Raw genomic sequence first — 72,089 nt, forward strand, 5'->3', positions numbered from 1 at the left:
TAGACTCTATATTTTTTCAAATTTCATGTTTCCCCACTAATGTCATTTTTTCCTGTCTGAGATTCAATCCAAGATTTCAGATTGCATTCAATTTGTGGAAATCCTTAGGTCTCCTTCAGCAAATAAAAGTTCTTCATTCTTTCTTTGACTTTCATGACCTTGAATTTTTTATGAGTGCTATTTAGTTATTTAGTAGAACATTTCATAATTTTGGTTTGTCTTGTTGTTTTCTCATGAACAGATTGGAGTTATACATTTTTTGTCAAGAGTACAGTGTATGTCATATTGTGTCCCTATCTCAAGGTCTCTGTTTAGGGTTCACTATTTTGGTGATTCACTAGAAGGCCTCACAGAATGCTAAAGTTACACTCACAGCTAAAATGTTATAGCAGAGAATACTCAGAATATACTATGAAAGTCAAATACAGGCTCTGTCATCTCTTTGCAGGACAAAGATTTACATACATGTCTTTCTTCCTAGCTATGAACTACAAGGGTACGTGTGAGATGCCCTTGTCCAAAACAGCCAGCTTGAGTTTTGGATTGAAAGTTTTGAAAGGGAGCTTGTCACATAGGCACATCTCTCATATGATCAGATGTGAAACCTGGTAATTGGAGCTGCTTCTGTTTGGCATTTGTGTTCCTTTGTCATTCCACCATCCTTTTTCTTTAATTAAACTTTTAATTTGGAAGTAATTACAGATTTACATGCAGTTGTAAAAATCATAATAGAGAAATCTTGTGTATATTTTGTCCAGCTCTCCCCAGTGGGAGAGCTTGCAAAATTCTAGCAAAATATCACAATCAAGATACTGACAGTACATTCCACCAATATTATTCATATTTCTCCAATTTAACTTGTAGTTATTTGTGTCTGTGTATGTATTTAGTTCTATGCACATTTATCACGTGTTTATGTATTCACCACAGTCAAGATACAGAATAGTTTCAACACCATAAGAATCACTTGTGTTTCCCTTCTATAAACCCCCATCTACCCCTCATCCCCATCCCCATCACAGTCTCTAACCCTTGGCAAACAATAATCCATTTTTCATTCCTAAAACTTTGTCATTTTAAAAATGTTACATAAATGGGCTCAGAGTATATAACATTTGGGGAATGGCTTTTTTCACTTGGCATTATTCCCTGAAGATTAACCTAAGTTTTTGTGTATACCAATAATTCATTCTTTTTGTTACTGAGCACTATGTCATGGTATGTATCTACAGTAGGTTTTTAACTATTCACCCACTGAAGGACATTAAGGTTGTTTCTAGTTTTAGGCTATTATTAATAAAATTACTATGAACATTCATGTACAGATTTTTGCATGAACATAAAATTTTATTTCTCTTGAGTAAATGCCCAGAGTTCAATTTCTGAGTCTTATGGTAATTGCATACTTACGTTTATATAAGAGACTGTTAAACTGCTTTCCAGAAGGGCTGTACAATTTTACATTTCTATGAGCAATATATGAATGATTCATTTTCTCCCTATACATTTTGAAGCACTTCCTTGTATTTTGATATCACAAGATGTTTCAGGCTTATCTTGCGTTTTCTGTGTCTTAGTCCTAGAATCAACTTCTTCTCCAAGGAGCTATGGTTTCCTAATTTGGAAAAGGTTATTTTTCAATATCTTGGCTACTAGATATTCTCATTGCTCTTAGACACTATCAGAAGACAGACTATGAAATATGTGTAAGTATCCTAAACTGCACACACATGTTTATGTGTTTGTGTGTGTATACTTAGAGTAGGTATAGTCTAAAAAACCATGATTAGTACATATTGATACCTTTTATTGCAATTTAATACAAGTTTATTTTAGTCTTTCCTGTTCCTTCCTTATTTGTAAAATTTCCCCCCAACAATGAGAAATCTTGCCCTCCTTATCTATAATATGAGGCTGAGTGAAAAATTATCCACACTCTAGCTGTAGAGTTTATTCTAATTAACTTTTAGAAAAGACAAATACAGCATTTTTGACATAATCTCCTTGCTTTTCAATACACTTTGTCCATCTGTCAATAAGCTTTCATATTCCCTCATTAAAAAATGTTTTAGGCTGAGCTGCAAGCCATGAATGCACTGCTGTCTTCATTTCTTCATCAGAAGTGAATCTTTATCCTTGTAGGGTTGCTTTCAGGGGACCAAATAGGTGAAAGTCTGATGGAGCAAGATCAGGACTATGGGGGAATGCTTAACACCTCAAAACGAAGTTTTTGTAGAGTGTCAACAGTGTGGGCAGAAGTGTGTGGACATGCACACCCTCAGACCACAAAAAATGAATCACTGCACACTGCTCTTCTTTCATGCAAATCACAAGTGGGGCATGCAGTTTGCTCACACAACAGCTACAAATGAAGTGATGTAATACATTCACACCAGCACAGCAATGACTGGGGAGACAGTAGCCTTGAATGGAAAGAGCTGATAAGACAGTGTGGCCAACAGAAGTTTTAATATAACCAGAATGTGGATAACTTTTGACTCACCCTTGTACATTCACTGGTTTGTTTAAGTTCAGAATACATATAAGTTAATTGCAAACGTGGTAACTCATATCCCAGTGTATAACAGAATTACCAACTAGACTGTAGTATTTCAGGGTAATTCTTTTTTGCCTTCAGCAAAATACTGTTTTCCAAAATTAATTTTGTTAGTTATTTTCTTCCCAATACCCTTCAATGAGGTTATTCATTTGTAATAAAGCTGGGTTAATTAGATACTTCTTGGATTTCATTTTGGCTTTTCTCTAATCTGTTAATATTAATTATTTAATTTTGGACCATATGAAATATTACTATGGTTTAAAAAGGCAAAATTATACAAAAAGTTATGCTTCGAGAAGTATCACTTCATCCTTATTCCTACCAACTCATTTCCATTCCCCACTTGTTCCTCCCCTTTTCCACTCCCTTAAATGTATACAATCTCCTTAGTATCTGGTGCAGCCTTTCTGTATTTCCTTTACACAAATGCCTGAAAACATGTATTTTGTTATATTCCCTTCTTCCTTCCTGCAACGGCAGCATACTAGAGCTACTCATATTTTCCTTTTATTACTCAATTGTATATCTTAGAAATCATTCCAATATTGTTCATAGAAATCTACTTTATTCTGACAACTGCTTAATAGATGTGCTATTTATTCAACCACTACTCTCATATGCATGAACATTTAGATTATTTCCAATATCTTACTATTACAAACAATGGTGCAATGAATAAGCTTGTGTGTGTGTGTATTTTTAGGTGTATCTTCAGGTCGTATTCTAGAAGGGGGACTTACAGGTCAGAGGTAAGTACATAAGTAGCATTAATAGATATTGTCAAATTTTCTTTTATAAGGGTTGAACCAATTTGCATTTCCATCAGCACTGTATGAGCTATTTCTCCACAGCATTGCCAGGAAATGGTTTAATAAGTCATTAATGATTTCTCAGTGTTCTTTTATTTGCATTTTCTCATTATGAGTGAGTTTGAGGGCTATTTTGTATATCTTTGAAAATTATCTCTTCATATTTCTATTATTTTTCTACTAAGTTCTTAGTCTTTTGTATCTCAGATTTTCATGTAATCAAACTTATAAATGTTTTCTTTTATTGGCTCAGGATTTTGAGTTATATTTAGATAGTATTTCCCTACACCAAGGTTAAGTAAGAATTAATCTCTAATTTATTATAGTACTTGTAATTTAGTCTTGTGTATGGTATGAGACATGGATCTAATTTTAACTTTTTGCAAATTGCTACCCAGGTGTCCCAAAATCATTTGTTTTAAAGTCTGCCTTAACTGCCAATAATTTGAATTATCTTCATTTTAAAATTTTTTTCTAGAAATAGAATTTTAGCTTGAGAGTATTTTTATTCTCAACTTCTTAAAGATGTAATTCCATTGCTTTCTGGTTTCCATTGTTTATGGTGAAAGCTCATCTGTAATTTATTGTCCCTATGTGTGTGGTATGTTTTATTTTCTCTGTCTTTTTAACTAATTGCACTTTAAAAAATAAAAAAAGCAGTTGTTGACGTACCTACCTGTGGTTTTCTTTCTGTTTATGCTTTTTGGGGATTACTGGTCTTGAATTTTTGGTTTGATATCTACAATAAAAATTTCCTGGCCATTACTTCTTCAGATAATTTTCTGCTTTCACTTTCAGGGACTCCAGTTACAATCATATATGACTTTTTGATATTATTCTTCAAACCTTGGTCACTTTGTTCTGTTTCTTTTTTCACTCTTTATTTTCTATTTATATCTCAGTTTAATTTTTTCGACCTGTTTTGTTTTCACTCATTTTTTTCTAGTTGTCTCTACCCTGCCCATTTAAAGAACTCATTATTTCTTTCATTTAATTTTCAATTCTAGTATTTCCACTTGATTCTTTTTTCATAGTTTCCATGTTTCTATTGAAATTTCCCATTGGTTAATACATTTTGTCTACTTATTCCACAATCCTTCAGCACTTTTTAAAAGAAATCACAAGTATTTTATCTTATTTTTTAATTAAAAATTTTATATAATTTTTAAATGTTACATTCAATTTAAAATTATTACAAAATATTGTCTATACTCTCCAGTTGTACTATACATCCTTGACCTATCTTACACACAATAGCTTATATCTCCCCCTCCCCCACCCCATATGCTCCTCTCCCCCCATCCCCACTGATAACCATTAGTTTGTTCTTAAATCTGTGAATCTACTTTTTTATTATATTCACTAGTTTTGATAGTTTTTAGATTCCACATATAAATGATATTATATAGTATTTGTCTTTCTCTGTCTGACATATTTCACTTAGCATAATATCCTCCAAAACAATTCATGTTGCTGCAAGTGGCAAAATTTCATTCTTTTTTATGGCTGGATAGTATTCCATTGTGTATATATATAAGCAATGTTGAATATCTTTCCATTTGCCTGTTGGACATTCACATAATTGTAGCAATATTTTTTGAACATATCTCCTAGTAATCCCTTATCAGTCATATCATTTGCAAATATTTTCTCCCATTCAGTAGGTTGTCTTTTTGTTTTGCTGATGATTTTCCTTGCTGTGCAAAAGCTTTTAAGTTTAATTAGGTCCCACTTGTTTATGTTTGCTTTTATTTATGACTGATAAGGGATTACTATCCAACATATATAAACAGCTCAAACAACTCGATATAAACAACAACAACAACAACAACCTGATTGAAAAATTAACCAAAAAACAGAATGGACATTTTTCTGAAGAGGGAATGCAGATGGCCAACAGACGCATGAAAAGATGCTCAACATTGCTAATCATCTGGGGAATGCAAATCAAAACCGCCTTACACATGTCAAAATGGCTATCATCAAAAAGAACACAAATAACAAATGTCGGTGAGGGTGTGGAGAAAAGGGAACCCTAGTACACTTGGTGGGAATGTAAATTGGCACAGCCACTGTGGAAAACAGTATGGCAGTTTCTGAAAAAATTTTAAAACTAAAAACTAAAGATATAACTACTATATGACCCAGCAATTCTACTCCTGAGTATATATCTAACAAAGACACTAATTCAGAAAGAATCACCGTTATTTTATTTTTTCTGTCTGATAATACCAACTCCTGCATCAGCTCTGGTTCTGCTTGAATTGACTATTTCTTCTGTTGTCCATGGGTCCTATTTTCTTTGGGCTTCAATATATGCTCTATTTATTTTATGCCAGATCTTTTATATATAAAAAATAGACATTGAAGTAAATAATAATCACTCCCAGGAAAAGGACAGATTCCTTGTTGTGTCACACTTCTAGATTGCCTGCTTAGTTTTACTCAGTTCTCCTTTGGCTTCATTTACTCAGTTCTCCAGGGATTTCCTTTCTACCTGACTTAAGATCTGAGCAGTGGTAAGTTTCCAGAGTTCTCATTATGATTTAAAGTTGAACCACCAGTTTTCTTAACTATAAAAGGTCTCCCTTTCTGCATTATAGCTGGCTGCCAGCTTATTAAGTAACTGGGGAATTTTTATTGCTCTCTGGTACCACTATCAGCTTTCTGTACCTTGGGAATCTTTCTCATCCCTGCTTCTTTGACCCCAGTTTTTGGAGTAAGAGATATTTTGCATTTGATGAAGATCTTCAATGCCTCAAAGGGGTTCCTCTCAGTTCTTCTGCCCGTTCTCCTAGTCTTTGGTAGATGAATTCCTAAAGAGCCTTAGATGGATTTCTCTCAACTCTCGTGCCTTTTCTGTCTCTTATGGACAGTGGCTGACTTTCATTTGGAGTAGATGCCCTGTGCTTCAGAGAGTCTCTCTCCCAGCTTTCTTGTCCTGTCTCCAGCTTTTAGTTTACTACCCCTTAGCCCTTGGTAAGTTCCCAAGAGAAAGGATTAAAGGGTAATTCAGATTCACTCTGTGCCTGGGGCACCTTGAAATTCTAATCTATCATGACTACCTATGTTCTTAAATTACTTAACATTTTGTCTTATTGTTCTTTTCTCCTGTCTGTGGCAGATTCCACCTCCCACTGCTTTATCTGAGATGAGAGCAGCCATTAGTCTCTTTTATAAGACTTGTCATCTTCTGGAGGCTAATTAATTTAAATTTCTTAGCTCTTTGATGAATTAAAAAGAAAATATGATTTTATAGTTTATCCAGATTATTTTATTTGTTCAGATGAGAGTAATTGTCTCATGTTTTCTACCTATTAGGTCACTCTTGGAACTAAAGATATGTCTCCCTGGAGCCAAAGATATGCCTCCCGGGAGAAATTCATAACCCACTCATGCCAGCATCTTGTCTCACATTGAAACATCACGTATTATATTATAGGAAGAAATGTAGATTACTTTTAACATTACCCACAAATACTATGAAATTCTCATTTATCTTTAAATATGTATTGTAAATATATACACATTTACTTTTTGACATTTGTATCTGTAAACTTTCTCTTAGAGTTAATGTATATTTTATGTTCACTATGAAATATGTGAAGTATCACTTCCTTTTGAAAAACAATTCCTAATCCCCATAATTAGTTTTGACCTAGTTTGAATTAGTTGATCACAACTCTAGCCAATAGTTACTGCAGTATGTAATGATGCCTTTATTCTTTCCCTAGAGGTATAATTTTAGATGTATACTTCTAGAGCCATGAAGTTCTAACTAATTAAAATATTTGAGTGTTTATATGTAATGGGACCACTCATTTTCACAGATGGTTCCCCTCCATTGTCTATGTTTGTTGCTAGGCTATATAAACCCTGTGGCAGCCTCCTCACAATGTCATGCTGCTGTTGGGTTAGATATGTCTGTTTGATTTCCTGTTGTTTTAGATATATCTATAGAACTGTGTATGTGCCTCAATTAAAGAACCAAATGCTTCTCTACCTTGCATTAGAGTCAATTTGATGTTTGGCCATATATGTCTCCCTCGACCAAGATGAGAATGCTTTAAGTCAGGGACTGATCTACTTCAACTTTGTATTCTGGATTCCCAGAACAGTCAGGGCTCCTACATAAGGCCATGCAGTTTGTGTACTACACACAGCTGCTTCATCAACATGGCAAGTCAAGGTTGAAATGATTTCTAGGACTACTAGCCAAGCTTCATGTCCTAGTCCAGGACTTGCAGAAAAATATGAGTTACTATTCCTCTGCTAAACAAAAGCTTTATCTCATAATTTATCCTCCTGTAGGTGGTGCCTTTCTTTTTTAACTCCAGAAAAGCACAGTAAACTTAAGTACAGTCCATTGCATAGTAGGTGCTCAATATACATCTTTTAGTTGAATTGAATCCCTTGAAAAGTTTAAATAATAGCTCTAACTCTTTGTTAGTGTTATTGGAGACCAAAAAATTCTGTCAGGAGCTCCTTAATTTGATTTTCTAAAGTCTTTTCCATGAACATGAGCACCTCAGTTGCACTTCCCATGCTATCAGATTTCTTATCTTCTAGCCATGCCAGCAAGTGCTGGAGACATTATACACACACACTCATAGAAAAAAAGTTCTCATCATTCACTCCATACACATTTCTGACTTTCTTGAGATAAACTTCAAAACAACAATGAAGACTCTATTCTACTGACCCTTTTTTCCAGGTTCTATACTGTAATAATCCTCCATGAAGGAATATAAAGTGATATTTCCTTTATTTGTAGCACTTATGTACAGTTGTGTCTCAAGAAAACTTATGAATGTGGTTAATTCCAAACACTATTAAACCACAAATAATTTACAGAGTCTTAAGCACACATTTACTCACATTCTTAATTCATATGAGATACTGACCCCACACTGAGTTGCAAGAAAAAAAAGCACATTTACTGATTATCTACTATGGCATCATGTACTGATTATCTACTATGAGTCATTTACTGTGCCAGGTATGAGTACATATTAAAAAAGAATAAGACATAGGTTCTGCCCATAGGAATACTATGATTTGGTCAGAATGGAAGTGGGAGAGGTAGTGTCCAATTCCTCTGCAGCAAGACCTGTATGATAACGAGCTTCTTATCTCATTATCTGCATCCATAGTTAACTGACAAACTCGGAATTCCATAGGAAAAAAAGACTCTTTTCTTGTGAAGGTCTAATTCCTGCCTGATATCTAGATTCATTTCCCTTCTGACTTCTCAGGATCTCACCCCAGCAGTTATTTCCTCTCTCTCCTCCCTATATAGCCTCTCCCACTCCTGATATGGAGTTCAAAAATGTCCCTTGACTCAACCTATACATATCTTTCAGGCTATCATCACTAATCACATGGAGGACTGTAACACATTCTAAGTCATCTTCTGAATCAGGCATGATTTCCTATGCAGCCAGTGCCCTACTCCTAAAATACAAACCTGACCACATTACTCCTTTGCTCAAACCTTTCAAATTCTCTATAGAATTGTCCTAAGTCTTTTGCATAGCATATGTTTCTTTATGGTTTGACTCCATTTATCTCTCTAGTCCCATTTCCTACCTTCTTTTTTAAACAGCTTTATTGAGGTATAGGTGAGTGAGGTACATATTTAATGTGTATAATTTGATGAGTTTGGACATAGGCAAACACCCATGATGCCATCACCACAATCAAGGTGATAGACATATCCAACACCTCCCAGAGTTTCCTTGTATCTTTTTCATGTGTGTGTGGTAGAAACACTTGACATGAGTTCTGCCCATAGTTGACATGAGTTCTAGACTTAGAAAAATTTTTGAAGTGCACAACACCATATTGCTATCCAGAGATCTCTAGAACTTATTCACCTTGCAGAAACGAAACTTAATGCCCAATGAATAACAACTCCCCATTTCTTCCACCTCTCCAACCCCTTGCAGCCACTGTTGTATTCTTCATTTATATGAGTTTGACCATTTTAGATCCCTCATATAAGTGGAATCATGCAGTATTTGTTCTTCTGTGACTGGTTTATTTCACTCAACATAATGTCCTCCAGGTTCATCATGCCATAAATGGTGAGATTATCTTCTTTTTTAAGGCTGAATAATAGTCTATTATACGTATATACCATATTCCATTATCCATTTATCTTTTGATAGGACACATCGGCTGCTTCCCTATCTTGGCATTGTGAATAGTGCTGCAATGAACATTTCCTACCATTTCTTTTTGATCTCCTCTCCTTACCTCTACTTGCATGCTACACTTAGCTAACTTTCCATTACTGATATACAACATAGTTCCTTGTCTCCCAATGTTCATAAGAAACATCCCTCTCCATTACCTACATAACCTAATCCTTACTTATAATGTTCAGCCAAGGCATCACTTTCTCTAAGAAATCTTCCCTGATAACCAATTCTACCTCACCCTATACACCCAATCATTTTCCCTCCTCTATGGTCTCATAGTATCTTATGCATACAGCACATTGTGAATGTCTGTTTCAGCATCTCTTTCCCTCAAAGAATGTAAACACCTTGAGAATAGAGACTGTGTCTTTTCATTTTCCCATCTCTGAGACTTTTTACAGAGCCTGTCACATAATGGAATCTCAATAGGTATTTGATAAATGAATAATTTAATTAGCTTCCGCATTTTATCTGAATCTTGTCCTATTCTTTAAAAACCTTACTCTGTTGTATGAATAATGTACAATAGAGGGAGCAAGAGTGGAAGCCTTATTTAGTCATCTGAAAAATAAAAATGATCATCTATTTTACCCAACTTAAGAGTTAGCAATCACTCTTTTTTTTTTAATTTTATTGGATTATAGTTGATTTACAATGTTGTGTTAGTTTCAGGTGTACAGAAAAGTGAATCAATTATACATATACAAATATCCACTTTTTCTTAGATTCTTTTCCCATATAGGCCATTACAGAGTATTGAGCAAGTTTCTCTGTGCTATACAGTAGGTTCTTATTAGTTATCTATTTTATATATAGTAGTGTGTATCTGTCAGTCACAATCTCCCAATTTATCTCCCTGCCACATCCTCTGGTAACCATAATTTTGTTTTCTACATCAGGGACTGTATTTCTGTTTTGTAAATAAGTTAATTTGTACCCTTTTTTTTACATTCCACATATAAGCAATATCATATATTATTTGTCTTTCTCTGTCTGACTTACTTCACTCCTACACTGTTGGTGGGAATGTAAATTGGTAAATCCACTATGGAGAACAGTACGGAGTTGCTTAAAAAAATAAAAATAGAACTACCATCTGATCCAGCAAATCCACTCCTGGGCATATACCCAGAGAAAATCACAATTTGCATCCCAATATTCATTGCAGCAATATTTACAATAGCCAGGAAGTGGAAGTGACCTAAATATCCATCAACAGAGAAATGGAAAAAGCGATCACTCTTAAATCCATTGCTTAGGCAAGCAACTGTGCAAGGAGCATTAATCAGCTCTGCCATTGAGGAAACAACTCTAAGGCTGAGAGGGTATAGAGATGTCAATTGGCATCAGTAGCTTCAGATACACACACACACACACACACACACATAAATTCATTTGACATTATATTGAACATCTATTTTGTTCCATGCTCTTCCTTCCTTCAGCATATATTTATTGATAATCTATAGCATACTGATGCTGTGCTAAGTGATGGGATAGAAAAATGAACAGACATAAATTCTACCACTGTGGAACTTTAGGGCTCTTAGAATGCCTCCATCAATATATTGTGCTCCGAAAACTCAAAACAATGCTTTCTTCCCTGGAATCCTTGCCTGACTCTAAAGGAAAGCTTGGGTGCCTCTGGGAATGATTACCTCTGCTTGTAATTTGAATTATCAATTCATTTCTCTACCACACTTGACTATCAACTGCAAAAGAAATGTCTTTCTTTTTGTTTTGTTTTCCTAGTGCTCAGTGAAAGGGAGGAACTAAATAAATATTTTTGAATAAATAAGAGAGCAGATGATCACCTGGCATTAAGAAAGGTACTGACCACACTAAAAAGCACATATTTCACCATCAGTAACCAAAGTCTATGATATAGTGTCCTTCTACTTTAAAGATGATTTCAAAAAAGAAATGCTTCACCTCAAAGGGAAAACAACACCATTTTAACTCTTTGAAGCTGCAGCCTTAACATGTTGTTTTTTCATTTTTTCCCTCAAAATAAGAAACAGACATGAGATTTCATGACTCTCCTGCTGTTAACTTCCATATTAGGTGGTTGTCAGGCTACTAGAACCTGACATCCCATTATTATCCCATTAATAACTATGCCATTGATTTATACATTATTTTATAGTGTCCTCTTCATGCTAAATTAATGTCCCTCAAGAAAGAGCTAAAATAGTGAATGTTTGGGTGAACATATAAAGGAATCCATTTCCATAGGAAGCCTACTGTGAAAAGGTAATAGGAGCAAACCATTCATTCCAGAAATTTAAATGCTAAGTACTTGGAGGCAAAAAACCCTTAAACTTCATAATAGAATCTTGACTTTTCTGCATTTAGATGGGCTAGATAGCAATGTTAGGCAGCCTGGATACCAATTTTCCATATGGAATTATTTGCAAGATTAAGAAAATATGAAAAGCTGGGTAGTATCATTGGGAAACTGACTTTAAAATGTTAAATAAATCATATTTGGAAAAGGTTTTGTATGTTTTTAGATTAATATATTCTATTAGAATTTTAGTGCTGTTAGCAAGGATCTTTAGGGATTAGAGAAACAGTTAGCTATAGGAGCTCATTTGAAACTTAGTCTGTTTAGGGATATCTAAATTTTTCATAAGCCCGTTTAGCCTAACAGACCTAAAGAAGAACAAAGAGGTTAAAATTATGTTGGAAAATGCTGCCCCCATGCCTCAGCAGTGAATTCACACCCCAAATCTCCCTGGGACTAGGGATTAGCTGAGTCTAGATTCTGCTCAATCTATAGCTACTTTCTAGCTAATTTCTCTGCCTTATCCTGCTTTCCTCACTCACTTGCAGCTTTTAGCTGAAAGTTCTCCCACAATAAATCACTTGTACAAGAATGCCCATATCAGACTCTGCTTCTAAGGAACAAGTCCTAAGACCAAGAGCAACACATTAATCCAAAGAGATCATGTCTTCCTCCCCAAATCTCCACTTATTATGTATCAGGAAAATGGAATCTACAGATTTTTGTGTTTATCTGTGTATACTGTCCTCTTTCTTAAAATAGGGCATAAAGCTACCTTATGCCTTGGGTCATATTACAGCATATTAATGATAAACAATACTTATTTAGATATGTGTAATGTGTTAGGATCTCTGAAAAGGGCTTTAGTGTTATGGTATTCAAGTCTCACAACAACTCTTTGAGGTAGTTTCTATTATTGACATTCCCATTTTATAGATTAAAGGGACGGTGATGGAGAGAGGTTAGGTACTCTGCTCCAGGCCACATAGATGGCATGAATCAGAACTAGGATTTGAACCAAGCTCTATGTTACATTATATCACATATGATAGTACTGAAGTGTTCTCAGTGCAACTCTGAAAGAAAAGTTAACTTTTGTATTAAAAGTGATAAACTAAACAAATATATTAATGTTAAATTATTCAGTTTAATGGATTTTTAAATTATCTTCCTTGGTACAGCAGCATAATTCTATTTCTCTGGAAAGCTAATCTTGGATAAAAGTTGAATAACTTACCAGAAAAGGAAGACTTTATGTGACTGGACTTGGTAGGAAGTCACTCATTGAAATTTCCACTGAATTTTCCTTAGTAAATCTTTTGTGGAACTTGAGAAAATCTCTTTCTCTGTAACCCCAGAGGAATTATTTGGATGTCAGAGATGGAGGGAAATAGATCACTGAAGCGCTAAGGGATGATGCTTAGGAGAAAGTGGAGCCATTGCTGAAGCTCTCATGGGATTCTGTTTGGGGCTATACCACTCATCAACCAAAGCGATAAGGCTAGAGACAGCCAAAGGTAAATATACTAATAATTGCAAGGGCAACAACATTAATAATTTACCTTGTGATAGCATTTTATAAAGCTCTTTAATGTGTGTTTTCTCACTTAATCACACAATAACCCTGTGAAGGACTCAGGGCAGGTCTGTTGAACCAGTTTTATAAAGAAGATAAAGGATGCCCAGAAGAAAAGTGACTTGCTGAAGTTTACACAGCTAGGAGGTGGTAAAACCAGGACTCACACTCAGGCCTCTTAATTCTTAATTCAGTGCTTTCCCACCACCCCATTTTGCTCAAGAACTCTGTTAGCCATTAGTAAATGAAATAGTTATGCATGGGAAGGGGAGGATGAATATAAAATGACTTTTCATAAAGAGGATGGAATGGATCCAAGATTTTAGTCCCAGGACCCAAAGCATGTTGCGGCAACATAGGCAGTCTGTCCAAAAACAGGCTGGTGGGTTTCTCATAAATTCACCAGACGGTGGAATTGTCTTCCCACCCCAAGACTTTTATAGATGCAGAGATGCTGCCCAAGTGAGACCTGAGAGCAAATTCAGAATCCCTAAGATTAGCAGGAAATTTATGAGGTACCAGAGGGAGAGATGCTTCTACAAGTCTTCCTTGGTAACAGCCTATGATCACTATGCCCAGCAAGAGGTCACATGCTTAGGGGCTGGGGAGAGAGGAAGCAAAATACCGGAATACTTTGTGTTACCAATTGGTCAAGAAACAGGATAAGCATTGGTGGACTTTTTTCTAATCACCATAGCAGAAATGACTGTAGAACTCTGCTACTAACAATACAATATACATTTTAGGAAGTAGAGGAGTTCAGTAGTGGCTGTTGAGGTCCCACTTAGATCCTCTTTACCAAGCAGTGCACCTGATCCTCAGCTACTGGGAGTCTGGACTGCTAACAGTTCACAACTACATCCTTTTGCTAAGAATTATCCTCAGCAAATGAAAGTCACCTCCACTGGGAATACCTAGGAAGTTGTGCCTTCCCCCTAAAGGTACACCACACAGGCACTGACTGAGAGGGGTACAAGAGGGCTAACTCCAGAGCCCAAGCTTCTAACCACTGTATTATATTGCCTCATCATACCAAGCCAAATTCATACAAAATAATTTTTGAAGTAATCAAGTAATTTGGGACAGTTTTTCACAAACTATCTTATTTGGACTATTAATTTGCACAAATAATGAAATTCTACGTCAATTTAGTTATTTGTAATTTCTCAAGCTTCTCCTGCTTAGAGGAACCTGAGTGGCGCTCAGGTTTGACTGGGGCCTTTCTCAGGAGACTACGGTAGTATTTTTTTTTTTAACTCTTTATTGGAATATATTTGCTTTACACTCTTGTACCCTTCTCTGAGGTACACCAAACTAAGGTAGTATTTAAGGGCTGGGATCTCTCACTTGAGGTCTCAGAAGACAGATATAAGTTTATGTACTGGAGGAGGTTTATGTCTAAAACTGGGGTAGTACTGTGGGTTGGCTACTCCACGAAGCAGACCCTGAGACAAAGATTTAAATAGGACTCATTTATTTGGGATGTGATTTGAAGGAGCACCATTAGGGAAGGGGGAGAGTTAGTCAACAAGAGTCTTTAGGAGACTGTACAAAACACATCTCAGAACTGATCTATCTTAGTGGCAAGGAAGCTGGGGAAATTGGTGATGGTCTCTTGTGGGGAATATTAACTCCACTGGACTGCTGGCTACCATGGGAGGCGGCGTGGTGTGTTCCTATAGCCTGAAAAAGCATTCAGGCAGAGTTGCCATCCACGTGTAAGGGATACTCATGACATTCACTAATGTCAAGGGAATATGGGGGAGGCACTGACAACTTCTGCCATAGATAACAAGACTGAAACTGGGTCATGCACCCAACAGTTAGAAGGGGAAACAGGAGCCATAGTATGCAGCCAACAGAAAGCACGTTGTGAAAAAAAGAAAGAGCAAAGAGAGAAGTAGCAGAGCAAGTAAATAGAGGTGACCTGAAGCAAATTTGAAGAGGATTGCTGGTGGCTGCTAAGAAATCTTTACCCAGCTTGTACTGGTGTATTGGACCCATTTCAGGGGGACCGATTGGTAGACTGAGTTCAGATTCATATTTGGCAGTATACCAGCCATTCCTGAGACCATCTCTGTAAAAGGGCTATAATCCCTCCCTCCCACCAGAGTGGGAGGATAAATATCACCAATCCTTTTAGAAGAAAGTTGTCTCATCTCTGCCCAAGGGTGTTCCTAACGAGAAAAGCAAAACTCTCCCCATGTCCAGTGGCCGATATGTCTAATATGTGCCAGTGTGTGAGCTGTGCATGTCAACTTCATTCTGGTTTCAAGTTTAAGAAGAATGTCTTGGATCCTGATGCCCATTAGAGAACATTGTCTGAGCTCTGGGGGTTGTTGTTATTTAATTTGCTTATCTCATTCCTAAGCTAGGGTAAGCGAAGTCCATTACTTAGGAGGAGTCCCTGCTTGAATAAGCTGCTCTTATAAAACTGTAAAACCAACACTTCACCGAATGTCCAGGTGCATTAGTTCCCAAATTTGGGGGTCCATTAGCCTTCCTTGGATTTACTAATAGAAGAAGTAGCAACATAGAAGTCAAGGAGGTGCTGTTAGAAGGTGTTTAGGAGCCCCACTGAAGGAAAAATGAGTGAAAACATCATTGACGATCATCTGTTAAAGTTTTAACCAGAGGCCGCAGGTTAAGCCAGAGTGATACCTCCAAACCAGTCTGGAAGAGAAAACCTTAGTCTGCCTTTTCTGGAGCAGGTGGTTTCAGAACTACACGATAGGAGGAGCTGAAGATCAGGCCACCACATGCATCTTCCTTCTGAAGATGAGCTGCACCCAACAGGATCAATCAGCTCTGCTGCCTGGCTCTGCTCTGCTCACCCCTGGCTGCCTTGCCCTTTACCAAAGTCCCGGCCATAAACAAGTGCCCTGGGCTAAGTTTATGGATAACTGATATTATAGTCCATATATTTGCTCTAAGATTGGGCCTTTGAAGACATGAAAGAATTGTGGTGAAATAGAGGGGAAGAAGAGGAGAAGGTAGTGTGAAAAATGGTATAAAGTGCACAAGTTTAGACTCAGACGAAACTGGAATTAAATCATGGCTCCCACAACCCTGGCCATGGGACTCTGGGCAAGTTATGTAACCTTGCCAACTCCAAGTTTCCTCATCTATGGAAAAAAGAGTTAACAGAATGTGCCTTATAGAAGCCTGTGGAGACACAGTGAATACTGCATCTTAAGTGCCTGTATCCTTAGCAAGCGCACAATACATGACTGTTGCTGTTGGGGGCAACGACAACCTACGTTTTGTTGCTGTTTTAGAGGCATGATTTGAATTATTTTACTAAAAATCTCAGTTATTTCATAAGTGGGTATCTCTATCTTCAATTTAAGGTTGAAAAAAATAAAGGCTCAGAGGGTCTGAGTAAATTGTTCCAAGTCCCATGGCTGGTGAGGGAGTAGCAGGAATTTAATGCAGGCCAAAGTCTATGCTCTTTCCACCACAAGGTGCTTCCTCCTCATCCTGCAGAGGAGCTCACCCACATGCTCTGGTCCCCTAGACATTTAAGTAGGTGTAGGCATTGCCAAAAGATACTATCTGTGGAGCTGCCAGGGTCAGTGCCTGGTGTCCATCAGTGGGTGGCTGTATATACTGCTACCCTCCTCTCACATTTTCCATATTGCAAAGGGGGATTTTCAGTTTGTCAGAGGAAGGTTTTGCAGCTTGAAGCCCACATTTCTCAAAGCATAATCTGTGACCTATAGGGGGCTACCAGAGTGTTCTTGATGATTAGAGAGCTGATCTAAAAACATGTCATTTTTCAAGTTCTCACGAGGCATCCATTTTATTTTTGTGTATGATCACGTAAGCCACTAAGGCCTTTAGTCTAAGGTTACCGAAATTCGGTGTTCATGAACTGAAGTTGACACATTCCCAGAATTTGATAACAAGTCTGATTTGAACACCTGGCAAAGCTGCAGTAGCCACACCCATAGACGAGATGGTTAGAAAATCCCCATTTTCAAGAAAGGGCCTCAATAGTGTCATCTTCAGTTGGTCCTTTAACTTGTCCATTCACGAACACTTAGACGTTCTTACTCTGTGCCAGGCATTTTCTAAGCACTTTAGAACTGTTACCTTGCTTTTAATTACTATAATATTCCTACGAGGTAAATCATCTTGTTTTTACCATATTTCACTGGGAAAACTGAGGCACAAAAACATTGAGCAAATCACCCAAGGTCACACAGCTAGTGAGTGACAAGCCAAGATCTGAAGACAGGTGGTCTGGTTCAGAGTCCACACTCTTAGCTGCAGAGCTTCTCCTTGTTTAGTCTCTGAAATTTACTGCTGGTTTCGTTTTTCATGGATTGTGGTCTATAATGTTACAGTGTAACATGTAAGTGGCTCCAAAGTTTCTAATTACTAATCTTTAAGAACTGCAAACACAGCAATATCATATATTGAGCATTTACTTTTGTGCTCGTCACAGTTCTGAGCATATAGTAATTCATTTAATATATTAACTCTAATCCTCACTGCAGCACTTTTACTCTTTCATCCTCATATCAGTTTTGCAAATGAGTAGAGTGAGGAGTAGAGAGATTAAGTAACCTGCAGGAAATCACATTCACACAGCTAGCAAGTCATGGCGGCAGTGTTCACACCCAGGTAGTCTGACTCTAGACCCTATGCTCTTAGCCACATCCTACCACAATTCAAAGATGGGTCATCCGTACCTCGCCAGATGCACCCCCCCCTTTTAATTTAATGTATTTTTTGGTCAGGGTATAGTTGTTTTACAATGTTGTGTTACTTTCTGCTGTACATAAAAGTGGAGTTTCTTGTGCTATAGAGCAGGTTCTTATTAGTTATCTATTTTATACATATTAGTATATATATATGTCAATCCCAATCTCCCAATTCATCCCACCCACCCCGACCCCACTTTTTCCCCTTGGTGTCCATATGTTTGCTCTCTATATCTGTGTCTCTATTTCTGCCTTGTAAACTGGTTCATCAACCAGTTTCTCAATCAGAAAGGTGGACAGGTGGGGTAAATGAGCTAGGAGGGATTTTGAACTTTTTCTACAGGCCAAACAGTAGCAAGAGAGGTTGGTTAGAGTTAGCATTCATGGAGCAGAGGAAAAATTCTCATGATGGACCAAGCATAGCCTACTGTTAGCAAAGAACCTAGATGAGAACACAGAGAAAATCCAGGCATAGGGTGAATCTGCCAGATTAGAGAGACACAGGGCTCTGGGGCCAGACTGGCTCTGAAACTCACCCTGTGCCCACAGGCAAGTCACCAGCCTTTGCTAAGCCCTGGTTTCCTCATCATTAAGCTGTGAGTGGGGACAATCCCCACTTCACAGAGTTTTGTGAAGGATGAATAAGACAAAGGTAAAATTCCTAGTTTCATTTATGCACCTCGTTATTATTGAATAAACGATAGTGAAACATTTCCAAGCATTCCATTTACATTTTTCAGAAACAAATGTGCTCAAATCTACATTTCAAACCCTTGATGACTTCACTTTCCTTATGGAAGAAGCCCCTTTCCTCATTCTTCCCTCTACCTAGGCCTAATTTGAATTCTTTCACTTTTTGTCTGGGTCCTTAGAAAATAATGATAGTACTTCTGATATAGCATATGACCTTCTTCAGTCCTGAAGGAGTAACTGATTATTTCACCAGCCATGTGATATCCCAACAGCTATACTGGTAGCGTTTTATTTTACTGCATTTGGAGCTGCTGTGTACCAAATCTGGGCCACAGCTCTGTTTTATGCAATTTGGTGGGTGGCTGTGGCTTTTGGGTTTGTTTCAGAGGCAATGACTTTGCCAACCCAATTTGCATAATTCTATTTACTTGTCTTTGGAAAAGGAGACCTGCCAGATCTACTGACTCTTACAGCAAGGTCTGAGGGCCGTGAGGTTCTTTTGTCCCTTTCATGCCAACAAAAAAGAACAGAGCTCAAAAAGCTGGGTCATTCCATTTGATTCCAATGCTATGTGTTAGTACGCAGAGAAAAAGCATCTCTGTTCCACCAACACAGTAAATAGTTAATGAGCATATGCCCTTTGTAGTTAGGAGCAAATCTTAATTCAAAACCAGACTCAGTCAGTTACTCACTGAGTAATCTTGGAAGAAATTACTTAATCACCCTGAGTCTCAGTTTTTAGTCTATAAGATAGGAATAATTCCCCTTGAAATTTTACCCTGAAGGTTAACTGAGATACCTTGGTTGAATATAAAACAGGTACAAACAAAGGCACCTACTGTGAGTCTGGATAGGATACTTCCTAAATGGTGCTAAATTTTCCCTTCCTCTAAATGATCTTGATGAGCATTTCTACAAGGAAAAAGAAAACAGGGCAGTGATGCTCTGCTGGGTTGAAACAGGATCTTCCTGGAGATTTGGTCCCTGCCATAATTTTCCTCCTGCAATCCAGCAAAGTGAATGAAAGCTGGGCAGAATCTACTGCAGGCCCGCAGGTGGGGCGACCCAGAGGGTGTAAGAGCCATGATGACAGACGGTCCTGAAATGGCTCCTGAGGAAGTTCTGTCATCCAAAGAGGCAAAGAGCCTTCTGATTAGAAGGTATAGGAGTGAGCACACTCTTTCTCATGTTCCACTTCACCGAAATGACCATCAAACCTGAAGGAGAGTATAGAAATCAGTGTCAGCCAGGCATGACAAGACCTGTGCCTCCAGTGTAACCCTCCTTGCGTCGGAGGAACCACATTGATATGAAGTCTAAGGTGCCCCTTCCCTGGGGACCAAGCTCAGCAGGTTTAGAGGGTTGGTTGATGAACTTTCCCCCTCAATCATGATCCGAGATGTTGGCCCTTGTAGAGTTCACACTAGTCACTTCACTAAGTCCGCTTGGTGCTGGCTAGATTTTCCATCAGGCAGAGTGAACCTGAAAAAATAAAAACTGTTATTTTAACAAAGCATTAAAATAGTTGTCATGGGAAAAACCAGAACTTTATTAATGGACCGCCTGATTTATGTAACAGTTTTATTTTTATACTAAATCACATGATGGGGATTGATTGGGAAACCACACTTTTTTTCAAAGCCTGAGGCCTCTATGGGTCTTAATCTGTTCTGGATCTTGCCTCTTGAGGACAAAGTACGTGGTTACTCCTTTGATATGATCAGAAAGTTCCCAAGATCAACACTCATGCACCCAGAACCCTGCCTTGAAATACCCACTCCTACCTAAGGCATTGTAGGCTTCTGTGAAATGAGAATTGTGTCTTAAAGCATCATAGTCATTATTGGTGATAAATACCAAGTACCCATGCTCAATGTTGGAAAGAGTAATCTTCTGAGAAGGAAAGGAATAGGTCATAGGTGATATTAAGAGAGGGATATATTTTCATTTTGAATTTTCAGAGACAATGGTCCTAAGAGAAAGTGTGGCTTTAGGAGGTGCAAAATTGTGATTTATAAGAAAAATATATATTTTGTCATTTAGATGACAAAAACAAATTTCTCACATATATTTGGGCTTTCTCCAAGGTTCCTAGTTCATAGCTCCCAGAACCCTTAGAATTTCCTAAGTCTTGAGAGTGACCAAGGAAAGCACCTAAGGATGGGGGCTGACTGCCTGTAGAGCCAACCATGTGATTAAGATTAGAGGATTGAAGCTTTAAGTCCCACCCTCAGACCTCCCAGGAGGGGAGAGAGGCTGGAGATTGAGTTTAATCACCAATGGTCAGTGATTTAATCAATCATGCTAAGCCTCCCTAAAAAAATGGGGTTCAGAATGCTTCTGGGTTGGTGAACACATGGAGAATTGGGGAGAGTGGTGTACCTGAGTGGGCATGGAAGTCTGTGCTTTTTCCCCATACCTTGCCCTGTGCATCTCTTCCATTTAGCTGTTCATGAGTTATGTCCTTTTATAACAAACTGGTGACCTAGTAAGTAAAATGCTTCTATGAGTTATGTGAGCCACTATAGCAAACTAATTGAACCTGAGAAGGAAGCTGTGGGAACCTCTGATTTATAGCCAGTGGGTCAGAAGTAACAACCTGGACTTGTGATTGATGTTTGAAGTGAGTGTAGGGGCAGTCTAGTGGGACTGAGCCTGTTACCTGATGCGATCTCTGGGTAAACAGTGTCAGAATTTAGTTAAATTGTAGGATACCCAGCTGATGTCCAAGAATTGCCTGTTGGTGGTGTGAGAAACACCACCTACACTCAATGGGATTGGGTCCAGCAACCCAAAAAGAGGAGGACTGACCTTCAAGTGGAAGTTGGCACAGAGTGAGATGTTGGGCAGTTAAGAGACCATAAGAGCATCCTGGGGTAGGTAAAAAAAAAAAGAGAAATGATGCGTTATGGCAATTCTGCCAAGGGTCTGTAGTTTTCAGCATACTTTCTAGTCTAGACAGAGCCTAGGCCTCTCATTGCCTCTACTCCAAATCTTGCTGTCAGACTCAGATTTCTCTGTCTATACATAAGTGGAAACCTATGGCCCCATTTCTGGACATGAGAGTGAAAGAAGATTATATAATCATTGATCAGTTTGTATTCATTTAACTTGGCTTATTATTTATTCATAACTGCCACTTCAACTTGTTTCCCTTGTATCATTTCATTCTGGAAGTCTTGTCTCCCTGAGTCATAATCTCTTTGAGAAGATTGTGTCCTACCTTCTTCTTTAGCATCTCCTCCAGTGCAGAAGACTTGATGGACACTGAGAAAATGCCAGGTGACTGGTTGCTTACCTGATCCTCTTCTTCTTCCACGTGTCCATTTGGCCTCAGTTCCTATGATTGACTCACTGCTTCTGTACCAGCCATGAGAAGCATTAAGGCTCAGGTCCCTCAAGCAAGTTTTGCTGGGCTATTCAGACAACCATAGAGTAGGATAGTGTGCAGTACTTTTCTGCTGTTGGTGTGATCCTGGCTAGACCCCTACAGTAGTATCAAAGTACTTTATCAGGAATGTGTTTATAAAATTTCAATTCACTCATTCGCTTATTGATTCAGCAACACTTTTATTGAATAACTATTATGTGCCAGGCACTTAGCTAGAGATTGGAATGTGTTTTTAGAGCACAAAGAATATAAGTTTACTGCTAATTGTCTACAGAAAATTACCCCCTCCCTTTGCTACACAATCCCCATAAAGGAAACAAAAATATTAGCTACCATGCAGTCAACGCCCGCTGTTGGTAGACCTTTGCATATACTTTCTCACTTAATTCACACAACAAACTTCCATAAAACTGCAGCACGGAAAGTGAAGGACCTTATCCAAGGTCTCATGCATAACAAGTTGCAGAGCCAAGATTTGAACTCAAGCCTTTTCCCCATAATCCTGGTTGTATTCATTCTTCAGCAAATTCACCAACACCCTGGGATTCCTCCTCAGCAGTACCTATTCTTACCACTGTCAACGGTGTCATATCTCATCATTTCTCTATTCCAAGAGAGCCAAGCAGGGATTATAGTAGATCCTGTATAACTTCACCATTCTCTGCAAGCATGTCTCAGAATTGCAGCAAATGGCCTAGAAGCTAATGTCAGAACACACACACTTCCAGACATATGGCGAACTCCTGCCAGTTAACAGACAATGAGTAGTCACCCAGGAATTATGTGAGCGTGACAGTGCTATTTCTTGAAGCTCAAATGCCAAATTTCAGGCTGCTGCATAGAGCAAGGCTTTACCAGTCTGAGCACGGCCTGGGAACACACCCATTCAGGCTGTGCCAGCAAAGCCCAGACCTCCATGTGTACTCCCAGGTGTTAATGATTAACTTTGTCCCCAAGTCATGACAGCTAAGCAGCACCCAGGCCAAGTTTGCCCTAATCTACAAACCAGAAACTGTAAATCTACTCTCCGCCTTTTCCTCTTTTTTCTGCTTCCTCTCCCTCACACATGCATCTATTAATCACGGACGCCACCAATTCAACAACACAACATTCTCTTGAATGTACCCTGCTCTTCATCTCCATCCCCATTGGTTCAAACCCTCATCATTTGTTGCAGGATTGTTGCAGTTGATTTCTATCTGGTGTCTCTACATCTAGTTCTATGACCATCATTGCATCTATTCTATACATTGATGCTGCTTTATATTCAAAATTCCTCACTGACTCCCCACTGACAACAGAAAAGCCTATTTTCAAAAGCTACTCTTGAAGGATCTTTTTTTTTTTTTTTTTGGTAAATTTTTTGGTAAATTCAATGACACTTTTTATTTTAACAGCAAGAAAATCAAAAAGCAATCTGAAAATTGAAAATTTCTTATCTTCAACACACAATCTTTTCTCCTAAAAATCTGCTGTATGTGGCTAAATTTTAATTTGTAACATTATATACCTCAATTCATCAGAGCTTATTTGAAAAAAAAGGAGTGATTTAATATTAATTTTCAGTTATTTATAATGAAGGAATCTCTATATTATGATTTTGTGAGTCAAAACAATAGAGACCTTTTTTTTCCCCTTGAAGGCTTTTCTATAATTATAGTTCTGTAATCACACTTAAAAAATTTTATCCTCCTCCCCATTTTTCTGGAGTACTTTACAAATAGATCATAGGATGTTTTATCATACACACAGAAATAACTAGCCAAGGAGTCTATTACATATAATCATATGTGATACGATGTTTTAAAAAATATCTACCTCCTTCTAAATTACAAATATGCTTTGCCCAGTACAGTGATACAAATATGATTCTGGATCTACAGTGGAAACAGTCTTAAATTTACATGCATTATTCTTTAGGAATTGCATAAAATGCAATCACAGAAATGTATTTAGAATTATTTACTTTTCTTTGTAGCTACATTTTTTTTTTTTTTTTTTGCAGTTTGAGATATTTTTTTTTTTTTTTTTTTTTTTATTTTATTTTTTTGGGGGGTACACCAGGTTCAATCAACTGTTTTTATACACATATCCCCATATTCCCTCCCTTCCTTGACACCCCCACCTCGATTCCCCCCCACCCTCCCTGCCCCAGTCCTCTAAGGCATCTTCCATCCTCGAGTTGGACTCCCTTTGTTATACAACAACTTCCCACTGACTATTTTACAGTTGGTAGTATATATATGTCTGTACTACTCTCCCGCTTCTTCTCAGTTTCCCCTTCACCCCCCGCCCCCTCCCATACCTCGAGTTCTCCAGTCCATTCCCTGTATCTGCTTCCCTGTTCTTGTCACTGAGTTCATCAGTACCATTTTTAGATTCCGTATATGTGAGTTAGCATACAATATTTGTCTTTCTCTTTCTGACTTACTTCACTCTGTATGACAGATTGTAGTTCTATCCACCTCATTACATATAGCTCCATCTCATCCCTTTTTATAGCTGAGTAATATTCCATTGTATATATATGCCACATCTTCTGTATCCATTCATTTGTTGATGGGCATTTAGGTTGCTTCCATGTCCTGGCTATTGTAAAGAGTGCTGCAATAAACATGATGGTACAAGTTTCTTTTGGGATTATGGTTTTCTTTGGGTATATGCCCAGGAGTGGGATGACTGGATCATATGGTAGTTCTATTTGTAGTTTTTTAAGGAACCTCCAAATTGTTTTCCATAGTGGCTGTACCAACTTACAGTCCCACCAACAGTGCAGGAGAGTTCCCTTTTCTCCACACCCTCTCCAACATTTGTTGTTTCCAGACTTTGTGATGATGGCCATTCTGATTGGTGTGAGGTGATACCTCATTGTGGCTTTGACTTTGTAGCTACATTTTTAAAATATATCTTTTTCCAATAAGTTTTGTGCACAAATTTTAACCATCATTTTAATTATTACATTTTTGCTGTCGGAAGACTGTTCCTTTATCTACTATGGTTTGGAACCAAAAAAACCCTGAGCTAGATAAACTGAGGCTTTGAGTGTTATATTTAAACTATGTAAAATTCTATTTTAGCAAGGTTAACAAGAAGAAAGGCAGCATTTTTATATGCTGATCAATTACCTGATGCTATTTACACCTCATGAAAATAGAACATGGGTTCGGCCCTAGAGAGGGTGACCTCTTTTATTTATCAGTGTGCAGAACCAAGGGATTCTAAACTGAATGTTGTATATGTCTGACAAACACATGCACATTCAAGATCTATTATTATTGTTGTTATTATTATTGCTGGTGCATTCTGGCTCAGTCCTTTCTGTTATGTCTACTGATCACCCCCTTTTTGTTCTCCACATGTTGGTTCTCCACAAAGCAGGATGTGTACAATTGGTCCCCACACCATGGGGCTCACAAGGTCTATAGCTGGGCCTATTACTGCCATATTGTGCAGGCGATCTAGCAATTCTTGAAGAACAGTGGCAAGTAATTTTGGGGTCTGAGTAGGCCTCTTGTTTCTATACTTTCTAGAACTGATATTTTATTTGGTGGATCCAACGATTCCATAGATGTCATAAAGGTTAGACAAAGAACAGAAATATGTGTCTTACTTAGTCATCATGAAGGATTCTTAATGGTCTGGCTTACTTTGCTTTTCAGACTTCTTTTATGTCACTTCCAGTATGAACCTCATAACATTCCCCAAATATGCACAACAATCTTACATCTGTGCTTTCAGACGTGCTTTTCTTTTTGCGTAAAATGTTTTTCCTTCTCTTGATGAACTCCTACTTATCCTTTAAAGCCTACCTAAAGTATTACCTCCTCTAGGAAATCTTTTCTAACTCTCCCCCACAGACTTTGCTGCTACTTTGTGCTCCTGAAGTACTTTTTATGTATATTTATTACCACAATTGAAATGAATTGAAACTTATTGGTTAATTAGACTACGAGCTCCTCAAGGTTAGGGACAGATTTTTTTCCATCTTCCTTACTTGGGGAGTGTCAGTTTGATACGCTGTTCAGTAAGCCTTGGTTTTTTGCCTTCTTTCTAAACCAAAATCTTTATTTGCTCATTTACAAAACTGGGGCCTTGGTTGAAATGGGTTTTACAAATCTTTCTACCCAGAAAACCTTTAATTGTTTAACTCATACATATATTTGTGAGACTTCTTCAAGTCTTTGCTCAGATGTCATTTTCTCAGGGAAACTTCACTGACCACCCTCATCCAACACTCTCTCCCAGCACACTCTTTATCCCCCTTCCCTCCTTTATTGTCTCTACAGCTCTTTATCCCTATAAGATACTCCATGATTTATGTATGACTTTCATTTATTGTCTATCTCCACTAGAATGAAATCTCTGTGAAGATAGGACATTTTGCCTATATTGTTCATTGCTGTATTTCTGGCACCAGAAAAGATGCCTGGCAGATAGTTGGTTCCCAGTGAACATCTGTTGATTGAATAAACTCTCAAATGTTAGAGGCGAAATATTCAAAGGTATCATCTCATCAATCAGATTCAAAACAAAAATTGTCAGTGATACCTGGTCAATGGCCAAGCCAGGATTAGCTATGGGAATGTGGCTGAACAGTGGGGACTGCAGGCTGGTTGACAACTGCCAGAAACAGGGCATTATGACCGCAGCAAAGGAATGAAGCTGCCTGTGAGGCTGAGAATGGGACTAGCCTGGGCCCTGCAAATAAGCTTGCCACAGCCTGGCCACATGCTCATATGATGTAGGGCATAATCACGGTCCTTTGTGTGTCTCCCCACAGGACATGCTGTGACAGGTGAAGGGGGTCCAGCCCACAAGGGAAAAGCTAGAGAAGTGTCCCAGCTTCTCCTTCTCTGTTCTCCTCTGAGGGTATTTGCCCCTTTTGGAACTGAGGGACCTCACTTCCTCCTCTCCTTTCCATTGCAGGATCTCTAGAAAAGGCTGACCCACATCGAGGCACAAATACTGGTGACACCTGTGATCTCTCTCAAGGGAGTTTGACAGGCTACAACATAAACCCCTGGAGCTGAGCTCTTAACTTAGTGGCTTCACACACTGGCAAGTAAAGAGGGGAGATGACCTCTTTCTGACATCCCTGAATTCCTGCCATTCAACTACCTCTCAGTAAACAAGTTTAACCAATAAAATATATTTGAAGCACCTGCCAACATAAGCCTGTTTATCAGAAGACCAAGCACTCTTCCACATGTTATCTTCCATTATAAGACTTGTCTGTGAGCTTGGGGTCAGGGTATAAGACATGACATTTAGAAAGCAAAAAGCCCCCAATCTACCCTTTCTGTGCCAGAGGAAGTCCTTAAGGGACAATATAGAAAAAAATCTATCCCTATCAGTCCAGTTTGGGATAGAAGAAGGGAGTCGAATATTGCTTGAGGAGGGTAGGTTCCAATGTTCTTTCTCCCCAAGCCCCTTAATTCAGGGACAAATTGCAATAGAGAGGGATCAATTTAAAGCATTCTAACAGGGTCAAAGAGTCTGAGGACTTTAGAGTAGAGAGTTTGGGAAAGCTCCTTGGCTGTGCTAGGAGTAACCATTACCAGGGAGAGCTTATGTATTCTCCTTTCCCCTACAGGAAGACAGTGGCACTAAGACAACAGTGGTGACAATAAGCAATTGGAAGCCTTCTTATTTCCCATAGCCTGAATGGGATGTACTAATGTACCCAGAGTTTCTCATATGTCCCAGCCGAGGAGGTCTAGAGATGCTTATAACACAGCAAGAGAGCAAAATCTTGCATTAGGAACAAAAACAACAAAAAAGCCTCTGTAGACTCAGATTTTGAGACTATGTAAGATGTCCAGGATCATAGGCTACAGAGGTGGGTACTAGCTGGAATTTGCTTCCCAGGAAGTAGACTGGGCTGGCCACTCTGCAGCCCAAACGAGCAAAGATCTGTTCAACACTGCACAGCTCTGAGGAAATTTCGTCTTTGTCACCATGAGATCATGTAAGTCATTCCCAGACACTAACTTGGAAAGGAGCAGGGGGATAAGAGAAAATTTGAGAGTTTGAGAATTTTCTTAAAAGGGTTACCCTGCCAGTTAGTTTCCATGAGAAAGATTAGATGAAATACAGGAAAATAGAGTAGCCACATTTGCTTTGCACATCTGTATGTGAAAAGTGAGTATATTTTTGCCATCTCAGTGTATTTGAGGGTTTTTCCCCAGGATTTTTTAAAATCTGTGTGGAGCAAATTTTTGTACCATGGAGTGATACATAATCCTCCAAGCTAAAATTAAAAATCCTGTGTCAGGGTCATGACCCAGGGAGAGAGATGATTTGCAGACGCAGACAGAGGAATAGGGTAGAAAAGAGGGCTTAGTAAAAGTTCTCACTAGAGTCCATTCTTGGTCTGTTTTGAAAAATAGAGTCAGCTTTTCAGAAAGGAAAGCCTAAAACTATCAGCATCAATTCAAGAGTGGGACGTATTTGGAGAGGTACTTTTGGAAAAAGAGATTGGATTTCAGCAACTAATCAGAGAGAGAATATCCAGCTAGCATTTAATTAATTAAGTTCACACAGGGATATCCAAGGAGTCAGCAAGTAGATTCTTTGTCAGTCTTGTGAGATACAGCTAAATGAACACCCATCCATCTCTTGAGTCAAACAGCTGAGGTTAAAGAATATTTACCTCCTAGCTATAAAGAGGACCATGGTTGGAGGCTGGGTTGTGGCACTCATGCCTTTCAATAGCAGGTCCATGCATGCAGGACACCCAGAAGTTCCCATATGTACAAGAACAGGGCAAAGTGTGAGAGCACTGCTGGACCTAGGGATGGCAGGGGGCAGGATGTACAGATTCCTGTGGATGATGACTTTGAGCCTGGGGGCAAGGTCTGGGATCTAAGACTGCAGTGGTGAGTGTCAGCACAAAAACTGGGTAGAGCAATACCACCTCAGACTAGAGAGTAATAACAATCAACTGGTTTCAGCAGCATTCAGGTAGAACCCACAGGAATTTATATGAATCTGAGGCTCCCATTCCCCACCCCCCACCCCCCACTGCCACAAAATCATGTCAGCTGTATCTTTTCCCCATACATCTGGTTATATTAGAGAAGTACAGGCAAGGAGAGAAGAAATCTGAGAGACTAAGCATATGACCTAAAGAGCCTGAGCATCTGCTTACAAAGACTGCTGAATTACTATGCTTGACTCAGTTTGTTGGGTTATTCTAAAATGTATACACTTCTCACTTCTCACATGCAGTCGTTTTGTGAGGAAGATCAGATGGGTAATGGAATTAAAAAAAATTCTTTGAGCATCTGTGGGTAATAGAATGAATACTTTTGTAATCCTGCTATTTTACGAATTAACTTAATAAGGAAATAGTGTCCAAAAAGCCAATTAACAAGAAAACTCTTTTATTGATAGAAAAGCAGAACAAAATTTCCACAAATTCTAGTATCTGTTTTATTCTGTCTGTTGTATATACTCAAGTTCCAAAATCAGTGTTTTCTGTTGCTGGTCTTGTTGACATCTTTATTGTTGTTGTTAACCTCTCTATAGAAAAAAAGCCCAATGAAATCACATGCCCCTGCTTCACACAGGTGGGACCATCTTGATAAGACATTGTCCCCAATTAAAGCAAATTAAATTCTTATTCTAAGCTAAGTATTCCTACATGGCACCAATTGTATTATTAGGTTGGTGACATTAATAAGTATTGATTTTAAGCCATCAAAGCTGTTTCTCAAATGTTATCAAATAAATCAAAACCAAATCAGAATAACTCAATGATTAAATACCCCTCAATAGGTAGGTCAATTTATTCCAATGTAAACTAAAACATCTATGAGCCACAAACACTAGTTCCAAAAAAGGATCGCCAGATAAGTGGCTTTTCAGATTTAGACTCAAAGTCCAGATTCACATGGAAATGGACCTGAGGAACCTGACCAGATTAAGTTTCTGGTTCTAATTTTAACCTATAACTTCCACATAACATTGGCTAGCAAATTCTCAACTGTCACCCACAGAAAAGCATGTAAAGCATGTCTGCACAATGGAAAATGGAATTTTAACCATTATCTAATTAATTCAATTTATATAGATAGAAACAGTGGGAAAAGTTAGATTCCAAAGTTTTTTAAAGCTAATTTACTCATATTTTCCAAAAACTACTTATCAAACTAAACAGATAATGATCATATTTTCACTTTACCTTTAGCTATGCAGATATAAGTTGTATCTCCACACCACACATAAGTTGAAAATTAAAAATCGAGCCACAATCGAGGTTTGTGGTCTAGATGGCCCTAAATTTCTTCTAGGTATTTTTGCTTTCCATCTAGATATTCAGGCCACATAGATATGGTCATAAATTCATTATCATTGCTGCATTTGAGTCACTAACAAGGAAAGGAAGCTTATTTAATTACCAATTCCTCCGAGGCAAACCGGACTCTCCCCTTTCATTAAATAGAGAAAGTCATTCATATTTAACTCCAGAGAAATAAGTGCATGCATATACCCGACTTCTCAGTATCCTCTCTGGATAAGAGGATGGAACAACTATTTGGTTTCCATCTCATTCTTGTAACGACAGAAAAGAGAATACAAAAAGTCCATTGTAAATTTGTACAAAATGTATGCATATATAAATACATATCTATGGGTGTATATAAATTCTAAAGAAGATTATATCCATCTACATCTTTAAGATTCAGAGTTCCATACAGTTGACATAATGGTATTCTCTCTCCAATTCTCTTATCTTTAAAAACAATAAGAATCAAGCATGCCATCCTATGAATACTGAATAGCAAGTGCAGAAGTTGAGCTGTAGCTATAGGGATTTGAAGCAATTAGTTTGACGGGACACCAGTGAATAAAATCCTTAAAATAAATTTGTCTATTTCCAGATTGCCTTTTGTTTCATATAAAATGAAATCCAAAATGCCCTGTTGGTAGCATCCCAAACTCCTTAGACTGTCAGCTGAGCTCTATAAGAAGCAATGCTTTAAACAGGGTCTGTGCAAATTGCTTGGATATGTGCTTATTGCAGTAATTTGGTGTGGGGACTGGCATTACTAGAATTTCATGTAATTCTCTATCTCATAAAAAATCTCAAGTGATACCACCAGAAGCTTATAGAGTTCTGAGAATATTAACTCAGCATGAAATCTGACTCACAAACCGCATCATCTCTACACAGAGTACTATTAAAAATATTAAACCATAATCAATTAATGGAGAACAGCATGCATATTTAAAAGTGCACAATAAGAGCATATTATGGATGTGTGCCCATGTTTAGAGGTATCAAGATCTTTTTTAAACAATATACATAATGTTTTTATTTCTCCTGTTTCCTATATTCCTTTGGGGAAAAATTATACAGGATGATTTCATAATTACCCCCCTAGAGTGTACAGGTTGCTCCTTGAAAGGAGATTATTATTGCATGCCTTGAATGCACTGTGATTCATAAGGCAAAAACGTATGAGTAGCTTCAGCACCAAGGAAATAGAATCATCATCCAGCACTGCTCACAACAGAACATCTTATTGCTTTAATAAAATGGGAAATTATTCACTGTAAAAAGTGCACCAAATAAGGGGGAGAAAGTAATATCTGTGCACTTAGTGGAGCTCATTGGAGAGGAGGAAGCTCCCTTCTGAATCCCTAATTCTATTCAATTTCAAGTCTGAAAGTCATTCTGTAATAAGGTATTAAAGAGCTATAGCTAGATGAGGGTGAGCTACAAAAATTAAAGGACTTTCTTCTTCACAGTGCCTTAGTCATTCTGATGTACAATGTAGAGCTCTGATGTACTAAAGGATTCCCTAGTGGCCTGAGGGAGTTAATGCACTCTTTTACCTATTACTAGGAAGTGACTAAGGCACTGGAGAGAATCTGGTTCATTGTTTAATATATTGTACCCAAAGATTACACCTAGTCTTGCTAATATTACAACGTGACTTACTTAAATGATGATCCTCTGTGCTTCAGGAAAGTTCTTGAGTGGATATATAACAAGTGATTAAAATTTATTTATTAAATTATTTTTTATAAAAGATGTAGACTGAGTTTGGGCAATTTTATAGATGACGTAAAACCTCAGAGGTAATATTTTCCCTGGATAAGAGCACATATGCCTGGAACCAAGACAAGAATCTAGAACTACTTGTTACTTGGGAGAGGGATGCACTTAGGGGCACTGCTGCCTTACATCCTATGGGTTAGCAAGACCTCTTTTGGTTGAGTTTTTTGTAGAACATTCTCATTCATACAGTTTCTGAATTTGTTCCCAAGAAAGGATGTCACTGCATATAGTTAATATTATAATATGCTTTTGGCCCCTTCTAACATCAACCCAAAGGAAACAAAGTGGTAAATAACCATAGGTGGACTCCATTTCTAACATAGATGGCCTTGTCTGGCTTTAGGTGAGAGAACAAAAATATTAATCTTTTTCTCTCACTTTCTTTTCTCTTAATCTTTCTTCACACATTCAATGAAGTTAGGTAAGCCAGACTGAGAAAGAGAGCCCTTCTTTAGCTGCATCTCAGATACAGGCACAGATTTCTAACTAAACAAGCTGCAAACATTTTTATCCTACAAGCAGTTACTGGATTTAACTTCTCTTCAAATTTGCATGTCCTGTCATCCAAATTGCCCAACATCCCCACCAGTCTCACCCCTAAACACATACAGTACAAGCAAGCACACACACCACTGCCTCCAGGTGGTAATTGCATGCAGGGAGGACTACAGGCACTGTTTAAATATTAACCATGTTTTAATAGATGGCATTCCTGCACATCCATTATTTGTTTGTTTCTGTTGTGGTTGTTTCTGTTATTCGCAAAAGAAATAAGAAAACATTTGTATCATCTTTTTATAACAGTCTACTACAGAGTAAGGTACAAAAGAACACTTCTGGAAACAGCAGAAGCCAGGCCTGCACCACTGAATTCCTCATCCAGTGGTAACCATTATATCAACAGCTGGAAATTAAGAACAAGAATATACAGTTTGGAGGACGTAGTACAGAATTAAAGTTTGCTTCTGTATTTGGTACCAATATAATAAATATATAACAAAGGTGCACTTGTTCTAAAAATTAAACAGAAATATTCTGGTTGGTTAGATACTGCACTTTCAGTACTGCACATCACCTAATTATTATTCTTTTTTACAAAAAAAGGTAAGTTATGCAATGTTCAATAAGACGAAAACCAATAGTACACGCAAACCTGATTGCAGAAAAAGAGGAAAGAAACCAACAAAAAGCTAGAATAGTCACTTTCCAAAACAGCCCCTCCTCCTCTTGCACAACCAAAGAACGTAGCCAGTTCTGTGAGGCAATTTCAGCACCAGACCCGGCTGGATAGCTCCCGGGTCCTCTGTGAATCCTGAAAATGCCACAAGTCAAAGGTGTACAGATGGAGAGCAGGGCAAGGATTAAAGCAGTAGAATCTTTCTTTCTTTCTCTCTTTCTCTCTTTCTTTTTCTTCCTTCCTTCCTTTCTTTCTTTCTTTTTTTTTTTTTTTGTCTTTCTGTCTTTCTTTTTTAAAACTCATTTAAAGATTTTTAATGAACATACGCTCGGCCAGCGAGGGACATTTCAAAAAGTAAATTAAAATGCCTGGTCCTGGAAAAGAGAATGGTTAACTAAAGGTGAAAAGATGGCTGACTGGAGAGCGTTACCTGTCATAAACGTTTTTCTGGGACAGTCTCTGTGGCCTCTTGTAGTCCTGGTGCTTAATGTTTACGTTTTCTTTATAATATACTATTGCCTGAGCCCGGCTGAAGGTGGAAATGGGGAAGGGAGGGAAGCTGAAGGAAAGGTGGGAGTGAAGGGGAAGAAAGGTAACTGAACCTTAACTTGACAGCTATGTACAACACACCGGGCCCCCTCCACTCCCTTTGCTCCATGGGTCAATGCCTTTTACATATATGGTAGCTTGTGCGGTTTCTCCTCCATATTGTGGGGGCGCAGGGTGGAGAGGGAAGACGCATCCTTCATGGACAATGAGAAATTATGTGATCTGTCATGCGCTTGGATCGTGTTATTAATATTATAATAATTACTATAAATATTAATAATAAAGTATTATTATCAGCGTTATTTCTTCTTCCGAGACTTTCCTCGCCCAATATTTACAAATACCGCACAGTGCCTCGGCGGAGGAGAAAAAGAGTAGGGGGAGGACAAATAAGGAAAGAAGGAAGAGGAAAGGGAGGGCACAGGAAAGTGGAAGAGGAAGGCCAGAGGGAAAAAAGCAAGGATGGCAAAGATGCTGGAAACGAGGAAGGGAGTGGAGAGGGGCTAGACAATCAGGACAGTACCACCGTTTGCAAAAGGCCCTCGCCAGCTGGGTCCAGACAGGAGGAGGCTGTGTGTGCTCCTTGCGGACTGGGGGCCGGTGGTGGAGGCGGAGGGGCACAGGGACCCTGGCACGGGAGGCCAGGGGAAGAAGATGAAGAAGCGTTGGGTGGGGCGCAGAAGGCAGAGTCCCGGACCTGCCTCTCCAGCCGGGTTTCTTTTGCTTGGGTTGAGGCCTGGCCGCCCTCGGGTTGGGGCAGCCCCCTGCCGCCGCGGTTGCCACTGCAGTGATCCCGCTCATATTCCTCCTGAGCCCTCTGCATCTTCCGTTTCTTCATCCTACGCTTGTGGAGGTGGAAGGTGGAGAGGGACAGCACGATAAGGCAGAAGATGAGGGTGACCAGGACAATAAGCACCAGCGTGGAGGAGAAGGACTGGAAGAGCTGCTGTCCCACCTGCGTGATGCAGGTGCCGCCGCCGCCGCCTGCGCCCGGGCCACGGGCGCTCGCGTTGCCGCTGCCGCTGGCGTTGGGGGAAGCAAAGGTCCGGTTGAGGAGACACGGCGGCAGCGCCAGCCTCAGCTCTTTGGGCGCCCTGGCACTCATCGGCGCTGGGCTGGGAGGGGCCGGGCCCACCAGACTTCCTCTTTTGGGCACGCGGTTCCCACCAGCCAAGAAGAGGATGGAGCCCGCGCCACCCAAAACTACTCCCTGATGTGGGAGGGGATGTGCGCGCTAGCGAAGGACTGAGGCAAGCAAGCCGGCCAGGGAACGAGCGGTGCCCGGGAGATCCTCTCCAGCCCCGCCTCGAACGCGTGTCCGCGCGCCCTTTTCCTTTGCCAAGGCACCAGGCTGCAAAGAGAACAGGCTTAGTTAGGATACCGGCCGCTGCCCAGGGGAGCGCAGAGAACCGGAATGATCACCGCCGCTGCAAAGCGGCGCTCTGAGCACACTGCCTCAGCTGGGCGCTGCCGATCTTCTCCGCAGCCCGCGGACCCCAGCCCGCCCGCCCGTTCCTGGCCGCGCATCAAAGCCTCCAGTTCCGCGCTCGCGCCACTTTGCGGGGAAGAGGGTCGACGCCGGCACCGCAGAGATGCCGATTACTCAGCAGATAAAGCAGCCTCCCCGCGTCCTCCACAACTTTCTAATTGCAGCAGACGCGCAACCACCTTGGAACGCGGTGCCTGCTTCCCAGAGCGCCGACTCTCTTCTTTCCTGCGCCCTCTCAATGGATGTCTTCGCCTGGATCCTACCTTCCCAGCACCCACCCCGGGCCGCCGAGCCGGCTCCGGGTACGCAATCCTCCCTTCCCTTCCCTCCCCCTCCAGACTCTCCCTCCCTGGACGTTGTCAGACCCCTTAGGTCCCATTCCCATGGGGGTAACCCTGGGGCCACATCCCACTCCTCCTCTGTCTGCAGCCGCGGCTGACGGGCAGGATCGCGCCCCATCATTTCTCCAGCCTTCTTCCCTGGTCCCTCCTCACCGAACGAAAAAAAAAAAAATTGCTGAAGCACCTTTCTCAGCTAAAGCACATATCTGCAAATGCCCTCCCTTCTCATCTCTCTGTGCTGTCCTGCTTCTTTCTAAGGGTGCTGGAAATGAAAGGGGGAGGGTTCCCGCCTGCAAAGTTTGGGGAACGGACCTTCTCTGGGGCCTTCCCAGACCCAGCCCGAGGGCCCCGAGCCTCTTTCCCGAGGACCAGAGCCAGGCAGCCCATAGCGCGCAGCGGAGCCCCTGGCCGCTCTAAGAGGCAGCTGCAAACTGTTGCACTGCGGAGCAGCAAGGCGGCGCGCAAACCCGGGCCGGGGCAGGGGCGGGGGCCGAAGCTACGGCCGGGGGTGCCTGCGCAGGCCGCCGGGGCTGTCCTACCCACTCGCGCCCGGCCGCCCGCAGCCTTAGCCGCATCGCGTCCCTTACCTGGGGCCGCCGGCTGGCTGCACCAAGGAAGCCCCGCCGCGCGGCTGCAGTGGCGGCTGCAGAAGGCGCGGAGTGAAGGGGCCGGAGAACGAGCCGCGCTGCCGCTGCCGCCGCCGCCGCCGCCGCCGCCGCCGCTTCGGGGAGCTCAGCTCGCAGCCTATTGCCAGAGAGGCCGGTGACGTCAGGCAGCCACCGCTAGGGCTCCAAGCCACCCCTCGGGCCCCCACCCCACCCCACCCCACCCTCTTACCCTAACACCTCGTCCTGGCAGAGCCAGCCTGCCACGCACGTTCCCAGTTCCCTGCTGTTCCCCTGCCAGGGGCTGAGGAATAACCCCGCCTCCACCCTGTGAGCAACCCACCTTCCGCACCCCTCTGCTTAGCAAGGGCTGAAGCTTCACTTCTCCTGGCTGCCCGATTCCTCACCCTCCGCCCTTTCCCACGTGTTCCCAGCACACATTTTTACACTCTAGAGATCCATCTCCCCTCAGGGCACACAATAGATTTTCTCCCTCTGCTGACGAGCATCTTCCCCTCCTCCAATCCCGTCTATGCTGGCCTGGCGCTGAACAGAAACTGCGTGCAGGAGAGGGGCATTTCTGAACACAAGTATGGCAGAACCTGACATACAAACCTGAACACGTATTAAATATCAAACAATCCAAAATGAACCGTTTTCCTCTCCAGTAAGATCAGTGTCTAACTTGTCTTTCACTCCACCCGGCACAGGATCCTCCTCTCTTCCCTTGTACACTCATCTCTAGGCCCAAGACCCACTTAGTGTATTAAATACTCCTTCTGTTCTGACAATCTAGACACTCATGAGCACACAAAGCACACAAAATGCTTCTAAGGCAGGAAGATGAAAATCACTCAGAGTGCAGAAATGAAACCCTATGAAAATTCCAAGCATTGTGCCTCTTACAAATTACCCCTTCATTGGCCCTAGCACTTGTTAAGTGTGTGGTGCCTTTCTGTACTATTAACAATTGCCTTTCAGCATAATGATAGGACTTCCTGAAAGATTCTCATTAGCCTGTCTAAGTCTAGACTAATCAACTATTGGTTTAGAATCCTTGGGATAATATGAATAGTGCATTTGATTACAGTAGCCAACTTCAAAATATTCTCGTATTTATACTGTAGGAAACAGCAGTTTCAAAGATATTTATGGTCTTTTAAGGCATTTGGATGTCTTATTAAATGTGCATTTCCTTCTTCCCTTACTGTTTTGTTTTCTTCCTATCTTTGAGTCCAACACAGTGCCTGTACGATACTCACTTGCTGTATTGAGTGCTGCAGTATACATTGCTGCTTTTTCTGCTATGCCTCAGAATTGAGAGAGAAAAGCAATGACTGATGCTCACTTATCTGCTTGTATTTGCAAGTAGAGGGTTTTGTATGAAAGATGGTTTGACATGGGGGGGAGTAAAAAGTTGTCTGTAATCTGGGGGTCCCTTCTTCTTAGCCTGTGTTCCTATCTAGTCCTACTCCAACTTCTCCTTTTCCTCTCCTTGCCCATGACTTATATACAGAGAAAGAAATACATCATTTCTCCCCCATATCCTTTCATTTGTTTGAATAAAAGTCATCAACTTTTTCTTCATAATCGTTTCAACTAAAAAAAAGTATCTCTACTTAAGCTAATGGTGCAGTACATGCTGAATGATGCATGGTTTCTTGACAGCACGAATTAATGCCTTTGGCTGTCAGAGTCATACAGTTAATGATGGCAATGACCCCAATGCTGGTTTAGCTTTCTTGCCTGGAATGAGGACACCTAATGCCCTGTGAAAGCCACCTACGACATTTGCACACTCTGACTTTGATGGACTCAAGGGCTAGAAGGCAAGCCTTGTTTTCAATGTGATCGCTAAGTGAGATTTCACCATTGATCCTTGACATGCAATGCCCCATTTTTGCACACTTTCTTTGCTCCTGAAAAGTTGAGTCTAATCCACATTTTGTAAAGCAAATTCAATTTTGAATACTCCAAAAAAGAGATCTGGCTATTTAAGAGATGCTGTAGAAAAACTGTCTTGTAAAGCAAAGAATGTTTACATAATTAAAATTAACTCTCACTGGCCTGTTTTCTAAACTTGAAAAAATGAGTTGTCAGGTTTTCCCGATGAGAAGTGTATGTACCTTTACAGTATGTTTTAATGGGATTACACTATGTATATAATGGGATTCCTTTTGCACACCAAGCTACTAGGGCATGTGATTTGGCTGCCATTGTTCTTATTCTTTTGTTATAAATGATAACCATCTGTTATACCACAAGTGCTAAAAGTGTCTGCAGCATTTTACACAACCTATGAAAAGACAAGGTCTTGCCTTGGAGAATTTACAATCTGCAGCAGATGAATGTGATCCACAAGACAATGGTATTTAACTGGAAATGATTTAGGTAGATTAAAGACATCAATTTTCAGGTCAAAAGCCCAGCACACATTTTTTCCTTTCTCCTTCAAGAAGAATAGTCTGTAGATTTATAATTTGTTCTTACCCCGAGAATGAATGTGCTAAACAGATAGATGTGGATATCACTGGGAAGTATGACTCAAGCCAAGAACACCAGTGGCAGCAAACATGTACACCTTTTGGGCTGCAAGAATTGATCCCCCTGAGTTGCTATATGATTTTGGCATGTCTGGCACAATGGCAAGACTTCTTCCTGACAACATGTTGCCACTGTTTTGCCATCAAATTTCTCAGGTCACACTTGCAAAAGTGGAGGACCAAGAAGCTCTGGAACTCCCATAATCTCCTTTTGTGATGGGAAGGCTCCTCTGGACTCAGGCACATTCCAAATATTCAGCAACATATAATATTTGCTCTCAAGTTTGATGAGGCATCTCCATCTAACTTAAGAGAGAAGTGCCACATGGGCACCTCATACATCAATCTGAGAAAGCGCTAGGTCAATAATTACAACGACAACAAGTTCTGTTATTATTATTTGCAAAATGCCTACTATGTACCCAGTAATAACATTAAACCTCAACATAATTCTGCAAAGTTATTTTTTGCCAAAATACACATGTATTTATTTATTCATTCATTCATTCATTTACTTATTTTGCTCAACAAAAATCTTTGAGTACCTGCTGTATGTCAGGTGGGGAAACTAAAGCGCAGAGTAGCTAAAGACCATGCCCAAGTCACCTAATAGTAAATATATTGCTGGGATCAAACCCAAGCAAACTGATTCTAAAGTTGGTATCCTTTTCATCACTAGTGATTTCTCAATCTCTCTCTCTGTCTCTCACACACACACCCCACACACATATCTCTATTTCTAACTCTATTACAGTTTTATCTCTATTTCTATCTACTTCTGATTGGAGGAGTGTAAGCAAGTAAAACTAGAGAAAAACAGAGCTGTTTTGTTGAAGCAGAGGAGGCCCCATCACTGGGGTCCTCCCCTCTCTCCAGTAGCAGTCCACAAGATACTCCACACCATCCCTTGGACTGAGCAGAGTCCAGTTTGGAAACCCTTCTACTGCACTAGGTTACCTAAGCAGGTTATTCTAGACCACAGTGCAGCATAATACATGCCAGGATCCTCTTAGATTTACAGGGACTTTTCCAGAGGCTGTTAGTGATCTTAACATTTATCTCGACTACTCTGGTCCCTGCATACATACAGAGATATGCTTCATATGTTGTCACGTTGCTGTGAAATCAACTACTGGCCCAGCCAGCAACTGATTAGTAAACAAGGTGCTGAATTAAGCTCTTGACCTTATTCAAGTTATCTAGTTTTTTCCTGATTCATTCTTCTCATCTGTAAGATGAGAGTAGTATCTTCATTTCAGTGTTTATTTTAAGCACTGAGCAAAAATAATCATTCAGCAAATGGTAGCTCTTTATACTGTAAAGCTATTACTAAGATTAGTATTTTAATCCTGGAAGCATTATACTGTTCTGGACATCAAAATTTTTATAAGTCTGAGTATGTTTATGGGAGGATAACTATAAGGGTGAAGGGACTGGAAACAGTGATAGATGATGAAAGGTTCAAGGAACTGGGACTATGAATCCTAGCGATGGGAAGACATGGAGGATGCATCATAGAATCTTCAGACGTTTAGAGCATCATCAATAGAAGATGAATTTATTCTGCTCTAGGCACTCAAGAGAGAACTGAAATATAGTGCAATAGATATATGGTAGGAAGTACATTTCAATTCACTATTTCATAACTAAAAAGGTTTTTTTTCTAACTATGTAACAGGTTATCATCTAAACCAGCAGTCTTCAAACTGGGGGACTCATATCCCTGGGAGTACAGTAAGATTTTTCCAGGGGAGTATGGGTATATATAGTTTTAAAGGAATCATTTCCCAAATTCTCAAACTCTATGTATACTTTTTCCCAAAATGTATCTATCTCAGGTTAAAATTTATCCTTTGTCCCCTCTCCTTGTATTTCTCCTGCTTTACAAAGGAAAAACCTATGTTTATGCATTACTCAGGGTGTAAAAACCTTTGGGGAACCAACAAAGGAATACCTTGAGGGTGTATAACTCCTGAGGTAGTGACAGCAAAACAAAAAGACCATCTGCAAAAAATATTGATGGGACAGGGCCTTATTTCATCCAGGTGGCAGACTCATTTTAAGGTTCTATGTCTATGTATATATCAATTTATCTTAGAATTAGAATTTAGAAGTGAAATGGTTGTCACAGGGGTACGAGTAGTTCAGTTTAATTAAATTGAAAAATTAATTCAGATTTTTTTCTCACAGAAAGTAAGCCTGATTCGTCTATTTGGATTGATAACCTGAACTGCATTTGCCTGATAGTATAGAAGACATATTAGACAAACTGAATGAACTAAATCTATCAATCCAGATGTTTTGACAAAATATATTTAAAGTACATATGTGATATGGAATATGCCAGCAATTACATTCTTTGTAACTGTTAAATTATGATTAAAAAGTTTTAGATGTCAAATTAAAATATGCAAAAGTGTCTATGATTTTCCAAAATTCTTTTAGGGAGTATTCAGACCAAAAAAAAAAAACATTGAATATTTCTATTCCAAAGTGTCCATCGCCTGTGACACCATCTAGAATGGCTCAAACACAAAATAGATGCATTAGGGGTGTCATACAGGAGATGTCTTCCTAAAGTAGGAGTTTAAACCAGGTGGCTTCTCTAATTTTAAGAAGGTTTGAGAGCTTACACATCTTTATCTACTCATCAGGTCATTTCTAATCTCAAGCTGCATAAGTATACGCTTTATCCTTTTGTAACTCATAATAAAAGCATTTTCCATTCAAGTCTGAGACCCACTTAAATCTTGGTATTTGTACAGAAAGTCAAGATTCCTCTTGCTACATTATCCTTGACTGGGAAACCCATTCCTTCAGAGAATATTAGTTGTGGGCCTACCATGTGCCTCAAATTGTGCTAGGTGCTCAGTACATCAGTGACCAAAAAAAGGCCTCTGTAATCAGGAACTTACATTCTAGTTACACACATGATCACGTTTTAGTTATCTATCCAAAGGTAAAGAATGTTTAATATTCCTCTTTTTTTTTCTAATAATTTTAAAACAAATATGTGTGTCAAAGAGCAGAAGAGTGTAAACTAAGCAGACTGATGGATGTGAAACTAAGAGGCTGATGGGTTAGGACTAGCCAATGTCAAATAATTCTTAAGATCTTTGTGACCAACAGCTCCTAGAAAATGAGCATTCTGGATCATGACCAGAAACCCACTGGCATGTGCTTCTTTCAATTGCTGCAGGCTGTGAATCTGCCTTTTATGAGAAAGATAAACAAAATATTTCCACCATGCACGAAAAGATATGCCTAAACCAGGTTTTCTCGATTTTAGCAGTACTGGCCAGAGAATTCTTTGTTGGGAGAGGTTGTCTTAGGCATTACAGACTGTCGGGGTAAGCAGAATTCTAAAGATGATTCCCCCATGATTAAGTCCCCTGATTATTCAATCAAAAACTAATCTAAGTACTGCTGTGAAGAGATTTTTGTAGATGCAATTAAACTCCCACAGAGTTGACCTTAAAATATAGATTACTCAGATAGGCCTAATCTGGTTAAGTAAACCCTTTACAAGAAAAGAGTTTTCTCTGGCTGGTAGCAGAAAAGGAAGTCATATATTCAAAGGTCAAGGGGGATTCAACATGCTGTTGTTGACTTAGAAGATGGCAGGGACATGAACAAACTGATGTGGATGCCCTTGGGGATCTGAGGATGTCTGACATCCAGCAAGGAAATGGGGACATCAAGGGACTTACAGCTGCAAAGGTCTGAATTCTGCCAACAACCTGAATGATCTTAGAAATGGATTCTTCCACAGAGATTCCATAGAAGAGCCCAGCTTAGCCAACAGCTTGATTTCAGCCCTGTGAGACTCTAAGTAGGGAACCTGCTTGATCACCCCTCCCAATCCCCTTTAGACTTCTAACTTACAGAGCAGTGAGACTATACATGAGTGTTGTATTAAGATGCTGTGTTATGCAGCAATAGAAAACTAATACATATGTTTAACAGTGTTCCAGGTCTCTTCCTACTAGATGCCCTCAGTACCCCTCCCCAGCTGTAACAATCAAGAATATCTCTAGACATTGCCAAATGTCATGGGGATGAGGGTCAACTACTGGCCTAGACATACAACTTCTCTCTGGACAGTTAGGAAACAATGGTTCAAAGACATCTTGAGCCCGACCCATATTTTATGAAAATTTCAATTACTGTTTTCTTTGAGTTATTGAATTTGACCAAGAGAGAATCTGATATAGAATGAGGAATTCTGTACTAAATCAATCTGTAACAAATTCAAAAAACATTAGATCCCAGAGATCAATCAAGAGTATTTGGAGGAAAATAAACAGTGCCAACAAAAATTGTTATCTTTCCTGGTAAATGAAGGTTCATGCAAAGAAAGGGGAAGTGATCTTGCTGGATTTGAGCATAGCTTTGGACTTTGTTTTCTATAACACTAAAGATCACAGCAAGAGAGAAGCACTTGGCTTGGGTCACAGATCTGTTGGTGGGTACACAATGCTCAATGCTCTGGAAGATTCTGATGAAACACATGATAGTAAACAACTTATTCCACATTGTGGGTGGCTGTCTCAATTCCTCATGTTTCTCTCCTCCTTATGAAGCAAACTTTACTGTATTTATTTTGAGAATCAAAAAAGAAAGCCAAATGGCCCCATGGTTTTCAACCTTATACTTTTTTGTTCATTGTCGATATATAATTTTATGCTTGAAAAAGCAAACAAATGAAGCAATGTGAATATAGCTTTAAAGAAGCCTGGCAGTTATCAACACTACAGTGTGATTGACTAGGAAAGAAACATGAGACAGCTTAGATTTCTTCCTGTACTCTGTTACCTTTCCTCTACATCAGTTGCTGTCTACTATGTTCTTATTACTGTAATAACAGAATATTTGGGGAGTATACAAAGCAATAATGAAGCAGTAGAAGGAGCATGTTGCAGAGGCATACTTGATGTAATCAAATGAATCTGGTGTTTTTTCATTTGTTTCACTGGACCTTTCCATATTGTCTAGAAATATCTTCTCTGCTACTGAATGAAAATTTGGTAGGTATAATGACTTTTTGAATCACTTTTAGTTAAAAGACACTCCTACATCCTTTTAAATCAGACCACAATGTCAATTCAGTAATTAGAATATCTAGTCTAAGATACATACAAAAATTTAAAAACTGGTTAATTATATATTTTCTCTTTCCTCACAGCTTGCATTTATTTAAAAATGAAAGCCTAGAACCATAAAATGTAGTATCTGGCCTCTTCTGTTTCTCTGGCTTGTATTTCTCCTCTTTTTCCTTACTACCCATCCCTAGATTGCTAGTTTCTTTCATCTCTGGGGTCAAAGCAAAGGGGAAGGAAAATGGTAAAGGAATAGAAAAATTTTACTTAGACTGTTTCTGTGCCAAAAAGCCTTACCACTCCTGGATCTTGATAGGTGTCCAGGTTGACTCAAGATGGAGAATCTTCTCCTTGACCTGTTGACATTCAGCCCTTTGTTCAGTTGTCACTGGTGACTATTTCCTCACTTCCGGAATCTATTCAGGTTTTGCCACTTAATCCTAATGGAAAACTCCAGGAAAGAGTCTTCAACACCCATCCAAGAACTCTCCCACCCGAGGAGTAAAGGGGCTGGATATTTATACACCAGTTGCACTTCATTTCCTGCAGGCCATCATTTTCCAAGCTTCAGGTAAGTATCCCAGCAGCGTGTTAGCATCAACTACAGGAGTCCTTCCCAGTACATTAAAACTGACATCATGGGGGAATGCCCCCATTTCAAAATCCTCTGTATCCAGTCTTATAGTCCTCCCTGCTGGGCTGCTACCCTCAAAATCCAATTTCAGTTCTCCTGATTCTGCTGGGACACATTAGCCAAGTCTTATAGCTCTTTTGAGATGATTCCTTTCTTTTCCTGAAGCAGGGAAAGTATTTTTCCAGAGTTCAAGCCAAGTTTTTATCCTAGTTAGTGTCCTAGAATCTGTTAGTGGGGTAGAGGTAAACCTTGAAGAAGATAAGTATCATCTCACGAAGAGTCTGCCTCATGATTTCTCTGCAATGAGAAAATCTTTTATCCTATAATAATGGGGAGTGAACCATTTCTGTAGGCCCAGGGGTTCAGGAGAATCTGCAAATTCAAGGTTTTCAAGAACATTTTACCCAATTATCCCCATCTCCATTCTCAGAACCATACTTTTCCCCTATCAAGGCCCCAATTTTAGCATAAGAGTGTTGCCAGGGCTGAGAATTAAGTCTTTGCAATTCTACCTCTTCCACTCAGGTCACACCCAATATTCTGCTGTATCTGCCCTCTAGCTAGAGGAAATATGGTCTTTTCAAATGCTGTATTTGTGGCCCTCTGGGATTCACATTGAGAATCCTTTGAGGGTTGTTGAATTGAGGCTGTCATTTTTTTTTCCCTTCAGTGCTGCTATGGTAATTAGCAGTAACCAATTCCACAGCCCTCATAATTACCATTGCCACTGTATCTAGAAAATGCTGGGATACTATATGAGCTTATACTCCATTCCAATTCACCACAGATGAGAATATTTATAATTATGATGCTAAGCTAGCCAAGGATTATCATCACCTCTATATCACCACCAGAAACGGGGCCCTTTTTGTGATTTGGTTGGTGAGTTCCAGAATCCTTTCAAAAGGGTGTTCTTCCTTGGACCTCCTCTAGTGCCAATTGCCTTAGTTTGAGCTCCTCCAAAAGTAGACCCTGAGGTGAGGGTTTGACTGCTGGTAGTTTATCTGGGGGTTGCAGAGAACACCAGCAGGATAATGAAGGAAGAGGAAACAACCAGTGAAGAGCACAGCACAAAGCCAGCTGCCACTAGAATTTATTCATGTCCACAGAAATGTTTTGGGAAATGGTGTCAGACACATACCTCCCTTAGAAACAAGGGAACTGTGGTATTTGTAGTTATACAAATACACATCTCTCTCACACTTCAAGTCAATCTTGTCCTAACACTGCTCTAAGGAGGAATTAATTCCCTGATTCTTCTGGTTTACTTCACCCCCAGGCAGAGTGGCCCCCTCCAGTTCTAGAAAAATCCTTAGGGCTGGAGTTACTAGGAGCACACTGAAATGGAAGGGCCTATGGGATATGTATGAAGCGCTGGCGGTGGCATATCTGCGTCTCCGTGTGGCCTAATCCATTCCATCAGAAACGCTCATGTACCTTTGTCAGATGAGATCGAGAAACACAGATTGATGAGATCAAGAATCACAGATTAATGAGATCTGAGCAACCCTCCCCTGGTTCTACCACCAAAGCGGTCTGTCAGACTTTTGTCTTCTGGATTTCTGGCCTGAAAATCAGACCCAAGCAAACAGAGCCCACCTTCGCACCAACTTTTGCAGTAACATATACATCTAGCTCTCCAAAGGGCCACAGAGAAGGACACCCCCACTAGGCTGAGGCAAAGGAGGGGAGGGGTAAAGTCATTTAACACAGCAATATCCAGTGCCTAGGAAATCTTTTCACCCATCTTCCCACCTCTCCCTATTATGACCCCTTTTTACATCTTAGATATGGTTAAGGGGCCAAGGATCATGAAGGTGGTTATTGAATATTTCTATTATAGATTATCACAGATAAATATGAAGGTTGGTCTCACATTTTCTTTGGTATTTGGTATCTTCTAACTCCACCAGTCAGTAGACATGAAGGCAGGAGGAATTCTAGTCTAATATTCTATTACAGTAGCAGCTGAGATTATAGCCTCAACCAACACTTCTCTCGGAAGAGTCTTTGGAGCTAACAGAGTATGTGGAAATTTTTCTAAGTGGTTTCACAAAAGATGGTGATGAGGGTGGGAGGGGTCTTGGGGTGCACTAATATTTACCAAATATCAGGCACTTTACATGTGTTTGCTTTCCATCTTTACAGCAACTCTGCATCTAGGTTTGACCAATCCCACTTGTGTGGTGGCACTGGGCTTAAGTCTTGTCCGAAGCATGTATCCTGTTAGAAACTGGCTAGGCCCGGACTGATATACTTGACTTGTCTGCCCCCAAAGCCCACAATCATTCCATTATACTAGAGAGAGATCACAAACTCTAAATGCTTCCAGCGACCAGGAATAGAAAATAAAATATGTGTTATATGCAAGTGCATATATAGTAGGATATAAGAGAGTAAAAGCAGCTAACCAGGGAGAGCATATCCCTCTGCTGACCTTGACTGTGAGCTGGAGCTTATCCATGAGCCCCTAGTTTGCTGATTCAGACCAACTTCAGTAGCAGACTTGAAACCAGACAAACTTAGGGTATAGACCCCAGCTCAGCTACCACTAATTCTGAAAATTTTAATGAATCATTTAATCTCTGTGAGCCTCAGTTTCTACCTCTGTAACATGGGGAGAACAAACTCCTCCTTTATAGTATAAAGTCAGCTTTTAAAACATATCCGGAAACTTCCTAGCACACAGAAGGTACTGGGCAAATGGAAATTCTTAGTCTCCTATGCATAGTAGGATACTAGTCCAGCCTCCCTTTCCTTTCTCCAAAACTTCTTCTCCATTCTTAATGATTTTACAGCACAGAAAAGAGAAGTAGATGATGGGAACACCCAAAATACTTAAGGGATCTACACAGACCTTATGAATTATTTGAAATTATAGAGGCATGATATCAGGACTGGTGACCTAAAATCAATCTTCACCTGACTTCAGTGCTGAAAGGTCAGAGGAATGCCATGTAGAGGAAGAGAGATAGCCACTGCACATTCAGGTCTGATGCGTTAAAGAGAACCGGAAGCCATTGATTCATGTTATTGGAAACACAAGTATATTTTCTTTCAAATAAGTTTGTGATCATTAAGATCACAAATATCAAAAAATATCAGAAAAAGAAATATCAAAATATATCTTCAAGAAATATCAAAAAAAGTATGTCAAATATCAAAAAAGGATAGATATGCTAAAAAAGTCTTAAATTATATCATTTTTGCATCACAGAATACATTTTGGCATGATTATGTTGATTTACAGAGATCTTTCAGGTGTAATACTTTTATTCTTAGGAATTTGATTAGATAATCCAAAGAAAGTTATTTTTCTCCTTCTTTAATGAAAAGAAAAAAAGAAAACTCTTGGGATTATAATGATATCAGATCTCACAAGAACACCACTTGCTCTTAAGATCTGAGTTTTCCACCAGGGGCACTGAAACTTAATACACTGTAATCCATTATTTAAATCAGGTATTATGTGAACAGGAGCTCATTTGTTCCTCAGAACATTAACATAATTCAAAATTATCTCCACATCTGTCACTCTTTGCTAACAATAGCAGACTGCCATTAAGTTCTCCTCCACCATCTAGTTCACTAGTAGCCAAACTTAAAGAGAATTAAGAGAGCTGATGTCTTTCCCAGACTCGTAGTAAGTTGTCACTTAAAGAGTGACAGGCCAGGAACCCTCTTTATCTGTAATAAAGAGAGGAGACAGGGAGAGAGATAGAGCAGAAGAGTCTGTGCATCCTAATGACCTGATGCCCTGGAACACCTCATTTATAACTTTTACCACATTCCTAAAATTACTCACCAATGTGTACAACTCCTTCATTGGACAGCAAGGTCCTGGAAGGAAGGAATCATGCTTGATTCCTCTTCTGTACTGTCTAGAATAGACGCATCATAAATAAAAGCCTCATACGTACACATTTCCATTAATAGCTTTTAGCTCCCTTCCAAAAGTTGTGCATATGACAAGCTGAGCAGATGGATTTGAATTTTGCTTCTTCCATGTCCTCCGGTTCATCCTTCTGTGGAGGGGATGAGGAGGATCCACACCATGGAAAGAGGAAGCAGTAACAGGAGGCAGAGGCAGAGGTACCTCCCAAAGAGCAGGGGTGGAAGTATATCGTTTTTAAAGCACTTTCTGATGTGTCCTCATTACACACCCCAGAGAAAGAGCTCTAAAGAAAGAGCTGACGGCAAAGAAGACAGCAGCAGAAAAGGGAAAGTGGACAAATAGTCACTGAACAACTACTATAACATATATGGAACTTGCAAACATGATCCCATTTAATTGTTGGCAGCACCCCTATGGGTTAGAGAATTATGTCCATTTTATAGATGAAGAAAATAAAAGGTTAAATAATTTGATCAAGGGCACACAGCTACTAAGTGATTAAGTCAGGATTCAAACCCAAGTCTGCCGGTCTGCAAAGCCTGCTCTTTCCATTAATTCACAGGATATATCCTCCACAGGTCCAGGCCCCTGAACCCAGGAGTGGTTACACCTGGCTTGGTTCCTTCAGCCCTAACAGCCAGGAGATTCAAGTATTAGAAAAAGCAGAGCAGGTGTGGCCTGGAGCACTTAGTCACTATGACCCAAAAGGTTAACTTGCTCTTTGCCGAGCCTATGGCTACTGTGTTCTCAATGATCCAGCACCCAACAGGCGAGCTATAGTCAGTTTTTTATACAATGCATAAAAGTTGTGTATTATTTGTTTCTGTACTATTAAAATGTATTAACTGTTCTACCAAGACATATAATTTACTTCTGTTTATTTGAAAGCCAATTGTCAAAAACAAAACTCACAAAGAATTTACTTCCACCTCTTTCTTCCAGGCAGGGCTTTAGCTCTGTCTGAGACATCGAGTGAGGCCATTCTTAAGCCTGAGATTTTCTTCTTACACAGTTTATCCTCTCTAAAGATTTGGCAAAGGAAGCTGTCCTCAGAGAATTTGCAGCCTGGAGCTGGAGGCCTGCCTATTCCTGGCTTGTTTCATGTGAAGAACAGAAACTCCGAACACCACCCAAGAGAGGAAATGGGATCCCAGGGAATTCAAAGGTGACTCCTGGCTGAGACCTGCCAGGGTCTTGCTCTCATACTACACTTCCTCCTACAAGAAACCTCTCTTAACAATCTCATTAAGGGCATCAGTGCTTTGAAGCATTCTTTAACATAACCTTCCTGTGGGCTGCATAATCCCAGAGGGCAGAATTGGGACCAGTCAGAGGCCACTTTTGATTCAACACAAAACCGCCTTAGAGGACTGGGGCAGGGAGGGTGGGGGGGATTCGAGGGGGGGGGCGTCAAGGAAGGGAGGGAATATGGGGATATGTGTATAAAAACAGTTGATTGAACCTGGTGTACCCCCAAAAAAATAAAATAAAATAAAAAAAAATAAAAAAAAATGTTGTAAGAAGCCCCCTATTAATAAATAAAGTAAATGTCTTTTAAAAAAAATAAATAAAAAAAAAAAAAAAAAAAAAAAACCTAGCTCTCAAATAATTATTGTTGAATGGGGAAGTAGTTGAATTGGCAGAGATCTGAGATTGAACTCTTTTAACTTCTAAAGTCAAAGTTAAAATTCCATGATTTAAAAATTTTAACGGTAACCAGTCGCTTTGCAAGGCCTAAGGGAAAGGGACATAGGAGAGCGAAGTTTCAGTGATTGAACATTCTAGAGGGCTGCGACTTAATGGTTCTCTTGGTGCAAAATCCTGTAAAGTACAGCATGATCCTGGGTGCCTAAAAGAAGGTTTGCAGAGGGTCAGAACCCAAATGGGCTTCAAGGGGAACAACTTAAGAGAGAAGGAGCTGTATGTTGGATGTCACTGAAGAATCAGTTACCATGACCTCAGTTCTGATTCTCTAACTCAGAAAGTAAGAGACAAGCCCATCCCACCACCACTCCCTGAAAATGAAGCAAATCTCTGTTGGTAGAATAACAGATTATAAATCACTAAAGCCAGAGCTGAGGCAGACTCAAAATCAGAGGCTTGTAGAACAAAGTCGGGGGAGTTTAGGAGTGAGCAGGCAGCATGATGAAGGTATGGAGCAAGCCTGGTCTAGGCTGAATCTCTTGGACACTGGATTCTCACTATAACCTCTGTGCTCTGCCCAACCTTGAGGTAGCAGGCCCACTTAACACCAGAGATAATGACCACCTGCCCCTCGACTTTGCAGAGGTTCAGTCCTACTGAATAGCTGCCTGCAAAGGTGCTATAACCTGATCATACTCTCTTCCTCCCTTGAATTTAACATCTCCCAGAGATATCTGCTGATATCAAGATAGGAAGGTATGTGACAACTTTGTGGAAGGTTTTCAATGTCTAAATGTCAAGTCTACTTTCCCTGTCACTTGATCTCTCTGCCTCCTTTTTGATTTAACATGACACTGTGGTGTTCATTCTGTCTGATCTTCAGCAAAAGCAGAAGGCTTTAGAAGAGGCATAGGCTTTGGGATCTGATAAACCTGGGTCTGAAATATGTCTTTGCCACTTAACCAACTGTGGAAACATGGATTTAGTTTTTAAACTCTCTGAGACTCAACCTTAAATGTGTTCATCTACAAAATGGGAATCGTAGTAAGTCCTCAGAAGGGCTCAGAATTGAGATCAATGAGAATTCCAGGGGAGAGGTTGTGTGAGATCCCTAGAGATGCTCAGGAAATGTTCATTCTCTGTCTCTCCCCTTTTTCCGTGCTCCTGTAGACTACACCATGTCCTTTAAGAAGCCAGATCTCTCCAACAAGGTGTGACACTTTGAAAATAGATCACATTGTCAATGATGGCTATGTGATCTACATAAAATAAAGCATGTTCTGCCAATGAAAGAAAGAGGTGAGGCTGTACTTGTTCCCCTTCTAATTTAATCTGCCTGAGTGTCTGAAGGTCTTTGGGAGGTAAGTATTGTTTTCACTCTGACCTTGGTGCAGCGTTCCTGTTGAATGTGTCTCAGTTCCTCCTTTCGAGGTCATGAGGGTGCCTCCCTAACAGATTGAAAGCTCTGTGTTAAGAGAGATTAGTGAGATCTAATAACCAGTAAATACTTGTCTATCCTGGGTGACTGGAGAGTGGGATGCTCTGAGCAGCTTGCTGTCCTGGCTGATAAAGAGCTAACACGTATCTCTGAATTACCAGTTTTAAAGGTAGGACCTATAGCAACACACGATCAGCCCTAACACACAGAGGTGGCTGATAATTTGGGACCTCCCTGGAGGCTGGGGGGTATGGAGCTCACAGGGAAGAGTGGCAACAGCTCCAGCTGCAACAAGAGAATGAGCAGAGCTGTGGCTCACATGCTCCAGAAATGTTTGGACGGCATCTCTGATTCTGATGTATGTACTTGTTACTTGTTTATTCCTCATGAGAATTTAGAAAAAAATCACTTGTTTTAGGCTTTCCTCCATGACATTTAAAAAGTATTTACATATAATGCTCACGTTGACAATTCAGTGAAAAACGACTGCTCACTTCCAGTGGTTCAGTGCAGGCCAGACCTTCCCACCCTGGGCTCCACATGGATGGATCCAGATAGTCAGGAACTAAAGTGCTGCCTTGATATCCAGACAATTTATTTCTTTAGAAGCAACTTTTTTCTTTATATTCTTAAAGAGAATATAAAACATTGTAAGGTATTTTGAAAATACAGCCAAGAGGAACCAAAAAAAAAAAGAGAGAGAGAGAGAGAACAGTATCTGTAATTTACCATTTGGAGATACCCACTACGAATACCTTGAGAGTTTTTCCTAGGTGAAAATAAAGACATGCAGAAATTAAAAAAAAATAGATTCATGAAATATAAACTGCAGTGGTATCTACTTTTTTGCCTTCTCAACAATATGTCATGAACTATGTTAATATTCTTCCTCAACATACATCTTAATAATTACAAAGAATTCCATATACCATAAACCATAGTTTACTCTGTAAACTAGCAACACTCTCATAGCAATGCTATTATTTAAAAAGAGAAAAAGAACACTTTATGGCTAAAATCTTTGTTTACATGCAAGCTTACTTCCACTGGATTAATTCTTGAGAGTAGAATTGAAGACTCAAAGTCATTTTTTAAGAGCTTATATATTGTCAAACTGTTCTCCAAAGATTTAAACCAAAGTATATACTCCACTGGCAGTATAGTGCTATTTATATGTCTGTTCCCAAGAAAGTTGTGAAATTCTTCATGTCAGGGATTGTGGAATTCATCTTTATAGCCTACATCTCTATGTTTTGGGACATTAAGTCACTGGAATATTTGTTGAATGAATGAGTGAATGATTTGATGACACTGTTTAAATGAATATGTAATATAAAGCAAGTTTGTATGTCTCTGAGGCTCAGCTTTCTCTTTTGCAAAATAATTTTGTTATATGCTCTTTAATGTTCTATGATTTCACATCTCTTGTGTAAAAACTATGACCTAGATACTCTGGGGGAGATTACATGTATGTACAATATATAATCATGGTGATGGTACTTGTAAGCATACATCACATGTAAGTCAATTATAATTGTATACAAATATACATAGATGTGCTAAATATTCTTGGAGAATAAGGCTAGATGACATGATGGGAGATTCCAGGAAGGTGACGCTCAGCTAAACACAAATCATCTGTTTTTTATATTTAAAAACAGTTCATTTTCCACTCAGGATTTTGTGTTTTATTGGTATCTAAAAAACAGTAGGTAGAACAACCATGAAATTTAGTTTCCTTAAATAATTTCACCCAGAACAAGCAAGCTTATGCCACTAGACTTTAGGAACAGTTTAAGCACTTTCAAATTACCTGGGGTAAAATTAAATCTGTTAACTTTCACTCTTCTAGAGCTCCTGTCTAATTGGTAGTGAATGTCTGTAGACCTGTCTCAATTCTGCATGTAGAAATCATGCCTAGCTATAATTCTTCTTTCTTCAGGACATCCCTGCCTCACAGGTATATTTGAGTCCCACCATCATTTAATTTATTAATTCATTAACTAATTTATTGAAAAACTATAATGTGCCTTTTAAGCCTCCAGGGACTGGGGATGAGGCAATGTGGTATACACTACAATGGCAGGCATAAACATGACCCTTTGGACACATAGAGAAAGAAAGCACCTACCTCTGGGAGTCAGGGGAAGATACAGAAGATAATGCTTGAAAATGATGCTTAAAATAATTCCTGAAGAATGAGCTCAAGTGTGTCAGGTAGACGGAATTGTACGGGTGACGGTGTGGAGAACAGGATTCAAGCAGAGATAAAGCACAGACAATCACAGAAAGGAAACATGGAATGGGGGTTCATCTCCAGCTGGTAGTTTTCCTGTTAGTCTCCCCCAACCCATGCCTCTCTCCACCCCACGCTCACTGTCCCCCTCACTCAGGGCCACCCAGTGAGACGTGGAAGCCCTGACTCATTCTCCTCTCTTTGCTATATCTCCTGCTGTATTTCTTATTGCTCTCCAGTTGTGGTCAGTTCTATGCCCACTGCTTAATGCTAATTGCTTCCACTCTGCTTCTCTGGATTGACCTTGGAGACTCAGCCCCTATACCATTATGGGTCAATTCATCTCAAAATTGTAGCCACCTTACTCTTTGAGTTTAAGAACTTCCCTGATCCAGGGAAAGAGACCTTTCTAGAGCAACGTACCTCTCTGTTACACTAGGAAATTCCTTCTGGGGTCTGGAGCCATGTTTCCAAATGCTGCACACATTTTTCCCACTCCTCTTAGCCGATGATATGACCGGAGACCAACCTTGCTTAGCCATTAAACATCTCTGAATCCACACCCATCCTTAAATAAGTGTTCTTACTTATGCCCAAGATATCTCTCTTCACTTGTGTCCTAAATGGGTGTCTCCCAATTTGAGAAGCATAGACATCACTCAGAGTCCCTTTAGAAATATAGATTCCCAAGACCTACTCAGCTGAATCTAAGCCCCCAAGGGTAAGTGTCAGGAATCTGAAATTTAACAACCTCCTTGATAATCCATTTCTTTGTGGTAAAGTGTTTCATATAAAAAAAAAAGGTGGGGGGATGTTATGTATACAGTGTGTATTTCAGGTGATCTAATGAAACCAACAAAGGTCTAGTGTGTAGAGCAGCATTTGGGATCCATTTTTCTGAATTTCTATACTTTTCTGTCTCTTCAGGAACTCTTTTTAAGAACCAGCTTCTCTTAAAATCAAGCAGGACCCTGTGGGATTCCTGGATATGGAAGCCTTTCTGCATTCCTCATTTCTTGTTTGTAGGGAATAGACTCCAGCCTCCATGACCTTCCCTGAGTTCCAAAGGGCAGATTTGAACAGTTGCTAATGAGGGAAGGGAGGGGATGCAGAGACAAGGGAGGAGACCACCTGAGGCCCTGGACACAACTTGATCCTTATCAGTAACCCTGCCCTGAACCATTGCTATAAAACTCCTCACCAAATCCCCCCAGGTTGGGACACATAGTTTTTTGAGGCATGAGCCCACCGTGTTCCCCTTTGCCTGCCAAAGCAATAACGCTATTCTTGTCTACTTCACCCAAAACTGTCTCCAAGATTCAATTTGATACCTTTGTACAGAGGCCAGGTTTGTGGCATCACTCTCTTGGTTCTCTCAGCTCAACTGCATCTCCTCTACTAATCCCCTTCTCTCCATCTATCAATTGGTTCAAGAATCTCACATAAATATACCCTCTCTAGACTCTTCTTCCTACCCCTTACCTCTTGAATTTCTTTGATAACTTGCTTTCTTTCTAATGATAACTATGTGGGAAGTAGTCTCACTTCACACCCTAAAATGCATAGCACCATTGTCTATATGTATAATTTACACAAATGTTGGGCTATATGAAAATAATTTTGTTTCTTCCTTTGCTCAAGGTATTTTTGACATGTATCTGTATTTCTATATGTAAATCTATTTTATTTCTCTTGACTTTGTAATAGTATTTTATTCTATACATACACCACAACTTACTTATCCATACCCTAATGATGGACATTTTTATTGTCTCTAATTATAGTGATCTCAAATTCTTTTGGATACACAGAAGTGGAATTGCTGTATCATATGATAGTTCTATTTTTAATGTTTTAAGTAAACTCTGTACTGTTTTTCATAATGGCTGTACCAATTTACATTCCCACCAACAGTGTACAAGTTTTCCCTTTTCTTCATATCCTCACCAACACTTTTTTTTTATAATAGCCAACCTAATAGGTGTGAAGTGATATCTCATTGTGATTTTGATTTGTATTTCCCTGGTGATTAGTGAAGTGGAGCACATTTTTATATGTGTTGATGATTTGTGTGTCTTCTTTGGAGAAATGCCTATTTAAGTCCTTTGTCCATATTTAAACCTGGTTGTTTGTTGTTGGTTTTTTCCAATGAGTTGTAGAGGTTCCTTATATGTTTTGGATATTAAGCCTTTATCAAATATATGATTTACAAATATATTCTCCCATTCTATAGGTTGTCTTTTCATTCTGTTGATTGCTTCCTTCACTGTGCAGAAGCTTTTTCATTTAATGTAGTTCCACTTGTCTATTTTTTTCTTTTGTTGTCTGTGCTTTTGCTTTCATATACAGGAAATCATGGAAAAAGATCACTGTCAAGAAGTTTTTCCCCTTTATTTTCATCTATGATGTTTACAGCTTCAGCACTAATGTTTGCATCTTTAACCCATTCTGAGTTGATTTGTGTGTGTGGTGTAAAATATTCAGTTTCATTTTGTTTTATATGAGTATCTGGTTTCCAACAATGGATATCAACATCATTTGTTGAAAAGATTATCCTACCTCATGGGGTATTCTTGACATCCTTGTCAAAGATCAATTGACCATATATGTGTGGGTTTATTTCTGGATTCTCTCTTCAGTTACATTGGTCTATGTGTCTGTTTCTGTGCCAATGCCAAAATGTTTTAATTATTGTAGATTTGTAATATATTTTGAAATCAAGAAGTGTGATGCCTCAAGCTTTGTTTTTCTTTCTAAAGATTGCTTGGGCTATTCAGAATATTTTTTTTTTGAGTGTGATTACTAAAAAAAATTTTATTATCTATTTTAGATGTAGCAGTCTGTACATGACAATCCCACACTTGCAACCTACCCCCACCTCCCCTATGGTAACAATTAGTTTGTTCTTTAAGTCTGTAAGTCTGTTTCTGTTTTGTAAACAAGTTCATTTATATCATTAAAAAAATTAGTTTCCACATTTGAGTGATATCACATGATATTTGTCTTTCTTTGCCTGACTTACTTCACTTAGCATGATAATCTCTAGGTCCATCCATGCTGTAGCAAATGGCATTCTTTTATTCTTTTTAATGGCTGCATAATATTCCATTGTATATAAATACCACATCTTCTTTATCCATTCCTCTGTTGATGGACATTTAGGTTGCCTCCATGTCTTGATTATTTTAAACAGTGCTGCAATGAACATTGGATGCATCCTTTTGAACCATGTTTTTCTCTGGATATATGCCCAGGAGTGGGATTGCTGGATCATATGGTACCTCAGTTTTTAGTTTTTTAAGGAACCATACTGTTCTCCATAGAGGCCGTACCAATTTATATTCCCACCAACAGCGTAGATTAATTGACCGCAGTGCATGGGTTTATTTATGAGGTTTCTATCCTGTTCCACTCATCTATATTTCTGCTTTTGTGCCAGTACAAACTGTCTTGATTACAGTAGCTTTGTAGTATAGTCTGAAGCCAGGAAGCCTGATTCCTTCCAGCTCTATTTTCCTTTCTCAAAATTGCTTTGTCTATTTGGGTTTTTTTGTTTGTTTGTTTCCATATAAATTGTAAAATTTTTTGTTCTAGTTCTGTGAAAAAATGTCATTGATAATTTGATAGGGATTGCATTGACTCTGTAGATTGCCTTGGTCAGTATAGTCATTTTGACAATATTGATTCTTCCAATCTAAGAACATGGTATATATCTCCATCTGTTGGTGTCATCTTCAACTTCTTTCTTCATCATCTATTATAATTTTCTGAGTACAGGTCTTTTGCTTCCATAGGTAGGTTTATTCCTAGATTTTTTTTTGATGTGATGGTAAATAGGATTGTTTCTTTAATTTCTCCATCTGATCTTTCATTGTTAGTGTATAGAAATGCAAAAGATTTCTGTGTATTAATTTTGTATTCTGTGGCTTTACTGAATTAATTGATGAGCTCTGGTAGCATCTTTAGAATTTTCTATAGTATGTCATCTGCAAACAGTGGTAGTTTTACTCCTTCTTTTCTAATTTCTCTAGTTGCTTTAGGTGTAAGGATAGTTTATTTGAGATTTTTCTTGCTTCCTGAGATAAGATTATATTGATACAAACTTCCCTCTTAGAACTGCTTTTGCTATGTCTTATAGGTTTTGGATCATCATGCTTTCATTTGCATTTGTCTGTAGGTATTTTTTGATGTCCTCTTTGATTTATTCAGTGATCCAATGGTTGTTTAGTAGCATATTGTTTAGCCTCTATGTGTTTGTGTTTTTTGATACTTTTTTCTTTATTTTCTTATAATGTTGTTGTCTGAAAGAATGCTTGATATGATTTCAATTTTCTTAAATTTACTGAGGTTTGCTTTGTGGCCAAGCATGTGATCAGTCCTGGAGAATGTTCCATGTGAACTTGAGAAGAATGTGGTTTTTGCTGCTTTTGGATGGAAAGGTTTATAAATTATTAAGTCCATCTGGTCTAATGTGTCATTTAAGACCTGTGTTTTCTTATTGATTTTCTGTCTGCACAATCTATCCATTTATGAAAGTGGAGTGTTAAAGTCCCTCACTATTATTGTGGTGCTGTTGATTTCTCCTTTTATGGTTGTTAGCATTTACCTTATGTATTGAGGTGCTCTTATGTTGGGTGCATATATATTTATAATTGCTATATCTTCTTCTTGGATTGATCCATTGGTCATTATGTAGTGTCCTTCCTTATCTCTTCTAACAGGCTTTATTTTAAAGTCTATTTTTTCCTGATATGAGTATTGCTACTCCAGCTTTCTTTTGATTTCCTTTTGCCTTTTTTCTATCCCCTTACTTACAGTCTGTACGTGTCCCTAGATCCAAAGTTCGTCTCTTGTAAACAGCATAGATGTGGTTCTTATTTTTGTATCCATTCAGCCAGTCTGTGTCTTTTGGTTGGAGCATTTAATCCATTTACATTTAAGTTAATGATCAATATGTATGTTCTTATTGCTATTTTGTTAATTATTTTGGATTTGTTTTTGTAGGTGTTTTTTCTTCCCTTCCTCTTTTGTTTTCTTGTGATTTGATGAATAACTTTAGTATTGGGTGTGGATTCCTTTTTCTTTTGTGTGTGTGTATCTCTTGTAGATTTTTGTCTTTTAATTTCAAATGCATTTCCAATATCTTGCATTTGGGCTCTTGTTTTCCCACAGTTGCGGGTTTTGATATCATATTTGTGTACAGATAATTTCTAACCTTTACTGTATGTTTACCTTTAACAGGGAGCTTTTTCATTCATAATTTTCTTATCTCTAGTTGTGACCTTTCCTTTTCCACTTAGAGAAGTTTCTTTAGCATTTATTGCAGAGCTGATCTGGTGGTGCTGATTTCTCTTAGCTCTTGCTTGTCTGTAAAGTTTTGATTTCTTCATTGAATTTGAGTGAGAATCTTACTGGGTGGAGTATTTTTGGTTATAGGTTCTTCCCTTTCATGACTTTAAATATATTATATCACTCCCTTCTGACCTGTGGAGTTTCTGCTGAGAAATCAGCTGATAATCTTATGGGAGTTCCCTTGTATGTTATTTGTTGCTTTTACCTTGTTGTTTTTAATATTTTTTCTTTATCTTTAGTTTTTCTCAGTTTGATTGCTCTACATCTTGGCATGTTCCTCCTTGAGTTTATCCTGCCTGGAACTCTGTGTGCTTCCTGGACTTGGGTGACAGTTTCCTGTCCTATGTTAAGGAAGTTTTCAGCTATTATCTCTCCAAATGTTTTCTCAATTCCAATTCCTTTTCTGGTAGATTGCCTAGCTCCACTTCACTGAATAGTTCTTTGGGGTTTTATCTTGTTCCTTCATGTGGGACATATTCTTCTGCTGTCTCATTTTGTCTAACTTTCTGTGATTGTGATTTTCAATCTGCAGGCTGCAGGGTTGTAGTTTTTCTTGCTTCTGCTTTCTTCCCTCTGGTGGATGAGGCTAAGAGGCTTGTGCAGCCTGTCTGTTGGGAGGGATACTGGTTCCTGCTCACTGGTGGGTGGAGCTGGGTTTTGTCCCTCTGGTGGGCAGGGCTAGGCCCAGGGTGTTTTCTAGAGGGCTGTGGGCTCAAGAAGACTTTAAGCAGCCTGTCTGCTAATGGGTGGGTCTTTGTTCCTGCCCTGTTGGTTGTTTGGCCTAAGGCATCCCAGCACTGAAGCCTGCAGGCTGTTGGGTGGGGCCAAGTCTTGGTCAGAAAATGATGGCCTCCAAGAGGGCTCATGCCAATGAGTACCCCCAAGAGCTGCTACTACCAGTGTCTTTGTCCCCACAGTGAGCCACAGCCACCCCCCACTTCCACAGAAGACTCTCCAATACTAGCAGGTCTGTCTGCCCCGTCCCTTATGAGGTCACTACTTTTTTCCCTACGTCCTGGTGCACACCCTCCAAGAGTGAAGTTTCTGTGTCCCCCAGTCCTGTGGAATTCCTGCAATCAAACCCTGCTGACCTTGAAAGCCAGATTCTCTGGGGACTCCTCCTCCCATTGCCAGACACCCAGGCTGGGGATCCTGACATGGGGTCCAGAATTTTTACTCCTGTGGGAGAACTTCTGTGTTATAATTATTTTCCAATTTGTGGGTCACCCACCTCGTATGTTTGGGATTTGTATTCATCGCAATTGAGCCCCTCCTACCATCTCATTGTGGCTTTTTCTTTGTCTTCGAACGTAGGGAGTCTTTTTTGGTAGGTTCCAGTGGGCTTTTTTTTTTTTTTTCTTTTTGTCAGTGGTTGTTCAGTGTTTTTGTAAGAAGTGGTGAGCTCACATCCTTCTACTCCACCATCTTGTATCCAACCTGGGTCCTATTCAGAGTTTTGTAATTTCACATGAATTTTAGAAGTTTTTTCTTCTATTTGTTTTTAAAAAATGTCATTGGGATTTTGATAGGGATTAACTTGAATCTGTGGATCACTCTTATTGGCATAGATATTTTGCAATATCAAGTCTTTTAATCCATGAAAATTGGACATCTTTCCATTTATTTGTGACTTCTTTATATCTTTCTTCAATGTTTTGTAGTTTCCAGTTTACAAATCTTTAATCTCTTTGGTTAAGTTTATTCATAAATATTTTATTCTTTTGAATGATATTCTAAATGGGATTATTATCTTAACTTCCTTGTTTGTTGTTAGTGAATAAACATGAAACTGTTTTTTTGTATGTTGATTTTGTATCCTGAAACTTTACTAAGTAATTTATTTGTTTGAGAAATTTTTGGTAGTCTTTAAGGTTTTCTACATATAGGAGCATGTTGTATTTAAACAGATAATTTTAATTTTTTCCTGTCTACTTTGAACATCTTTTTTTTTTCTTGCTTAATTGCTCTGGCTAGGAATTCTAGTAGTATTTTGAATAGGAGTGGTGAGAGTGGGCATCACTGTCTTTTTCTTGATCTTAAAGGACAACTTTAATTTTTCACTGTTGAGTATGATTTCAATTGTGGGATTGTCATATATGGCTTTTATTATGTTGAGGTAAGTTCATTTATACCTAGATTTTTGAGAGTTTTTATCATGAAAGAGCATTGAATTTAGTCAAATAATTTTTATGTATCTATTGAGTTGATCATATAATTTTTATTATACAATAATAAAGTGGGGTACCACACTTATTGATTTATGTTATTTTAAACCAACCTTATATCTCAGGGATAAAGCTTACTTGATCATAATATGTGATCTTCTGAATGTACTGCTGAATTCATTTTGTGAATATTTTGTTGAGGATTTTTGTGTCTCTATTTATCAGGAATATTGGCATGTAGTTTGCTTTTTTCATAGTGTCTTTGCCTGGTTTTGATATCATGGTAATGCTGGCCTCATAAAATAAGTTTGGAAGTGGTTTCTCTTATTTATTTATTTATTTATTGGAAGTTTGAGAAGCGTTGGCATTAATTATTCTTTAACTGTTTGGTAGGATTCAACAATGAAGCCATCAAGTCCTAGGCTTTTCTTTGGTGGTTTTTGAGTATTGATTCAATCTTCTTAATCATTATTGATCTATTCAGGTGTTCTATTTCTTCCTGATTATTTATTCCTAATTATTCCTAGAATAATTATTTCTAGGTTATATGTTTCTAAGAAGTTATTCACTTCTAAGTTATTCAATTTGCTGATATTTAACTGTTTAAAGTAGTCTCTTATGACCATTTTTTAAAATTTCTGTAGCATCAGTTTTAATGTCTCTTTTTTCATTTCTGAATTTATTTGCATCTTTTTTCTTTTTCTTGGTCTAGCTAAAGCTTCCTCAGTTTTGTTTATTTTTTCAAAACCCAACTCTAGATTTGATTTTTCATTGTTTTTCTATTCTCTATTTTATTTTTTCTTTGACCCAGTGGTTGTTCAAGACTGTGTTGTTTAATTTCCACATATTTGTGAATTTTCTAATTTTCCCTCTGTTACTGATGTATAGTTTCATTCTATTTTGCTCAGAAAATATATGATTTAAATTATCTTAAAATTGTTAAGACTTGTTTTATGGCCTAACAAGCTCTATCCTAGAGAATCCTCCATGTGCATTTAAGAAGAATATGAATTCTACTGCTATTGGGTGGAATGCTCTGTATATATCTACTAGGTCCATATTTTACAGTGTTATTCAAGTCCACTACTTCTTTATTGGTAGTCCATCTGGATGTTTTCATCTAGTTCCATTGTTGAAAGTGAGATATTGAATTCTCCTACTATTATTATATTGATATGTTTCTCCCTTCAGTTCTGTCATTTTTTTCTTTATATATTTAGATGCCCTGACATTGGGTGCATATACATGTATCTTCCACAATAATTGATTCTTTTATCATCATATAATGTCCTTTGTCTCTTGTGACAATTTTTGATTTGAAGTTTATTTTCTCTCTATAAGTATAGTCACTCATGCTCTCTTGTTTACCATTTATATGAAACACCATTTTCCATGGCTTCACTTTCAGAATATGTATGTCCATAAATCTAAAGTGAGTGTTTGTAGACAGCATATAGTTGAGTCTTCTTTGTATCCATTCACTCACTTTGTATCTTTTGATTGGAAGTTTAACCCATTTATATTTAAAGTAATTATTGATAGGAAAGGACTTACTATTGCCATTTTGTTAATTGTTTTCTGTCTGTCTTATAGAAGTTTTTTTTTGTGTGGTTGTTGTTGTTGTTCCTCTTTTCCTCATTCACTGTCTTTGTTTCATTAATTTTTTCTATGATAAGTTTTAATTCTTTTCTCTTTTTAGTTAATTGATTTATAATTTACAGTTCTCCAATTAACAGTGAGATGAAGCATCTTTTTACATACTTAAAAGTAATTTGGATTTGCCATTTTGTAATTGTCTTTTCTCACTAATTTGTAATATCACATCTATCATATACCTTTTTTTTTTGTACAAGTTGTGCCAGTTGCTGGTTTCTATTCTGTTCTGTTTGTCTGTGTATCTGTACCTGCACCAGGACTTCACTATTTTAACTATTATGATTTTATAGTATTTCTTAGTATCTGGTATACTTTGTCTACTCTTGTTGCTTTCCTTGCTTTCTTTTCCAAAAAATTTTATTTAGTACACAAGGATGTATTTCTCCATATAAATTTTAGAATCATCATCATATTTTATTCAAAAGAGCCTCTTCATTTTTCCCAATTTTTAAATTCTAAAAAAATTTTGAATAATTTGTTAATTACTAAATAGTTTAATAGATTTTTGTCTATTTTATATAGTGTGCATTTTCTAATTTTGGAATTTTTTATTGAAGTATAGTGATTTACAATCTTGTGTTTGTTTCAGGTGTAAAGCATATTGATTCAGTATTTTTGCAAATTACATTCCATTATAGGTTTTTACAACCTAATGACTTTAATTCCCTGTGCTATAGAGTATATTCTTCTTATCTATTTTATATCTATTTGTTTGTAACTCTTAATCCCATACAGCTAATTTGTTCCTTCCCTCCTCTCTCTATCGTTTGGTAACCACAAGTTAATATTCTATATGTGTGAGTCTGTTTCTGCTTTATGTACACATTCATTTGTATTATTTTTTAGATTCCAAAAAATAAATTTTAGATATGATAAATAATATCATATAATATTTATTTTTCTTTGTCTGGCTTACTTCACCAAGCATAATATTGTCTAGGTTCATCCACATTGTGGTAATTGGCAGCATCTAATTCTTTTCTATGGCTGAGTAATATTACATTGTATACACACACACACACACACACACACACACACACACACACATATATCCATTATATATATATATATACACATATTTATACCACATCTCCTTAATCATTAGGGTTACTTCCATGTCTTGACTGTTATAAAAGTTTCTGCAATAAAGGTGCTGCAATAAACATTAGGGTGCATGAACTTTTTCATATTAGTGTTTTCATTTTTCTGTACATATACCCAGGAGTGGAATTTCTAGATCATGTAACATTTCTATTTTTAGTTTATTAGGGAACCTCCTTACTTTCTTCCACAGTGACTGCAACAATTTACATTCCCACCAACAGTGTACAAGGGTTCCCTTTTCTCCACATCCTCTTCGACATTTATTATTTATAGAATTTTTGACAATAGCCATTCTGACTAGTGTAAAGTGATACCTCATTGTGCTTTTGATTTACATTTCTCTAATAATTGACAATGCTGAGCATGTTTTCATGTGCCTATTGGCCATCTGTATGTATTCTTTGAAAAAATGTCTATTCAGGTCTTCTGCCCATTTTTTGATTGAGTTCTTTGGTTTTTTGATATTAAGTTGTATGAGCTATTTGTACGTTTGGATATTAATCCTTCATTGGTCACATCATTGCAAACTTTTTTTTCCCATTCTGTAGGTTGTCTTTCTTTTTAAAAATGGTTTCCTTTGCTGTGCAAAAGCTTTTAAGTTTAATTAAGTCCCATTTGTTTATTTTTGCTTTTATTTCTTTTCCTTTGGGAGGCTGATCAAAGAAAATATTTTTAAATTTTATGTCAAATATTGTTCTACCTATGTTCTCTTCTAGTTTTATGGTTTCAGGTCTTGCATTGAGATCTTTAAATCATTTTGAGTTTATTTTTGTATATGACATGATTGTTTAAATGTGGCTGTCCAGTTTGCCAGGACTACTTATTAGAAAATGTCTTTACTCCAGTGTATATCCTTCCCTCCTTTGTCATAGATTAATTGAATATAGGTGCATGGGTATACTTCTTGGTTGTCTATTCTGTTCCAGTGATCTATGTGTCTTTTGTTTTTTCCAATACCATGGTGTTTTGACTACTGCAGCTTTGTAATGTAGTCTGAAGTCTGGGAGTGTTATACCTCCAGCTTTGTTCCTTTATCTCAAGATTGCTTTGGCAACTCAAGGTCTTTTTTTAGCTCCATATAAATGTTAGGATTATTTGTTCTAGGTCTGTGAAAACTGTCCTGGGTATTTTGATAGGAATTGAATTGAATCTGTAGATTGCTTTGAGTGGCATGCCATTTTAAAAATATTATTTCTTCCAGTCCAAGAACATGGGATATCTATTAACTTCTTTGAATTATCTTCAACTTATTTCATCAAAGTTTTATCATTTTCAGATTATAGGTCTTTCACTTCTTTGGTTCAGTTAATTCATAGGTATTTTTTGATATGATTTTCTTTTCTTTATTTTTTAAGGACTTTTACTGAGAAATAATTGACATACAATAAACTGCATATATTTAAAGTGTACAATTTGATGTCTTTTCTAATTAGTAATATATATATATGGCTATCTAAATGTCCCAATTCATCCCATCACGACCCCCATCCCTGCTTTCCACCCTTAATGTCCATATGTTTGTTCTGTATATCTGTTTCTCTATTTATGTCTTGCAAACCAGTTAATCTGTACCATTTTTCTAGATTCCACATATATGCATTAATATATGATATTTGTTTTTCCCTTTCTGAGTTATGTCACTCTGTATGACTGTCTCTAGGTCCATCCATGTCTTTACAAATATCCTAATTTTGTTCCTGTTTATAGATGAGAAATATTCCATTGTATATAGGTACCACATTTTCTTTATCCATTCATCTGTCAATGGACATTTAGGTTGCTTCCATGACCTGGCTATTGTAAATGCAGCAATGAACATTGGGGTGCATGTATCTTTTTGAATTATGGTTTTCTCTGGGTATATTCCCAGTAGTGGGATTGTTGGGTCATATGGCAATTCCATTTTTAGTTTTTTGAGGAACCTGCATACTGTTCTCCATAGTGGCTGTATCAATTTACATTCCCACCAACAGGGCAAGAGGCTTCCCTTTTCTCCACACCCTCTCCAGTATTTATTGTTTGTAGATTTTCTGATGATGCCCATTCTAACTGGTGTGAGGTGATACCTCATTGTAGTTTTGATGTGCATTTCTCTAACAATTAGTGATGTTGAGCAGCTTTTCATGTGCCTCTTGGCCATTTGTATGTCTTCTTTAGAGAAATGCCTATTTAGGTCTTCTGCCCATTTTTTGATTGGGTTGTTTGTTTTTTTGATATTGAGCTGCATGAGCGTTTATATATTTTGGAGATTAATCCTTTGTTGATTTGTTTGCAAATATTTTCTCCCATTCTGAGAGCTGTCTTTTATCTTATTTAATGTTTCCTTTGTTGTGCAGAAGCTTTGAAGTTTCATTAGGCCCAATTCATTTATTTTTGTTTTTATTTCCATTACTCTAGGAGGTGGGTCAAAAAAGATCTTGCTCTCGCTTATGTCAAAGAGTGTTCTTCCTGTTTTCCTCTAAGAATTTTATAGTGTCTGGCCTTACACTTAGATCTTTCATCCATTTTGAGTTTATTTTTCTGTTTGGTGTTAAAGACTGTTTTAATTTCATTATTTTACATGTAGCTGTCCAATTCTGCAGCACCATTTATTAAAGAGGCTGTCTTTTCTCCATTGTATATCCTTGCCTCTTTTGTCATAGATGAGTTGACCATAGTTTATCTATGGGTTTTCTATCCTTTTCCATTCATCTATATTTTCTGTTTTTGTACCAGTACCATATTTTCTGGATACTTCGTACTATAGTCTGAACTCAGGGAATCTGATTCCTCCAGCTCCTTTTTTTTTTTTCTTTTTTCTTTTTTTTTTCCTGAAGATTGCTTTGGCTATTCAGGGTCTTTTGTGTCTCCATACAAATTTTAGGTTTTTTTGTTCTAGTTCTGTAAAAAAATGCCATTGGTAATTTGATAAGAATTGCATTGAATCTATAGATTGCTTTGGGTATTATAGACACTTTCACAGTGTTGATTCTTCCAATCCAAGAACATGGTATATCTCTCCATCTGTTTGTGTTGTCTTTGATTTATTTCACCAGTGTCTTATAGTTTTCTGAGTAGAAGTATTTTACCTCCATAGTTAGGTTTATTCCCAGGTATTTTATTCTTTTTGTTGCAATGGTGAATGGGATTATTTCCTTAATTTCTCTTTCTGATGTTTCATGGTTAGTGTAGGAATGCGAGAGATTTCTGTGTGTTAATTTTGTATCCTGCAACTTTACAAAGTTCATTGATTAGCTCAAGCAGTTTTCTGGTGGCATCTTTAGGCTTTTCTATATATAGTATGATGTGCTCTGCAAACAGTGACAATTTTACTGCTTCTTTTCCAATTTGGATTCCTTTTGTTTCTTTTTCTTCTCTGATTGGTGTGGCAAGGACTTCCAAAACTATGTTGAATAGTAGTGGAGAGAGTGGACACCCTTGTCTTTCTCCTGATCTTAGGAGCAAGGGAATGCTTTTGGTGAAAAACTCAATGGTGAAAAACCATTGAGAATTATGCTTCCTGTGGGTTTGTTGTATATGGCCTATATTATGTTGGGGTAGGTTCCCTCTATGCCCACTTTCTGGAGAGTTTTTATCATAAATCATTGCTGAATTTTGGCAAAAGCTTTTTCTGCATCTATGGAGATGATCATATGGTTTTTATTCTTCAATTTTTTTAACATGGTGTATCACATTGATTGATTTGCCTATATTGAGGAATCCTTGCATCCCTGGGATAAATCCCACTTAATCATGGCATATGATCCTGTTAATGTGTTGTTGGTTTCTGTTTCCTAGTATTTTGTTGAGGATTTTTGCATCTAAATTCATCAGTGATCTTGGTCTATAATTTTCTCTTTTTTTTCTGTAGTATCTTTGGTTTTCTTATGACGGCCTCATAGAATGAGTTTGTGAATTTTCCTTCCTCTGCAATTTTTTGGAAGAGTTTGAGAAGGATGGGTGTGTTAGCTTTTCTCTAAACTTTTGATAGAATTCACCTGTGAAGCCATCGGGCCCTGGACTTTTGTTTGTTGGGAGATTTTTAACCACAGTTTCAATTTCATCACTTGTGATTGTTCTGTTCATATTTTCTATTTCTTCCTGATTCAGTCTTAGAAGGTTATGTCTTTCTAAGAATCATTCCATTTCATCCAGGTTGTCCATTTTATTGGCATATAGTTGCTTGTAGTAGTCTCTTATGATGCTTTTTATTTCTGTGGTGTCTATTGTAACTCCTCCTGCTTCACTTCTAATTTTATTGATTTGTGTCCTCCCCCTCCCTTTCTTGGTGAGTGTGGCTAAATATTTATCATTTTTTTTTATCTTCTCAAAGAACCAGCTTTTACTTTTATTGATCTTTGCTATTGTTTTCTTTGTTTCTATTTCATTTATTTGTGCTCTGATTTTTATGATTTCTTTCCTTCCATTAACGTCGGATTTGGTTTGTTCTACTTTCTCGTTTCTTTAGGTGTAAGGTTAGGTTGTTTACTTGGGATTTTTGTCGTTTCTTGTGGTAGATTGTATTGCTATAAACTTCTGTCTTAGAACTGCTTTTGCTGCCTTTCATAGGATTTGGATCATTGTGTTTTCATTGTCATTTGTTTCTAGGTATTTTTAACTTCCTCTTTGATTTCTTCAGTGATCTCTTGGTTATTTAGTAGTGTATTGTTTAGCTTCCATGTGTTTGTGATTTTTACAATACTTTTTCATGCAATTGATTTCTAATCTCATAGTGTTGTGTTCAGGAAAGATGCTTGATATGATTTCAGTTTTCTTAAATTTTCCAGGCTTGAATTGTGACCCAAGATGTGATCTATCCTGGAGAATATTTCATGTGCATTTGTGAAGAAATTTGAAGCTGCTGTTTTTGGATGGAATGTTCTATAGATATGTATTAAATCTATCTGTTCTATTGTCTCATTTAAAGCTTGTGTTTCCTTATTAATTTTCTGTCTGGATGATCTGTACATTGGTGTAAGTGGGGTGTTAAACTCCCCCACTATTATTGTGTTACTGTTGATTTCCTCTTTTATTGTTGTTAGCATTTGCCTTATATATTGAAGTGCTCCTATATTGGGTCCATGTATATTTATAATTGTTATATCTTCTTGGATTGATCCATTGGTCATTATGTAGTGTCCTTTACTGACACTTGCATCATCCTTTATTTTAAAGTCTATTTTATCTGATATGAATATTGCTACTCCAGCTTTCTTTTGATTTCCATTTGCATGAAATATCTTTTCCCATACTTTCAGTCTGTATGTGTCCCTAGGTCTGAACTGGGTCTCTTGTGCAGAGCATACATATGGGTCTTGTTTTTGTATCCATTCAGCCAGTCTGTGTCTTTTGGTTGGAGCATTTTGTCCATTTACATTCAAGGTAATTATTGACATGTATGTTCCTATTATCATTTTATTAATTGTTTTAAGTTTGTTTCTATAGGTCCTTTTCCTCTCTTGTGTTTCCCACTTAGAGAAATTCATTTAGCATTTGTTGTCAGGCTGGTTCATTGGTGCTGGATTCTCTTAGCTTCTGCTTGTTTGTAAAGCTTTTGATTTTTTCGTCAAATCTGAATGAGATCCTTGCTGGATAGAGTATTCTTGGTGGTAGGTTCTTCCCTTTCAGCACTGTAAATATATCCTGCCACTCCCTCTGGCTTCCAGACTTTCTGCTGAGAAATCAGCTGTTACATGTATGGGAGTTGCCTTGTATGTTATTTGTCGTTTTCCCCTTGTTGCTTTGAATAATTTTTCTTTGTCTTTAATTTTTGTCAATTTGATTACTGTGTGTATTTTGTGTTTCTCCTTGGGTTTATCCTGCCTGGGACTCTCTGCACTTCCTGGAATTGGGTGGCTATTTCCTTTCCCATGTCAAGGAAATATTTGACTATAATCTCTTCCAATATTTTCTTGGGTTCTTTCTCTCGTCTCCTTCTGGGACCTTTATAATGTGAATGTTGGTGAATATAATGCTGTCCCAGAGGTCTCTTAGGCTGTCTTCATTTCTTTTCATTCTTTTTTCTTCCCGTGGCAATGATTGCCACCATTCTTCCAGGTTACTTATTCATTTTTCTGCCTCAGTTATTCTGCTATTGTTTCCTTCTAGTGTATTTTTCATTTCAGTTATGTATTTCTTATCTCTGTTTTTTGTTCTTTAATTCTTCTAGGTCTTTGTTAAACTTTTCTTGCATTTTTTTGATCTTTGCATCCAGTTTTTTTTCAAAGTCCTGGATCATCTTCACTATCATTTTTCTGAATTCTTTTTCTGGGAGAGTGCCTATCTCCACTTCATTTAGTTGTTTTTCTGGCGTTTTATCTTGTTCCTTCATCTGGTACAAAGTCCTCTGCCTTTTCATTTTCTCTATCTTTCTATGGCTGTGGTTTTTGTTCCACAGGCTGCAGGGTTATATTTCTTCTTGCTACTGCTCTCTGCCCTCTGGTGGATGAGGCTATTTAAGTGGCTTGTGCACACTTCCTGATGGGAGGGATTGGTGATGGGTAGAGCTGGGTGTTGCTCTGTGGGCAGAGCTCAGTAAAACTTTAATCCTCTTGCCTGCTGATGGGTTGGTTTGAGTTCCCAACTTGTTGGTTGTTTGGCCTGAGGTGACCCAGCCCTGGAGCTTACAGGCTTTTTGGTGGGACTAATGGTGGATTCTGGGAGGGCTCTCACCAATGAGCACTTCCCAGAACCCCTGCTGCCAGCAGCCCCATCCCTGCAGTGAGCATAGCTATCCCCTGCCTCTGCAGTCCACCCTCCAACACCAGCAGGTAGGTCTGGTTCACTCTCTTATGGTGTCACTGCTCCTTCCCCCTGGGTCATGGTTTGCACAGTACTTCTTGTGTGCTCTCCAAGAGCAGAGTCTTTGTTTCCCCCAGTCCCGTGGAAGTCCAGTGGGATTTGCTGGCCTTCAAAATCTGATTCTCTAGGGATTCTTCTTCCTGTTGCCAGATCCCCAGGTTGGGAAGCCTGACGTGGGGCTCAGAGCCCTCACTCCAGGTGGTATACTTCTGTGGAATAATACTTCTGTGGAATAACTGTTCTCCAGCTTTTGAGTCGCCCACCCAGTGGTTATGGAATTTGTTTTTGTTGCAGTTGTGTCCCTCCTTCCATCTCATTGTGGTTTCTCCTTTGTCTCTGGATGTGGGGTGTCTTTTTTGTTGAGTTCCTGTGTCTTCCTGCTGATGATTGTTCGGCAGTTAGTTGTGATTTCAATTCTCTTGCAGGAGATAGTGAGAGGGTGTCCTTGTACTCTGCCATCTTGAACCAATCTCCTGACGTGATTTTACATAATTTTTTAAAATTTCTCTTTCTTATATTTCAATATTAGTGTATAACAACAAAACAAATTTCTGTATATTGATCTTGTATCCTGGGATCTTGCTGAATTCATTTATTAGTTCTAAGAGTTTTGGGGTGGAGACTTTAGGGTTCCCTAAGTAGAGTATCTGCATCTGTTATCTGTGAATAGTGAAGGTTTATGTTTTTTTCTATGTTAAATAGAATTGACAAGTGTGGGCATCCTTGCCTTGTTCCTGAATTCAATGGGAAGTCTTTCAGCTTTTCACTATTAAGTATTATGTTGGCTGTTGGTTTGTCATAAATGGCCTTTATTGTGTTGAGATATGTTCCCTCTAGACCTACTTTGATGATATTTTTTATCATGAGTAGATATTAAATTTTGTCAAATGCTTTCATTGCAACTATTGGGATGATTGTGCAATTTTTATCTTTTCCTATTTTAATGTGTTGTATCACATTGATTGATTTGTGTATGTTGAACCATACTTGTTACCCTAGAATAAATCCAATGTGAGTGTGGTTTATTATTCTTTTTATGTATTGTTGGATTTGGTTTGCTAACATTCTCTGAGGATTTTTACATC

General features: G+C 38.6%; 1 protein-coding gene across 1 annotated transcript; it reads right to left on the bottom strand.

Annotated features, from left to right (window-relative positions):
* Positions 1-34,325: 34,325 nt before the first annotated feature.
* On the bottom strand, positions 34,326-36,600 carry C9H11orf87 (chromosome 9 C11orf87 homolog). The gene is made up of 2 exons (XM_057747285.1): positions 36,441-36,600; positions 34,326-35,374 (listed from the first exon to the last, which is right to left on the bottom strand). The coding sequence occupies exon 2, from the start codon at positions 35,126-35,128 to the stop codon at positions 34,535-34,537; it is 594 nt and encodes a 197-aa protein (XP_057603268.1). The 5' UTR covers positions 35,129-35,374; positions 36,441-36,600; the 3' UTR covers positions 34,326-34,534.
* Positions 36,601-72,089: the final 35,489 nt, after the last annotated feature.

The sequence above is a fragment of the Hippopotamus amphibius genome, chromosome 9 (assembly GCF_030028045.1).
Source record: "Hippopotamus amphibius kiboko isolate mHipAmp2 chromosome 9, mHipAmp2.hap2, whole genome shotgun sequence".
Lineage (NCBI taxonomy): Eukaryota > Metazoa > Chordata > Mammalia > Artiodactyla > Hippopotamidae > Hippopotamus > Hippopotamus amphibius.

Excerpts from the sequence above, each read along its gene's own strand:
- C9H11orf87 (XM_057747285.1), bottom strand. The coding sequence starts at position 35,128 with ATGAGTGCCAGGGCGCCCAAAGAGCTGAGGCTGGCGCTGCCGCCGTGT.